The 58,284-nt window shown below is 42.5% G+C and overlaps 2 protein-coding genes and 1 non-coding gene across 5 annotated transcripts; 1 reads left to right on the forward strand and 2 right to left on the reverse strand.

The window, feature by feature from the left end:
* Window positions 1–2,217: 2,217 nt before the first annotated feature.
* On the reverse strand, window positions 2,218–29,143 carry Brd9 (bromodomain containing 9). Of its 3 annotated transcripts, none has more exons than XM_052159854.1 (16): window positions 28,991–29,143; window positions 28,235–28,449; window positions 27,900–28,032; window positions 26,762–26,822; window positions 26,114–26,258; window positions 24,840–24,950; window positions 24,088–24,200; window positions 21,591–21,723; window positions 18,558–18,633; window positions 16,983–17,078; window positions 14,612–14,744; window positions 13,187–13,298; window positions 9,020–9,058; window positions 8,041–8,143; window positions 5,343–5,510; window positions 2,218–2,869 (listed from the first exon to the last, which is right to left on the reverse strand). In XM_052159854.1, the coding sequence occupies exons 1-16, from the start codon at window positions 29,040–29,042 to the stop codon at window positions 2,769–2,771; spliced, it is 1,791 nt and encodes a 596-aa protein (XP_052015814.1). In that variant the 5' UTR covers window positions 29,043–29,143; the 3' UTR covers window positions 2,218–2,768. The 3 variants fall into 3 exon arrangements, with proteins under 3 accessions (XP_052015814.1, XP_052015812.1, XP_052015813.1); XM_052159852.1 differs by having other exon boundaries at window positions 24,088–24,263; XM_052159853.1 differs by having other exon boundaries at window positions 24,088–24,203; window positions 28,991–29,142.
* A 53-nt stretch (window positions 29,144–29,196) lies between these two features.
* On the forward strand, window positions 29,197–57,490 carry Trip13 (thyroid hormone receptor interactor 13). The gene is made up of 13 exons (XM_052159856.1): window positions 29,197–29,449; window positions 30,385–30,550; window positions 37,822–37,951; window positions 40,444–40,499; window positions 41,049–41,139; window positions 42,856–42,928; window positions 48,926–48,989; window positions 50,065–50,151; window positions 50,402–50,508; window positions 51,880–52,033; window positions 54,369–54,481; window positions 55,402–55,471; window positions 56,584–57,490. The coding sequence occupies exons 1-13, from the start codon at window positions 29,358–29,360 to the stop codon at window positions 56,677–56,679; spliced, it is 1,299 nt and encodes a 432-aa protein (XP_052015816.1). The 5' UTR covers window positions 29,197–29,357; the 3' UTR covers window positions 56,680–57,490.
* Window positions 43,520–43,579, reverse strand: LOC127667216 (U7 small nuclear RNA). Its single transcript, XR_007973853.1, has one exon. It is a non-coding gene; the product is annotated as a U7 small nuclear RNA (small nuclear RNA).
* Window positions 57,491–58,284: the final 794 nt, after the last annotated feature.

The raw sequence follows: 58,284 nt of genomic DNA on the forward strand, positions 1-58,284 counted from the left end.
GAAGACACTGGGTAGAGGGGTAAGAGCATGGTAGAGTATGACTGGAGGGAAGGGCAACCTGAATCTCGGGATTCAGAATCTCTGCTCCAGATAGTCTGGGGAATGGGGGTGGAGGGCATGGGAGAAGCGAGTCTTGCTCTCCTAGGTCCTACATGTGTTGCTAGACTCTTGACGGGTGGCAGCAAGCCTTCCAGAATGCATCTCTCCTTGCATCCTGTGTGGTTCTCAGTATCCTTCCAGGTATTCATGACATCGCTGCAGGGCTGGTCATGAATAGTCTTGGTAAAACTTCCTCATTCTTAACAAAAACTACTGCCTCCTGCTGAACCCCAAAGTCTGGCCAGTATTTGCTAAGGTCTGCAATGGCTGGCCCTCATGTTAGATCAAAAGGCGGTGCTGGTGTTGCTAGGCTCTTGCCTTCTGAGGAGTCGGAGACAGTCACCCTATGTCATATGACTGACTGCACATCTTCACCTGTACATCCCACCTCTAAATAGCCCACGTGCACACTTCATCTGCACACCTTTCACCTGCACATATACTTCACATTCATACACCCTCTTCTGCACATGCACAGTGGTACATGCCTTCACCTGTGTAATCCTCATCTGCACACACACACACATGCCTGTACAAACTGTTACCTGCACACACACCTCTCATTTGATCTGTGATATATATATATATATACATACATACATACACATTCCAGGCTAAAAGAGATGCAAAGTGGCTTTCAACTATCCTACATCTTGACCTCAACTCTTCCTTTCCTGAGATGTTGGTAGTTTACCTGGAGTGAAAAGTGGGTACTAGACAAGTCTATGGGTGACATCCAGCCAGTGAAGTTGGAAGATTCAAGCCTTTACCTTACCTGATCAGCTGTTGTGTGTTTCTGGTTTGGCCAGGAAATGTCTGGCTTCCAGGGCCATATGAGTACCCAGTATTGAACAGTGGCCAAGCCTACAGTGTCTAGTGAGGGGAAGTCTAAGTGAGGCTGGTCTTCAAGATATAACAGTGAAAGGCAAATATGAAATCCTACTAAGGTGAATACCCAGAATTTTCAAATCCAGAGAATTAACTGGTGACCTTAGTAAGCATGGAGTTTCTTTACAGGTTGATGTTCTGAAATGTAATGGGTGTAGTATAGAAATGTATCAAATTAATTATATAATTTAAATGGCAAATGGTTTAGGTTTATTCAGTTAATTTCACCAAATTAAAAATACAAAGTCTTAGCTGGGTGGTGGTGGCGCATGCCTGTAATCCCAGCACTCTGGGAGGCAGAGGCAGGCGGATTTCTGAGTTCGAGGCCAGCCTGGTCTACAGAGTGAGTTCCAGGACAGCCAGGGCTACACAGAGAAACCCTGTCTTGAAAAAACAAACAAACAAAAAAAAATAGTCTTTCAACAGTGAAGGCATTGGATAAAGCCTTTCTTCCTTTTCTCTGAAATGGCAGCTGGATGACCAACTGTCAAAAACAGTCAGTGTGCCTATATACCTCAGGCTGAGGGCCAAGAAGTAACAGCATCTCCCAAGGCTCATGTATAGTCCTACTATGGGGATCACAGAACATGGACCTCCAGAGCACGGCCCAAATGCCCTTTGCTGGCCCAGACTCTCATTCTTGCTCATCACACTGCAGTCACCTTGGCTATGTGTAGAAGACCTAGGACAGTGTACCAATGAGAAAGTCCCTGCAGAAAATCTGTGTTCCTAGGAGGTTGCCACTTAGACATGCTGCATAATTTGCCTGGGCTTGAGAGCCTCCTGGAGGCTGGTGTAGCACAGTACATCTCCATGATGCTGCAGACCCAGAATTAGCCTTTCCAGTCTTCCAGTTGGGGCACTGGCCCAGAGCTAAATTAGCCTGAAATGGGAGATGGTGCTTTTAAGATCAAGACACCGTAGTCCCAGGAAATAGGCAGTCTTTCCTGAGTGCTGCTCCTGGCTCAGACTAGACTTAGCTTCAATCACTTACTAATGCTTTATCTAGTTGTAAGATATTCTATCCTTTGCCAATAGACCACTGTTGCTTCCTATACTGCTCGCCTGTGCTAAGCATGCCACCCTCCCCTCAAAAGTGAACTTCTATCTGCAGCTAACCTGGGAAGGTGGGGTCTTCTTTGCTGTTTTATTCCCGATAAGGAGTAAGATGCCCAGCTGGTCTATAGGATACGGCAGGTGCCCCCACCATCAAAGCAGACAGGATGAACATACAGCGTTACCACCTTAGGCATCTCTTTATTAGGACCTGTGTTCGTGTATTTTGCAAATACAAACAGGTACTCAGCAAATACATCAAGTTTTGAAACACTTTATGACTCTGAATACTTCATTCTAAAAGGTGGGGTGGTTCATTATTTGTCAGGGAGACAACTCCATCCTCTGGCTCAGTGACCAAATAGAAAACAGAAGGCCTGTTCTGCAGGCTCCACTTTGAGAACTGCAGGAAGGCTGTGCAAAACTCATGTAGAATGACTATGTGCACATTATCATAAACAGGCTTTGCTTCTGGTGCTCAGGAGACACAGAGTTGAGCCATCTGATTGCAACCTGTTTATGCTCTATTGCCACTACTCAGAACTTATTGGACACCATTCGGTGCTACTGGGCCTCTGCTGCAGACATGACAGTACAGAGAAGCCATCATCTTCCTCAGGCTGATACATGCCAGAGAGGATGAGACAAAAGTTTCTGTCTTGTGACAAAAACTATATCAAATAAAATGTAGAAAAATAAAATAAAACATCTGGAAAACCCACAAATTAGTTCTTGGCAGGAGTTGCAGGTTCTGGAGACTGAAGGAATTCATAAGGGTCGTGGGTGACATCCGGCTGCTCCCCAACACTAAGGCGAGAAGGACTTCCTGTAAGTTTGAAAGAACATGGCATTGAAGCATATCAAACAGAACTGCAAAGCTCATGAAACCAACATCTGCAACTGATATCTAAAAATACCAATGTCTTCCCTGGCACCAGACAGAGGTGCATTCACACCCCAATCTGAATCAGGAATGTCTACAATCTCCACATGGGCTCCACTTTGCTTGATACACAGGTGATCATAGAAACTCGAGTTTTTCTTCTGGCAGCTGCAACTAGGCTTCCTTTGAAGAGATCAGGATTCATTCTGTACACAGAATGCTTCAGGATGTATGTAAGGTCAAAAGAGAACAAATAGCAATGGAGGTTATGGGAAATAGTTCGTAAAGGCAGTGAAAGCTAGAGGAAGTAGTTCCTGAAGGCAGTGGAGGCTAGGGGAAGTAGTTCCTGAAGGCAGTGGAGGCTAGGGGAAGTAGTTCCTGAAGGCCTGGCTCATTCCATGTAGCAGGCAGACTTGGTTATCCTGAGCTAAGGTTCCCTCAAATATCAGAGACTGGAAGACCACAGAGAAAAGACAAGCATTACTGAAGAAACTAGGATGAAAGAGGCAGTGTTTCATTCAGTCACCAGAGTTAAGAGATTAAGAGGTTGATTGAGCAATTAATCTTAGGACTGATGTAGGGCTGTAATGGCTTTGCTGAGTCCCATGGTGAAACATGACCCGTATGGGAAGAGGAGGCTCTGCTAGATGTAAATGACTTATGTCAGCATGTAGATTTTAAAGTGCAAAAGCAATTAAGAGGTGATGAGAAAAAGAAAAAGCAAACAAAAGAGTCTGTCCAGGTCACTCAAAGACAAGGTAAGTTTTGTGATTTGTGTCAAGCCAGAGTTCACAAGGAAAAAACCTAACAGAAAGTCAAATGCTATGTTAGTGAGCTGCTGGAAAGCTCTACAGCTGAGCAACAGTTCACAGAAGATGTAAATGATAAAACTTCAAAGGGCAAAATTAAGCTTGTTGAAGAGATGGGTAATTATCTCTAGATATCTCCACCCCCCCCACCCCCACACATTTGCTGTAAACATTTTGCCACCAACAGTTCTGCTTGGCTGCTTGGTTATGGACCCTGTCAGTACCATACATGCTAAGAATATATGCAATGTAAATGAGAATGGCACCCATAGGCTCACATATTTGAATATTTGCTCCTCAGTCAGTGGCACTGTTTGCAAAGGATTAGGAAGTGTGGGAGGAGGTATGTCATTAGGGGTTGAGGTTTCAAAAGCCCATGCCAGCCCCAGTGTCACTGTCTTCTAGCCTGTTGCCTATGGGTAAAGATGCAAGTTCTTATCGACTGATCCAGTGCCATGACTGTCTACCACCAACAACCAAACTCGCCACAGTGATGAGTGTAAACTAATCCTCTGAAACTCCGAGACCTCAATTAAATGATTTTTTTATTTTTGAGATAATCGTTGATGTAGCTCTGGCTATCCTGGAACTCACTATGTAGACCATGCTAGTCTTAAACACACAGAGATTACCTGCCTCTGCCTCCTGAGTGCTGGGATTAAAAGTGTATACTACCATTCCTGGCACTTTAATGCTTCATTTTATACATTGCCTGGGTTATGATGCTCCTCACATCAATACAACAGTAACTAAGACCCCATGCAAAGTGTACCCAGTGATAGAATAGTGGAGTTTTATGTCCAACAACCCACTTTCTGACTGAATTAACACAGGAAGAAATTTACATACTATACTGTAATCCAGGGCAAAAGCAGGGACTGGGGAGGCCACAGGCCTCAGTAGGAAAGTAACTACTACTGTTTTGTTAAATGCATATGAGATGCCTGTTAATCTGCCTTTGAGACATTTGTGTTTATGCCCATAGAGCACCACTGCCAGATTCAATTTTTAAGAATGAAGGACTGTTAATGTGTCATGGTGGTTCCATACTCAGTCATAGATAGAGGAAAACAATCATATTGCTTACTCCAAGGCTTAAGGAACATCTTAGAAAAAAAGACAGAGGAATGACTTACCTATGCTCTTATAAATAACTCCCATAAGCTCACTGGTCACTAAGCTATACTCAGGTAGAACTGTTGTCAGTGTCTGGGAACACGGCACTGACTCATTCAGTAAACTCAAGTGTTTTTAAGGCGCTACAGAGCCAGCATCTGACACCCTACATGTGGCTGGGATCTCAGAGTATCAGTGGTGTGGCTCATCTCTCCTTAAACATGGAAACCCCTCACCAGGGATGGTTAACATTCTCCTGATAGAAAATGGACACTTCATTGGTTGATATAGCCAAGGAATAAAATATGGAATGGCAAAGAGCATGTGTCAACAAATCTATAACCCAAACAAATGTTCTGTCCCCCAGGGATGCACAAGGGTATAGAAACCTCCCAGAATAAACCTTTGTACCAAGGCCACCATCTTGGCACTGTGGGCCTGATCTCCCACCCAGTGCAGGCCCCCACTACTAACCTGTGTGAGGCCCTTACCTGGAGGATGCTGCTCCCTCTCAGAGGCAGTGGACAGAGAGCTAAGGTTAGAGGATGGCCGGGAGCCTCCTCGCTCTGCTTGTGCTTCATGTAAGTCCTGCAAGAGCCTGGCTGTCTCATCCAAGTTCAAGTGGCTATCCTCATGGTCCAGCTCCTTCTTCACTTTCCCTATGTGACAAAAATGATGTAATGCAGCTAAACGTAGTCAGCACAGACTAAACACACAGCACAACTGAAAGGTCACTGCTGGTGGAGTTCACAACAGAGGGAACATAATTTAATGGCAGGTCAGGGCTGATAGTAGGGAAGGAAGCAGACCCAGTGTCTTTCATTCAAGCAGAATGCTACGTTGAATCTCGACAACCAATGCACCGACACTATGAACAACTTTGTCAACACAAAGTATGTGTCTGATGCTAGCCTACTGCCTTAAACAAAGAACACAGACAGTATGCAAATAAGTTCACTAAGCTGGGTCTCCATGCAGCTCCCAACCTAGGAACTAGGCCTCAGTGTTGACTTGTCTCAGCAAAGCACTACCCTGAACTGTGAAAAGGACAAAGCTTATCCAGAGGAGCCAGAAGCTCACTCTGCCCTGTATTGAGTGGCCTTAGGAACATTATGGAAGAGGAGGTAGCAAGACTATAAGAGCCAGAGGATCACAGAGTTTGCTGGGAGATTGAGTCTCCTAATAATATCAAAAACTTCTAAAAAGTTGTAAAAAGAAAAATCTTACAAGTGCCAAGACAAAGGTAGTCTGTCTGCAGGAAAATGCACTGAGTAGCCTGGGCCACTGTCCCTACAAAGGCTAGTATTCAGGTTTGTATTTAGGGGAGGCAGGGAACCTCATCACTAACTGATACTATGTATATGCAGAGTATGAGCCCTATCTACCCCTGTGGGGTCTGGAACCAACATAGGCCAAACCAGGAAGAGTGCATATAGTGGCCCCTAAACAGCCCCAAGCCAACAAAAACCCAGGTGCTAAAGACCTATCAAATATGTTGTCACAACTCATTAAAAGATTGAAGCATGTCCCCATAACTCATGGGGCTTGTATCTGGTTCCTTCTGGACTTTCCCTTTGTGCCTTCTCTCTCCAGAGACTGTTTTGGTTTTTGTCATAAAAGATCCTATCCATGAGTTTCAACAGGTCATGGCATCTGGGGTGTCTTGGTGACTAAAACAGAGCTGACAAAAGACAATGAATAGGAAGATGTCAGATCTGAACCCAACCCCTAAAAACTGTATTAAACACAAATTACCTAAAAAAATACTCCAACCAAAAGCAGTGCGAGGCTGGACAGACTTTGCTGTTACCTTTATAATGTTTGCAAAAAATCTACTTTCTCAGCCTGACACTGGTGATTCTGAGGCCATCTTCACTATAAGATGTGCCTCCTCCCCATGTAATAACTTCAAATGTCCACAGATACTGCTCAGGGAAGGACTATAAGGCAAATAAGATATACACAAAAGAAGGAAGAGATAAAACACAAAACATTGTCAAGGCTCCTAGCTTGGCTGGGCAGTGGTGGCGCACGCCTGTAATCCCAGCACTCTGGGAGGCAGAGGCAGGTGGATTTCTCAGTTCGAGGCCAGCCTGGTCTACAGAGTGAGTTCCAGGACAGCCAGGGCTACACAGAGAAACCCTGTCTCAAAAAAACAAAAACAAAAACAAAAAACCCAAAACAAACAACAACAACAAAAAAGGCTCCTAGCTCAATTTTATGTGACAGAAGACACTATACACCTCATGGAACACCTCATGGAAGACAGCATTTCCTACCAGTAGAGAGAGGGCTCATCTTCAGAAGAGGAGCATGCTGACACATGGCTGACACGCCATGTACAAGATCAGCACTCAAGCATCTCAGCTACCAGACAGGTACAGCTTCAAGTCAGAAAGGCACAGGGGCAAACAGTCAGGGCTCTTTGGAGCTACTGTTCAGAGTTGCACCCACAAGACCTGTCTGAGATCAGTGACAGAAGTCACTTCGTTCATGTGTGACAGTCTGACCAATGGAATCTTTGAAGAAAACACACATATATTTTTATTTCCTAGTCTCTTAAAAACTTTCATTGGTGGTTTGTTTAGTTTGGGGCTTTATTTATTTATTTACTTATTTTTTTACTGTTTAAGGAGTTTTTATTAAAAGAGGGAAAAAAAGGAGTTTTTATTAAAGCAAGAATTTTATAATCCAAATTACATTTCCTTGCTCAGTCATCAGTTCTGCTCCTTAAAACAGAACTGATGTCCCTAGTTTGGGGTTTTAATTGGTTTTGAAATTTTTGGTAAAAGGGATGGAACCAAGGACACTGTTCATACTAAACAAGCCCTTCACCACTAAGTCGCACAATACTTCTGACAGGCTCAATTGGGTTTTTAACTCACAGGCAACCAACAGATATCAACTGGGTGTCCCTCTTCCTCTAGTTCTGACATTGTCCCTGGAGACAGAATCTGATCCCATATGCTGACAGTACAGTTAGGCCTTAACCACAGCTCCAGGGTGTTTCCTGTTCTGACTAGTGGTTAAGTTTTGAGTCCCCACAGGTTCTCCTTGGTTGTGTTATTTGCCAGGGCAGTCCATGAAACACAGAGAAACTAAATGATGCTTTCTTACGACATCTCACATCACAGCAAGGGATGGAGTCCATGTGAGAAGCCACAAACAATCGTGCCCTGGATGTCTTACCAAGAGAGCTGAGCATGGATACATCCAGGGAGACATCAGGATACTGTTTCATTGACATGAAGTCCAGAACAGGGCCACCACTATCGCCCAGTGGGTCCCCAACCTGCGGAAGATGAGAAAAACATCAACTAACAGACAGCACAAATGTCAGCTAATGCCAGCTATGTAAGTCAATACGATGTACTAAAGTTGAGGTTACCTCTCAGTAAGTGACATGAATGAACACTGTTCTAGTGGCTGCACCCCAAGGAACCACGGGATCTAAGCTTATTAATGGAAGTGCAAATCCATGTTCAGAGACCTACTCAGATCAACACACCTCTAAACGCTTTCCTCTCTACTAGGAACAAACAATTTTTGCTAACTTCTTAGCGAAATCAGTAACACTATGAGAATATGGGAGGTAGATCACAAGGAGGCCAAGTAGACACATGGAACTCAAGAGCCCACCACATTTGCAGGGGCAATACATCAGATTCCAAAACCAAAGCTTTCTCTCTCAGAAAGCGTGATACTACAGTACTCCAGGCCTCTGGAGTTCTTGCCACCGGCTTCTGCTCACATACCCATACTGTATTCTCTATAATCTTACAGTATTCTCTATAATCTGAGACTTAACCCCATGATTGGTCACCTCAGGTATACAGGTCACTCCTGCTCAGTGGGAAAACATTACAGCACAAGCCCATAATGTTGCCAACCATGTCAAGCCACACATGAAAAGGAGTTCCCACCCTCCTTGAGGACAGTGCCTAGGTGGCTGCTTTGAACTTGTTTCTAAGCTTAGAAGATTTCAGCCCTCTGTTCAGGTCACCAAATATGTAAATGAGGAAAAGAACAGTGCCACTGAAGTCTCTCATTAGAAATGAGCAGCCAGAACAGAGACAGGCAGCTGTCCAGCCACTCACTGCAGTGGCTAATGACCACCACCACACAAACCCCAAAGCTGGGCTTCTATTCACATGCTTGGGAAACCCACCTTCATCTCATCTGCAGGTCTCATGGGGATGCTCCTCCTCTGAAAAGCAACAAGATAGGAAACAAGTTTTTTCCAATGTATTTTATACTACAGAGTAGTTCATCCACATTATACTAACAGTGGCTTCTCACTGCCTATACACAGAGTAGTTCATCCACATTATACTAACAGTGGCCTTCTCACTGCCTATACACAGAGTAGTTCATCCACATTATACTAACAGTGGCCTTCTCACTGCCTATACACAGAGCAGTTCATCCACATTACACTAACAGTGGCTTCTCACTGCCTATACACAGAGCAGTTCATCCACAATACACTAACAGTGGCTTCTCACTGCCTATACACAGAGCAGTTCATCCACATTACACTAACAGTGGCTTTTTCACTGCCTATACACAGAGTAGTTCATCCACATTACACTAACAGTGGCTTTTTCACTGCCTAAACACAGAGTAGTTCATCCACATTATACTAACAGTGGCTTCTCACTGCCTATACACAGAGTAGTTCATCCACATTATACTAACAGTGGCTTCTCACTGCCTATACACAGAGTAGTTCATCCACATTATACTAACAGTGGCTTCTCACTGCCTATACACAGAGTAATTCATCCACATTACACTAACAGTGGCTTCTCACTGCCTATACACAGAGTAGTTCATCCACATTACACTAACAGTGGCTTCTCACTGCCTATACACAGAGTAGTTCATCCACATTACACTAACAGTGGCTTTTTCACTGCCTATACACAGAGTAGTTCATCCACATTACACTAACAGTAGCTTCTCACTGCCTATACACAGAGCAGTTCATCCACATTATACTAACAGTGGCTTCTCACTGCCTATACACAGAGTAGTTCATCCACATTACACTAACAGTGGCTTTTTCACTGCCTATACACAGAGTAGTTCATCCACATTATACTAACAGTGGCTTCTCACTGCCTATACACAGAGTAGTTCATCCACATTATACTAACAGTGGCTTCTCACTGCCTATACACAGAATAGTTCATCCACATTACACTAACAGTGGCTTCTCACTGCCTATACACAGAATAGTTCATCCACATTATACTAACAGTGGCTTCTCACTGCCTATACACAGAGTAGTTCATCCACATTATACTAACAGTGGCTTCTCACTGCCTATACACAGAGCAGTTCATCCACATTACACTAACAGTGGCCTTCTCACTGCCTATACACAGAGCAGTTCATCCACATTACACTAACAGTGGCTTCTCACTGCCTATACACAGAGTAGTTCATCCACATTACACTAACAGTGGCTTCTCACTGCCTATACACAGAGCAGTTCATCCACATTACACTAACAGTGGCTTCTCACTGCCTATACACAGAGCAGTTCATCCACATTACACTAACAGTGGCTTCTCACTGCCTATACACAGAGCAGTTCATCCACATTATACTAACAGTGGCTTCTCACTGCCTATACACAGAGTAGTTCATCCACATTACACTAACAGTGGCTTCTCACTGCCTATACACAGAGTAGTTCATCCACATTATACTAACAGTGGCCTTCTCACTGCCTATACACAGAGCAGTTCATCCACATTACACTAACAGTGGCTTCTCACTGCCTATACACAGAATAGTTTATCCACATTATACTAACAGTGGCTTCTCACTGCCTATACACAGAGTAGTTCATCCACATTACACTAACAGTGGCTTCTCACTGCCTAGGGTTCTGCTCATTAAAGCCTCACTACATCCATGGCTGAAGTAAGGGTTTTTACAAGATTCTTTGCAGGTGGCAGTCAAGACAGACCATAACTGGTCAACTTATTCCGTATCAGCCAAGTGCTCAAATACCATGCTGGGGTTGAGGTGAAGGAGGACATGGGTAAGAAAATCCCCAAGTTTACATCAGAGTGAATGTTTAAAACAAACCAAAATGGGAAGCCTGAGAAAAACAGGCCTAGTTGTTTAGCCTGGAACATAAGCAAATACCTGAGACAGGCTGTGGTGTGATGGAGGCAGTAGTGACATCTACTCCATTGCTAAAGTGGGATCAACTACATGTACCTTCATCCTGTGCACTGATAAGAGTATGACCTTTAAAACAGCCTTATTTTGTGCACATTCCTCAAAAAGGGTCATTCAGTGTGTACTTCCATACCCATGAATTTGGTCCCAGTGTTTCTGAGATTCAGTTATGCAATTACTTTCACCAACTTTTAATTAGAAACATGGCCTTTATTTTACCATCTGTTCCTTGCAGATGGTTCTAGCATTATATCTTGAGCACTCAGTGCCATTTTTAACTGCTGCTGAGTATATAAAATTATTCAACCCTAATAACAGAACTCATCTTTAGACAATGAATTCAGAATTCACCAACAGCACAACCTCATTTCAAGGCCACTAGGAGCAATTTCTTGCCCATACCAGACAAAGTATGAGTAAAATTTGCATATATTTGGCCAGCAAGATACCTCATCAGGTAAAAGCACTTGCTGCTCAAGCCTGACAACTTGAGCTCAGCCCTGGAACGCCCAGTGGGAGAACTGATTCTCAAAAATGTTCCTCTTTTCTTTTTATGTACACTAGGCATTGTGCACCTACAACGTAGTAAGGAAAAGGTTTTAAATAAATAGCCTGCAAAGAAACACAAGTAAAAGATGCACAGAACAGGAGCCAAGCACATGGCTGCTAGGGACGAATTCTCCATGAGGGACAAGATTTCTATGCCCATCTCTTCAGACAAAGAGGAGGCTACCAGGCCAGACCAAGAGCCATGGAAGCCATGGGCCAAAATAGTCTCAGAGCTAGTGTGGACAGATACTCATTTGAACTCCACCTAGCTAGAACAGAGACCTTCTAGAAAACTTTGGCCATGAGAAGAGACCCAGTCATAACCACTCTTTAGCATTATGGTCACACAGCCTTGGAATGATGGCTGTCCTAGACCAAAGATCACAAGTAACAACTTCCTGTCAAAATGAAGATCAATGCTCTTCAAATGAAGAGAATAAAATCTTTGGAACTTGAGAGATAATTCAGTTGGTAAAGTACTTGCTTCACAAGTATGAGGACCTGAGCTGGATTCCTAGAGCACCCACATAAATATGGTGAATAATTGAATAATTGTAGTTCCAGCACTGGGAAGATGGAGTTAGCCAGCCTAGTCCACCCAGCTAGCTCCAGATCAGTGAGACCCTTACCTGAGGAACAATATTTGCATTTGACCTCTGGCATCCATATGCACCACACACACACACACACACACACACACACACACACACACACACACACAAAATCTACTTCTCCTTGGACTGGAGTGTGCCTCTGTGATAGAACACTTATCTAGAATGTAAAAAATCCTGTATTTGATCCCTAGTAATGGAAAAATAATCCTACCAGCACTGTCACTGTCTAGCAGGAACTCATTGTACACACCTGTCTAATTTGAACATAAACACATCTCTGGCTTGTGAATATACATACTGTGGGTCTGAACTGGCCCCAGGCTACAGTGTGTCAAGCCTAGTGTCAACCCTGACAGATAACACAAACAGAAAATGAAAGCACAAAGGGCCACAGATATTTCTTTAGAAACAACTAATGTTAGTCTTTCTTAGAGTAGAAAGAAAAGTCCATCTAGACCCATGCCAAGAGAAGACAAGTTTCAAAGGTAAAGGTAAAGACATATTAGAGCTGAGAAGAGTTCAGCCTTCACATCTGTATTGTAGGAAAATAGCACACTCTTCAGGAAGAATAATGATGATGTCAGTGAAAGGAACATGGGCATCGGTTTTGGAAGACATGACAGACAGTTCTTTTTTTTTTTTTTTTTTTGGTTTTTTGGAGACAGGGTTTCTCTGTATAGCCCTGGCTGTCCTGGAACTCACTCTGTAGATCAGGCTAGCCTAGAACTCAGAAATCCGCCTGCCTCTGCCTCCCAGAGTGCTGGGATTACAGGTGTGCACCACCACCACCTAGCTAAAAGATAGCTCTTAAAAGCAGAACTTCTAAAGCTCAATGAGCCAAGAACAGGCAGCAGTGACCTCAAGAGCCTGCCTCTCTCGACTCTAATGGGTTCGATGTGCTCTCTGCACAGGAGCAGCCCCAAGCATGGGACCAGAGCCTGTGTCTATAAGGGCTCATCAACTGCAAATCCCACCTGCTTCAGCTGGAAAATCATCCTTGAGTGATCGCCACCTGTGATTTGGTCCAGGAGGTCATCTACCATCTTCTTGCTGTAGCTTCCAGCATCCTTCACGAATTCCTGCAAGCTAGAAAGGAACTGTGTGATGGAAGGCACGTTCCAATTTCAAGATTCACCCCAACAGTGACAATGATGCTGATTCCAGAAATCCTTTGGGAGCTTCCCATATATGTATGGGACACTATACTAATGGCTCTCTAACAATTTTTCAAGTGGCTCATGGCAAAAATAAATAAATAAATAAATAAAATAATAATAATAATAAAATAATTAAATCTCCAGGAAAATTAAAGTAAAAACAAAAGGCAATAACATGCAGGCACGCAAATCCATATAAAATCGTAAGACACATTCATTAATCTCTAAGGAAGGCTGTCTACATCTGCCAGTCTGACATTTAGAAGTATAGCAGCAGGAAACAGACGTGGTGAGTAGGCACACATGGAGTGGTAGGGGTAAGACTCGGGGCACATTTTTTGGTACACTTTGATTTCTGAACTATATAAATATATTAGGTTAAAATAAATTTAAAATGTAGTCAGAGACCAAAACCCCATAGAATAAACCATCAAGGATAGCCTAAGGCTCCTAGGCCCTGAAAAACCTTCAGAGAGACAAGCAAGACTGCTGGCCCAGAGCTAATCTAGATACACCAAGTCACTGACAAAATACAGGCCATCATCTGAGATACCTGACCATGTGTACAGATGGCAGATCTTAACCAGGCCATCTCTCTAGCTTCATAATTGTAGTTTTAATGCTGCATCCCAGGCTGTCATGAATTTTGCCTCTGTATCCTACCTCATGCCTCTCAAGTTCATCAGTTTCAGTCTTCACCTCAGCACCTGAAAATGTGACTGTATCTGGAGACTTTTGAGAAGTGATTAAGGTGAAAGGGGGTCAGTAGGGTAATTGCTGATCCGATTTAGTGTTATAAGAGGAGGAGGTCAGGATAGAGGAAAGGCTGTGTGAAAACAGGAGAGAAGATAGAGTCTGTGTTAAACCAAGATTGCTAAAACCTGAGCCTCAGACCGCCAGCTTTCAGCACAGCGAGGCCTTGGTGTTGGAAATTTATTACTGTGGCTCCAGCTGACTAACAGTCATCAAGAAATATATCTCAAAACAACTGTGAAAAAGAACTCCTTGTAAGTATACTCCATTTACTAAATACACATATAGTTATGCTACAGTCTGGATCACTGCCTTCAAATTGTGCTGAACTGCAAGGCAAGTCTATGGCAGAAGTATTGACAATGGCAAACAATACTGGAGCTTGTGCTGACACCACCTTACTGCCAGTGCTATACTCCCCAGAGCTCTCAGCAGAGCCAAGCTACTCACCTGGGAACAACTCTCGCATATGTGTGTGACCTGGCTTACCTCAGTGCACACTGAACACCCGTCTCATCTCCATAGGCAGAATACAGAAGCTCCATCTCATCTGACTTCAGGTCCCCAAACACAGAGTTGTTCTGCATTGAAAGTGCAGTGCTGGCACTGGAGAGGAATGTGACTAAAGAGAAGGAAGCAGAGGCCAGGTCAGAGTCATGCTCAATGCACACCCAGCATGGCCACAGACATTTTTCCTTCCAGGTGACCACAACCTGAGTCCATGCCTGGTTCTTCCTTTTTACTTTCTGTTTGTGTTGCCCAAACACAACAGCAGAAACTGTCCATGAGTAACTGCAGTACTTACTCAGCACCCATTTCACACCTGTGGGCCACAAGCTACAAAGCAAAGACTGACCCTTGGGTAGAGATGAACTTGGACAATCAGGACTAGCCAATTCATGAACCCCCTCTGGTGGAATCAGGAACTGAGCCCACACTGGATACACTCTTGCCCAGGGTTATAACAATAAACCAGGTTGTGTCTACATGGCTCAATGTTTCTCAACCTCTACTGACATCCATCATGGTGGCAGGTATGCCATTGTGCTGCAAGCACTTCTCTTCCCAATAATCAATGCTTCCTGGGGACAAAACTGCTGAGCTGACAACCAAACACAAGCAACATCTCAAAAGCAAAGTGTGAACACTACCAAGGGAGGGGTTGAGATGAGGAAAGGTACGGGTAGATCACATATCACAGAAGGTCCAAATGCAGGTTGGTCTCTGTCTTAGTTTGGGTTTCTATTGCTGTGATGAAACACCATGACCACAAAGCAAGTTGGAGAAAAAGATTTTTTTTTTTTTTTTTTTTTGCTTTGTTTTGTCTTACTGCCAGATCATAGGCCATTACAGGAGGAAGTCAGAACAAGAACTCAAGCAGGGCAGGAACCTGGAGGCAGGAACTGATGCAGAGACCATGGAAGAGTACTGCTTATTGGTGTGCTTCACATGGCTTGCTCAGCTTGCTTTTTACAGAATCCAGGACCACCAGTTCAGGGATGGCACCACCCTCAATGGGCTGGGCCCTCCCCAATGATCACTAGCTGAGAAAATGCCTCACAGCTGGATCTCATGGAGACATTTCTTCAACTGAGGTTTTCTTTCTGATGACTCTAGCTTGTGTCAAGTTGACACACAAAACCAATCAGTACAGTCTCTAATACTCAGAGATGTAGAAAATATTATTCCAAAAAGAAAATGCCCTCTAGTGAGGCTGCAAGCCTCCCTGTACCAAGAGGAAATACCAAAAAAGCAGATGTTGTGTATGACTGAAGGGGATAAGGAAGTTTATGGTGCAGAGGTGATCTCGAGCTGGTTTTCCTAAGCCACAGTAAAGGCAAGGGACACAAGAAACAACAAAGAAAAGAAGCAATGACACAGAAAAGGACAACCCCATGTCCACCCTACCCCTTTCCACTACTCAAGACAGGATAGCTATAGATAGGCAGTGAAACGCCAATTCTAAGCATGTTCCCCTTGAAATGGGCATTTCATTATATTGCTTGTAGTTGAGTAAAGGCAGAAGAAATGTCATCAAAGCACAACTAGGTTCAGACCAGGATAGCTACTGTGCCTCTAAGAGGAAGAAAGTGTTATTTCTCTCAGCTCCACAAAGAAGCATCCATCAGCTTGAATGTTCTCGTCTTAAAGTGCATACCTGTGCACATATAGATATGCACACACCAAAGCAAGCCTAAGGACACACATGTACTGAAACACATGAACAGGTCAAAGCAAGCCCTATAAGCACACAAGCATGCATATTACCACATATGTACAACCACACATTCCAAACACACTAGAAGACCCATTATAAATGTAGACCCCCCCACAAACACAAGTGTACCTGCCCCTCTCTTGGGACATGCTGCCACCCACAAACACCCTGCCTAGGTCTCTTGGCTGCCAGGCAGCAGCATCTCCCTGCAAATGGTTAAGTCTGATGTAAGAAATGAAGCCCTCTAAAATAACCAGCAGGATCCTGAACTAAGACTCTTATGGAGGGAGGGAATAGCAGCCTATGAGAGGAAGCTTGTGAACTCACCCTCAGTGGGGAGAAGAATGCAAAGCACCTACTTTAATGAGTCTAAACTTCATTTGTCTTAAAAATCTGAATTTGATGCACCATGATGTGGGGGAGACACCTAGAGGGGGTGGCACCCTACCAGAGGAGAAGGGGAGGGAGGTAAGGGGAGGGAAACCAGGAGGGGAACAGCATTTGGAATTAACTAACTAAACTGATTCTAGACACAGTAACAAAACCATGAAGAAAATCATGGAGAAGGAACAAGCAATTTCACACCCCACTGCCAGCCCAGTCACCCTCAACTCAAAAGCTCCCACCAGTTACTGTGCTTACCTTTATTTCTTCTTTCATCTTTGAAACCCAATGTTGTAAAACCTGGGAGCAACTTGCTAGACAGTGAACTCAGGTCCACAGGGTGTGTCTCCTCCTCTGCAGAAGACACAGGAGAGAGGGAACCATCAGGAGAGCTTGGCCGCAGCTCCGTTGCTCAGTGATGAGCAACTTCTCTATAGCTCCTTAGACACAGAGGGGTGGGGTATGGGTATGCTACAATATCCATTTAAACTGATTTTGCAAAAGCAAAATATAAGTCTTAAAACTAACACCATTTCAATTTGATTCTGTAATTGGCTTGACATCAACACCATGAAAAAAAAAATCATGTCTGGAGCTAGACAGACAGATGATTCAATCGGCAAAGTGTCTGCCTTGTAAGCATAAGCTTCTGAGTTCAATACCCACAATTGCTATTTAAAAAATAAATAAATAACAGTAAGACATGATGATGCATGCTTCTAATCCCAGTGTTGGGGAAGTAGAAATAAGAAGATTGCTGAGCTTCACCATCTGCCTGCCTACCCTACTGGGCAAGTTCCAGACCATGAGAGACCTTTTCTCAAAAAAATAACAAGATGATGCGTAACAAATATTGTTCCTCTGGCCCCAAAGGGGTACATGTGGGTACACACACACACACACTATCACGTCTGGGGCTATCTTGCCAGCAATACCTTCACCTTTGCAAACTGCTCACTCACACTGCATACTAAGGTTAACACTTGCTGGCCATCCTCATCCCTCCACATGCTCATCTGGCTATGAAACTGCTGACTGGTTTAAACATGCACAACATTTCTCCACTCCTGACAAGAACCTCACTTTCCACACTGAATTTCTAACCTAACTATGGACAAGTCCATGTAGTTTCTCCTGAAGACCACAGAAATTTGTTTCCACTAACAGTTAAAATTGGGGTGTCTAACCTTGTATACACTAGAAAAGATGAAACAAACCTGATTGCAGAAGGCTCTGTACAAGAATATTTAGAAGCTGAAGAGCTGAGGGAGCTGTCTGCCTTGCGGGGGACTCAGGAAAAGCAGGAAAAGAGACATCCACTATGTCCCACCCTCTCCAAGCATGTCTGCAGGCATGCTGCAATCCCAGGGAGTCATTCACAGGCACAACTGCTACCTTCTCAAGACGGTCCAATGCATGAAATACCCTTCTAGGCTAGTGCACTGAGGGCATTCATGTTTCCAACTAAGACATGCCCTGAGATGATCATCCAACCTTCCTTTCAGAATATTTCTGAACTTCACAAGTGTGCAGGTCAGCATATGGCCCATGAGGAAGGAGTGCTGGAAGAACTCAAGAGACAAAACCTTCCTACATCATCAATGACATTCAGCCCTTAAGAATGAATACCATGCTGAGAAACCCAATAAATGACATCCTAGCCCCTTGCATAACACAGGCTCCAGTGTGCACATGGAAGTCAGGCAACTCTTCTGCAGTCTCATTACCAGTAGTGGCAACATATGAATGTGTGATACATGCTCTGCATCTCAGAGCATGTACAGAGTTCAGAGGACAACATGCAAGCATTGAGGTCTTGCACAGATCACCCACCATCAGCATCAAGCTCAGTTGCATTCACCACGCTGTAGAGCAGACTTCCATCTCCAAGCTTCTTTAGGTACCCCATCTGCAACGAAGTAGCATCCAAGTGTCATCTTCAAGTAGTAACATCTACTAGAGACATGTGACATGCTAGTCATGTCTCCACCAGTTTCTCCATGAGAAAATACCAGAGACTCCCTCTCACATGCCCAAGGATTAAAGTTGGCTTGCTTGTGACTGAGGCCAATTGTTCATAATTAAATATATCCGATTATGATCAAGAACACACACATACACACACACAGTCAAAACACTGCTGAGGCACATGACCAGAGTTTCTAAAATAAAAGCCTTGACCCAGAAGCAAATATTTAAAACCATCCATAAGCCAGAACAAAATGAGGTGAAAAATGCCAGCGGGGTAAAAGCATCATACCGCTCTACAGTGGTCTAGGTCTCCAGCTCTAAGGCAAATAGAAACACGGCTCCACTAAAAACCTACCACAAAAGGCCTGACTATTTCCCAGTCACCTTCAGTCTTATGCAAGGGCAGTATGTCAGGATGTGGAAAGTGTACATGTGCAGATAAGGTGTTCAGAAAACTGGCCATATGGAGGAAGCGTGAGCTCTTGTGATTAAGGAGGCCCTTGGGAGAATGTCAGAGAGCAACAGAAGTAGGGCAGAGGCCAGAGAGGTGGCAGTTCCTACAGAGAGGGCAACAACAATATACCTAGGGGACTAGGACTAGGCTTCTCAATGCAGTGCTATACACTAAAAAGAGATCTGAAGTGGCCTGAGATATTGGAGGGAACAGGAAGCTTCACCAGACAGCAAAGATTTCAGTATACACAAACACAGTTATCAATATAATTACACTGTATTTATACACAGGTACATTTCCTGCCTCTACCTGACAGTGTTTAACCCATCATATGCATATGTGTCATGGTTAGTTTTGTGTTAACTTGACACAAACTATTGTTAACTGAAAGGAGGGAACCTCAATTGAGAAAACACCTCCACAAGATCCAGCTGTAGCCAGGAGATAGTGGCATAGGCCTTTAATCCTAGCATTCCGGAGGGAGGCAGGCTGATCTCTGTGAGTTAGAGGCTAGTCTAGTCCACAGACCTAGTTACAGGACAGCCAAAGCTACACAAAGAAATCCTGCCTTCGAAAAACCAAACCAAACCAAACCAAAAAGATCCAGCTATAAGGCATTTTCTCAGTGTCAATATGGGATGGGTAGGTAGGGTCATCCCTGGGCTGGTGATTTAGGGAGTATGATGGTTTGTATATGCTTGAAGCAGGGAGTAGCACTATTGGGAGGTGTGGACTGGTTGGAATAGATATGGCCTTGTTGAAGTAGGTGTGTCACTGTGGGCCTGGGCTTTAAGACTCTCATCTTAACTGCCTGGAAGCTAGTCTTCCAGCAGAATTCAGATGAAGATGTAGAACTCTCAGTTCCTCCTGCACCATGCCTGACTGAATACTGCCATATTCCTGCCTTGATGATAATGGACTGAACCTTTGAACCTATAAACCAGTCCCAATTAATGTTGTCCTTATAAGAGTTGCTTTAACTGGGCATTGGTGGGACATATCTATAATCCCAGCACTTGGGAGACAGAGGCAGGTGGATTTCTGAGTTCGAGGCTAGCTTGTTCTACAGAGTGAGTTCCAAGACAGTCAGGGCTACGCAGAGAAACCCTGTCTGGGTGGGGGCGGGGGTGGGGGTGGGGGTGGAGAGAAGAGTTGCCTTGGTCATGGTATCTGTTCACAGCAGTAAAACCCTGAAACAGTAAGCAAGCCAGTAAGTAGCACCCCTCCATTGCCTCTGCATCAGGCCCCTGTCCTGTTTTGAGTTCCTGTCCTGACTTCTGTTGATGATGAACAGTGATATGGAAGTACAAGCCAAATAAACCCTTTCCTCCCCAACTTGCTTTATGGTCATGGTATTTGATCATAGTAACAGAAACTCTAATTAAGACAACATCCATTTTTAAATAAGGTTTATCACTGAAGAAAGCAGGCTCTTCAGAGAAATAGATGATTCCAGAGGTAGAACACAGCAGGAACATAGGACAATGCTGCCCACAGAACTGCCTGCAAGCCATACAGCTGATGCCGAGCTTTCTAAAATAGGCATATTTACAAATGCAAACAAACAGGCAAAACTAACTTTAAGGAGTTTATGGGTTTCTGTTTAATTCTGGACTTTTTGCAATGCTAGGGAGGGAACATAATGTCTTAGTTGGGCTAGGACAGAGCTCTACCATTGAGCCATAACTTTAACTAGCTTAAGGTATTTCCTATAATTGGGGGGTTAAAAATGTTGCCATTTCAATATTCAGTATTTAAAACATAATGCACATTTTGAAGACTTGATATGAGAAGAAATATAAATTCCTAAGTACTGTTAAGATGGACCTTACATTAAGATAGTAAGATTTAGATTATGTCAGGTCCAGGGGAGACTCATTTTAATATGCACCTATCAACCTGGACTAGAAAATGTGTCCTGAGAGTGGTAGCACCTTGCTCTACAGAAAAGCAGGCAATAGACGGGTGGATCCCTCTGCCATAGCTGGGACTGTAGACAGCTGCATTAAGACATGCAGCGATAATCCATGAACAGCTCAAAAAGGAGAGAGCCACAGATGAACAAAGAGGTAGAAAGTCTACATCACTGCTGTGAATACTTACTATGAAGCAGGCTTTACTTTTAGGGAATCCTGGCTATCAGGGCCTTTTAAAGCAATAGGATCAGTCAGAAGTGGCCCCAACCCAAGCTGGATATAGTGAGGACATACCATATTCCAAGTTCATGGTGCTCCTGCCAGCATAGTGATCTCAGACCCTTCTGAGGAAATAAGACCAAAACAACCAAGGAGCTGATCTGACTCTGGTCTGAACCCCTGGGACCCGGGAGGTACTCTGGCTAGACCCTAACACTCCAAATTTTGATGGTGGTACCTGGTTCCAAAGATTTGAGTGTCTGAGGCCAAGTGGCATAGCCTTCAGGGGAGGGTCACAGATACTACCTTGCCACCTGGGAGAAACCGGTTAATCCTGTCCCGAGCCTCATCAGCTGCGTGCTCTACCAGGGCTAGCACATGCTCCTCTGCCGTGCTGTCTGTCAGGCTGCAGGCATTCCCTTCAGGCTCAAACATGCAGCTGTAAGGCATGAAAAACAAGTGTCATCACAGGTCCAGCCCATTGATTCCCAACAGTAGTAGCTTTTATGAACAGTTCCCTTGCAGAGGCAACACTGGGTGAAGTTTATTCCTTCCACTTCCCAGTTCATTCCTACATGCTCTAAATGAACTACATGATCTTTACCTGATGTAAAAAAGTATAAGCCAAATAGAACCCCTTCTCAGAGAAACACTTAAGTCGTCTAGTCTAGCAAACAGAAAAAGTGACAGAAATTGCATAGGTATGAAAGGAAATGTGATACAGTCCCCTCTGTGCAGAGTGCCACATTTGCAGTGTCTTAGTCCTTAGTCAGGGTTCTTATTCCTGCACAAACATCATGACCAAGAAGCAAGTTAGGGAGGAAAGGGTTTATTTAGCTTACACTTCCACACTGCTGTTCATCATTAAAGTAAGTCAGGACTGGAACTCAAGCAGGTCAGGAAGCAGGAGCTGATGCAGAGGCCAAGAAGGGATGTTTCTTACTGGCTTGCTTCCCCTGGCTTGCTCAGTTTGCTCTCTCATAGAACCCAAGACTACCAGCCCAGAGATGGCACCACCCACAAGGACTCTCCCCTCTCGATCCTTGAGAAAATGTCCCACAGCTGGATCTCATAGAGACACTTCCCCAACTGAAGGCCCTTTCTCTGTGATAACTCCAGCCTGTGTCAAGTTAACACACAAAACCAGCCAGTACATGCAGAAAAGGTGAGTTGCAAGAAGCCCTGGGCTCCTCATGGAGGAATAGTTTTGACTCAAAGTGAGAAATGCAGGCACTATCCGGATAGCTTTTCCCCTGCAGACAGTAGAAACAAGCAGACAGTAGAAACAGGCACACATGCTCCTCTCTGCCCTGGCATAAGAGATGTTGCAACAAGAGGATAGCCCTATAATAGCCACAGCTGCTCTCTGAAAGTCCAGCACAGGATAAGGTGTCCCTCACCAGAGTTCCACAGCAATGGCACTGACAGGTGCACATGATCTGTAGCATTTGATTGACTTTGAAGTCTGGGAATTCAGAAATAACTGCACAACTATCCATTCTATCTAAAAGCCTTGGAACCCACAGATGGGGGCAGAATTTTAGTGGCAAGGCGACTAGCTAGAAACTTGGGAAATCCAAGGCAACTTGTAGGGCTTGAAGAAAACTAAGGGAACAGACGGTGTCCCTAGAGAGGACAACGGGCAATGCATCAGGAAGACCTGTCTGCTGAGAGGGAGCCTGCCTTCAGAAAATGAGGCTTTCCTCAACCTCATATGATCCCAGGCCACAGGTTGATCACAGACCCAAAGAGAGGTATATAGTACAAATATAACTGAGACCTCCCGCCCATCACTTGTACGGTACTCATCATTTCATTCCCAGCAACTCAGGTGAGTACCCGACAGAGTTCAAACCACAGTCAGGGAAGCCACATGCTGGATAGTGACAGGAAAGAAATCACACAGGGCTCCAACTTCCTGATTGCTTAAATGCTCCTTGAGGTCTGCTACTGAAGGGGTAACATCTATTCTGTCTCAGTGCTCAGTATCCGTGAGACAAAGGGGCACTCTGTAACACCTCTGGTGTGGCATATAGATAAAGGTCTCTGGACAGGAGCAAAGCTTCAGGGAGCTATGTCTGAAGCAACCTAACCTTCCTGATGCTAAACACCAGGCTACCCATCTCCCTATAGCACTACAGAAGTCAGCTTACAGACACTATCTCACAATGAGTGCTGGTGACTAGAGTGGACTTACTGCAACTGTGCTCTGCACAGGTAAGAACATAGGTCATTACCAGGTGGTATGTATGAAGGGCATATAATAAAGGGATAAATATTAGCAAGTAGAAGTATTTCATACAGTAATGACAAGCTAGCAAAATGCCCTGCAGGGATAACTTTATGGGCCTGTGGATCCCAGGGCGTGTGGATGGCACACAGGAGGGTAGTCTCAGTCCCCTGGCATCTCACATTTATCAACAGCATGAGTTGTTGTAAAAGCAGCATGCAAGCATGTGATGAGTGGCTACCTTACCCCACAGAATTGCCCTGCAGGATCCAGAGTCTGCAAACACACACAGGTGATAGGCTATATCACCTATGGGATACAATCACTTCACTCTTATGGCAAGCAGAACAGGGTGGCCACTTCCCTCTTGAGTTCCAGTACCAGGAAGGCATCCAGTTCAAGGCCCCTGGGCTACACCAAGGGGCTGCTGGAACCTAAGAATCCTTAGAGATCATGCTCCTCCATCCAGGCTGAGATGCTCCACAGGTTCCCTTTGCCCTTGTTTGGGCAAAGCATTGCAGTCCTGCTTGTAGCCAGCAGCTCCACAAGCAAGCACCTCCCACAGAACCTTACCTGATAACTTCTCTACTCGGCTTTTTGGATTTCTTGGTAGTTTCTACTTGCACTGGGACAACCTCAGGAACAGGTTCCTCAACTGCTGGATCTTCACTGCCCAAGAGAGCTGCCTGCTGAGAGAAATCCATGTCCTGCATAAACGACATGCTGCGCTTCAAAGCTAACAGCCGCTCCTAGAATCAGAAAGGACAGAGCAGCAGGACTTTACCTCTCCCTCAGCCACGGAGCCGTGACGATGGGATGGCATGGGATGGCCACGGCCTCACCTGGCCTAATCGCCACCTTCCCAGACGCTGCAGCGGGAATGGTTGCGAGGGCTCAGCATTCAAGGTATGGCCCAGAGATGGTGGTGAGAGTATGGTGGAGCCCAGCAAGTATCCCTTGCTAATATGTGGCTCATACAGCCTGGTTTATAGTATAGATCTAGGAAGCCACTTGGAATGGCCAAAGGATAAGCTTGTAGTGCCAAGGGTCAGTGAGGCTGCCCCACAAAGCAAAAACCGCAAGGCTGGCTGTGATCCAGCAAGACTGACCCTAGATCCAGAACTTTTCATCAGCCCCATATAACGGCACCTCTAAGCTGTGTGAAGGTGCAGACAGGGGCAGTGCCTGGAGGATAGGGCAGTCTAGAGCAGGGGTCGGCACCTGGGTGTGGCGGATGGATGAAGCGTGTCATTCATTGTGAGCCTGTTAGGCACAGAGAGTTAGAAGACTTCGGCTCAGTGCCATTGCTCTAGTGGGTTTCTTACTTTGCTCATCATCTTAAAGCCCGCGTGCAGGATCTTCTTGGCTAATTTGTAGTACACGGTGTCTGGTCTATTGTATGTCATCGCATTATCACACATTAATTTGAAATCTGCCTAAGAAAAAGAAACAAGTAATTTGCCACATAATTAATAGCAAAGTTCTCCATTCTTGTCAAATGATGCCAAAGAGAAGGAATGAAATTCAGCAAAAAACATACTTAGGAAGACTGATTTTTAATAACTCAAGAGAGATTTTCATAATGCTCCATGAGTTTTTATGTGCATGAGAAATTTCCCAGTGAAAAGCTGGTCAAAGTCTTCAATTTCCTTTTATATATTAATATGTAGATTTTATGAGAGAGATTGTACAAATATTCTACAATCCCTTCTCTCCTTCAGCCTTCCTTCCTATTTTGTACATGGACATAACCATCTTGTATGAAAAACAGAAATATCAAACTTTTCCCTTACTAAGGAAAAAATGTGATATTCCTTCAGAAACACTATCCTATCATCATTCACTCATTTTTCCTGCTTGCCAAGCTACTAAGTAATTTGTAATTCACAGAGCCAAAATCAAGAAGCAAAGGGCTAAGAGCAAAGCATCCAAGAGATGCAAAAATTCTAAAAGTAACAAAAAAATGAAAGTATGCGATTAGTACAGGAAAAACTAAGAATTAGGAAAAAACATGCTTCTAAAAACACCCACTTTCAAACTAAGTCAAACTGGACACACTGTTGCCCACAGAAACAAGTCTTGCCTATGCCAGTACAGAAACTTCAACAGAACAAAGGAACACACTCATAGTAGCACACAGCATCCAATCCAGCTTCCAGTTCTCTGTTGACAAGTACCTGTTTCCCGTAACACTAGCAAACAGTCACCAGAATAGTCCTCTGTAAACACTTGCAACGAAAAACTACCTGAGGGAGCTAGAGACATAGTGCGGCAGTTAAGAACTCTTGTTACTCTTGCAGAGGACTCACATTTGGTTCCACAGCACTGACATAGTGGCTCACAGTTATATGTAACTACAGTCCCAAGAGATTCCGTGTCTTCTTCTGACCTCCAAAAGCACCAAGCCTACATGTGGTATGCATACACACACGCAGGCAAAACAAAATAAGTACAACTGTAAGGATTATAAAAATCAAATAAAAATGACTTGAGGTACACAGTGTTCACTATGTGAGAGGGCACGAGCACACCCACACGCACGACCATGCATGCACACACAGTTTTACAAACATTATTTCGGAAAGTAAAACTCATTTACCTTAAATTCTGTGACTGATTTATATTCATTAGCTACAATCTTGTCTTTCATTGTGCCAAAGTCCATGGGATGTTTTATTATCATTGAATATCCAGGAGCAATTGCATCCGTAACAGGAAAAGCAAAAAATCCATGAGGATCTTTTCTGAAAGCAAAAATAGCTTTGAAGTGAAAAAAATTCTAAAGTCTAAATTTCTAAGTGACATAAAAATTTTTACAATCCAAAGATTTATATAACTGGCTAAAATTTAAACTTGCTTCTTGAAAGTTCAGTGGATTAACATGTATGCCTTTTTAAAGTTTTAACATTATTTTACATACAATAAAAATGACACTATCCCAGCTGTACCCATGACAAGCAACGCTCTGGAGGCATCACAACATTAACTTCAGATGGGAAAGGAGGAGGAGAAGGAGGAGGAGAAGGAGGAGGAGAAGGAGGAGAAGGAAGAGGAGAGGGAGGAGGAGGAGGAGGAGGAAGAGGAGGAGGAGGAAGAGGAGGAGGAGGAGGAGGAGGAGGAGGAGGAGGAGGAGGAGGAGGAGGAGGAGGAGGAGGGATGCAGCATACGAGCTCCCTGGGCCCTAAAGTTATGACCTGCACCCGGGCTGCTCACACCCTGCTAGATGACAGGTGGGACACGAGGTTACCTCTGTAGCTGGCGGAGGAAGTGTTCCAGAAGCCTCTGGATGGGTGTGCTCTCATTCTCAGCTGAGTTTATAAAGAGAAAGCAAGGGAATAAAATCAAACAGCAAGACTTCATTTCCTTCATTAGAAAGCTCCATTTTTCATCTGTGTGTGGAACTTCATAGCATTTGAAGCCCAAGCAAGAACTGAGAACTTGGGCACAGCTCCCAACACAGGCAGGTTCGCAAAGGGATACACAGCATCTCTCAAGCCTATCAGGCTTTTTCAGTTCAGGGGTGGTCAAATCCACAGGCAAAGGATGGCATTCAAAAGAGAAAAATCACTACCCAGACAATCTCATGGTGACTGATTCTAGTATTAGCTTTCCCGATAATCTATGTTCCAACACTCAGTCTCCTCAGTTTCTCTCCATGAGGGAAGAGACATTCTTGCCTAAACATTCTCCCTATATAAGAAGGCTGGGAGCCAGGGAATCCAAGATCCAAGACAGATTCCAGTTGAAATATTATCCCTGACAGGGGCTGCCCAGGTCAAAAACTTACCAAAGACCTCAAGCTTCCAACATGCAATCTTGAGGTCACTTTAAGTAATTCAGACCTACCATGAGAGCCTGTATTGGGGTCTCTTCTTCCCAAGGAAGGTTATCCATGTTCCCATGATATATGTGTTTCTTATGTGAGTAATACAGGGGCATTAACCTGATGGTGCTGTTTAGAATAGTAAATCAGATAATGCTAAACTTCTAGACTAAAAAACGGTAAACTTTAACCAAATTAAAAATACTGTAGATAAACTGGGTGCACGACTTTAATCCCACACTCAGGAGCCAGAGGCAGGCAGATCTCTGAGTTCAAGGCCAACTAGGTTTACAGAGTGAGTTCCAAGACAGACAGTGCTACATAAATAAGCCCTGTTTCAAGAAAAAAAAAAAAACCCAACAGCAACAAAAAACAACTAACCAACTGAATAAAAATATAGTAGGTTTTGCAGAACACATATGGTTGGTCTCTGGCATCCATGTGTCTGCTTTATCAGTTTTCAACAGAATTTGCCCATTTTTAGCTTGTGAAATGTCCCCAACAACTAAATAACCATGCTATAGACGAGGTAGGAAACTCATGCTCGGGAACAGGATCTTGCCTGGCTGTGTTCGGCAGGCTCTCACTGGTCGATCTGGGGGTGGCTCCACCTCCACCTTCTTTCCAGGGTCGAAAGCATCAGCCTCCCCTTCTGAGTCACAGTGTTCCTTCTCCCGTTTCCGTTTCTTCTCTTCCTGTAAATATCAAAGAACAGAGGGTACAGAACAGCCAGAACTCTTTTAGGCTGGTAGTGCGGGCCCTACACACCTCTGTGTTCCCCAGACTAGGAAGAAGACACTTGACAGGCATCACCTGAAGATGACCTGAGAACTGCAGCAATGGCCCAGACAGAGCCAGGCATGATTAGGGACCCATCTTAGGCCACTGAACCTTTACCTTCCGCTTCCTCCTCTCCTCCTCATCGAGGTGCTTTTCCTTCTCTGACTTTTTCTTCTTTTTCTTCTTCTTTTCTCTGTGTCTCTCCCGTTCATGGTCTGAGCGATCATCATAGTAGCTGGAGTCGTGGCCAGATCCTGAGAGCTCTGTCACTTCACTTCCCCCCACCTTGAGCACCAGCTTCAGAGGCTTCTCCAGTGATGTGTCTGTATAATCTGCATACAGACCATAGGTCAAACTTGCAAAATACTGAGTGGAAATACTGCACCCCTGTGGGTGAATCTAGACAGCAAGGAATTGTCAAAACCACGGTAAAATATGTAATCTCAAACTAACAGAATTGTGTTCAATCCTCTTTCAAACCACAAAATCACCATTGAGGATATTCTGAGGGTTCTTTCTACCACAATAAAGTACAACACCCAACTTGAGACCCAAGACCCCAATTCCTTAACGGAAGCCCTCTTTTTGCTGCGGGTCTTCCAGGCTGCGCCCGCCAGAGAAGAGGTAGGTACATAAGGGCTACAGGACTCAAAAAGAAGTCTATGCCCTCTTTGAAGCAGATGCCCTTTCTCAGGCCTAACCCCGCCCCCTCCCACGATCGTCCACCACCTGGCTCTGAGCCCCTCCTTCTCACGGAACGCCGCCCGCCTCAGGCACCTCCTCCACAACCCCGCCCAGTGCAGACCACGCCCTTCCCCTGGACACCTTCTCTCTCCCGTACCAGCAACCTAGACCCTGCCCATGGCTCCGCACCTTCGTACGACGAGCGCCATTCTGCCTTGTGCTTCTTGTGCTTTTTGCCCATGGCTGAGATAGCACGGGATCTGGTGAGAAGCGGCTGCCCGTGGCCCGACCTGCGCCAGTCGGAAGTAGCTCTTTCGCCACCGCCGAATGCTTCCGGGTCAGAGTAGGGCGGTGCGCAGAGCGCGGCAGATTCGAAGCTCGACGGGGCGGGGCGGGTTGCGGAGCGCCGCGCGGCTAGGTTCGGGCGGCGGAAGTGGATTTGGCCGGCACTTTGCAAAAGTCTATCTTCCTACAGCGGAGAGGGCTGTCCCGTAGCACGCAGGAAGGCGACCGCGGCCTCATTTCGGCCGCAGTCTCGGCTCCCAGCTGTGGCGCCATGGACGAGGCGGTGGGTGACCTGAAGCAGGCGCTTCCCTGTGTCGCGGAGTCGCCCGCAGTTCACGTGGAGGTTCTGCAGCGTAGCGGAAGGTAAGCTTTGCGGAGTCTGACAATGCGGGGCGCAACCTGGTCCGACCCCACCACGCGTGACTCCGAATGATATGGCCTTACCCCTACTCTTAGAATCCCACCCCACAGCGTCCCACCCCTTGCCACGGACCCACCTCGCACAACCCGAGCAGCCTGACATTTAACCCACTAAATATGACCTGACACGACTCCACCTCACTTCAGTTGACCCCAACAGCATGATTCGACTTTGCCTTCCATCCCACCACATATTACTCTTTGAGTTTCACCTCTCACATTGCGGCATATCCCATCCATACCCTACCACCATCCCACACTATCTGCAGGACCCCACAGCTCTCAAATGACTGGCCTATGGACGTGATGAGCTCCATATAGTAGGACTAAACCTGCCGAACGACAGAGGTGATCTCCAGCCAGTTAGGGGTGCAAGAAAGAACAAAGTCAGTAGAGCAAGGAGGTGAATACGTGTTTAGTTTTCTAACCCCGAATCTGGTGGTAGATTTCCAGCTACAAAGATGGTTAATCTCTTACAGCAGTGCATTTTCAGGTTTTCCTTAAAGGGGCTAATAACATGAATGCTCATTATGTTTCAGGCTTATCCCAAACACCGAATTTTTATTAATTTTCATAGTAGTGTGTCAAGAACTAGTGGCACCTTTTTCTAATTAGGAGCCTGAGCGTGGCTGATGGTGTGACTGCAGGTCTGGGCCCCTACAGTTGATCCCAAGACAATACACTGTCAAGCCTGATCTTGACTAATGACTTTCTTCTGTATGTATAAGGTCTGACGGAGGAAGGGGTGTGTGTTTGTGTGTTTGGAAGAGGTTCTTTTGTCTCAGCTTCCTGCATGCTGAAATTACAGCCAGACCTGGCTATACTTTAGTGCTTTTCTTAACTAAGATATTTTATGTCTGTTTTACTTATCTTTCTAGCACTGCCAAAAAAGAAGATATAAAGATGAATGTTTACAAACTGCTCAACAGGCATAATATCGTCTTTGGAGATTACGTATGGACTGAGTTTGATGAGCCTTTTCTAACCAGAAATGTTCAGTCCGTGTCAATTGTTGACACAGAATTAAAGGCTAAAGACCCACAGGTAAATTCCTAGTTCATAGTGCTGGTAACTAATCACTTAGGGGGTATGAGGTAATTGTCACAAATAGCTAACATTGACATTGATAGCAGGTTACTTACCTATCTGTTGGTTTTGGTGGCTGTTATGATCTAAGCAACAGATTCCATAAAGTCACTTTATGCAACAGATATCACATGGGAGGTTTATTAGGGAGGGAGAATCCAGAGGCTGCTTCTGGATGAAGAGGGGGGGGGGGTGCTGGCCTTTTGTAAGGGGATATAGCACATATGTGTAAGAAGGATATGTGACTAGTGGTGAAGGTAGGAATGTGTAGCATCTTGGCAGCTAGTTATGACTTATCCTGCTTTTGTTGGGTCCCTGATGCCTGATTGCCAGATAAGCTTTAGCTCTGTGTCCTGGAGCTAGGTGCTAGAGTAGGGGTCAGGATGCTCTTGACAGAGCCAGGACCAAACAGGAATTAGAATTTTACAGTTGAAGTACAGAGCTATAGAATATCAAGCTGTGCCTGAGTACTGAACAGATGTTGTGTGCTTGGGAGTATATTAGAGCAGTAGATTGTGTGGAAGCTATAGAAATGAGATAGGTTTGTTTTATGGAAGCTCTTCATCTCATCTTATGTACAGATTGATTTGATCACTATCTTCTGATCACATTTTTGGGAGCTTTGTGTTAACAGTTTCAATATACTGGGACAGTCTATCACCAGTACCGAAACACTGGAAGTGTATCCCTAAGGACGCTTCAGTGAGCACTATATGGCTCTTGCTTTCACAATGAACTGATTTTGAGGGCTGGGAATGTAGCTAGTGGTAAAAACCTTGCCTAGTTTGCACCAGGTTGTTGCGAGATAGTTTTATGTACTGTGTATTCAGATGTTGATTGCAGTGCCCAAGATCTGGTTGCAGTCTGGTTTTTGGCATTGTCCTGATATTTCGAACTTGTCTCAATGACGTGTAAAAATGTTTTTCTGTCACTTCTGATTGGTTAATAAAGAGCTGATTCAGCCTATAGCTGGACAGAATAGAATATGGCGGGGCTTCTGATCCCAGTTAGGGAATTCTAAGCAAAAGGAAGAAAGTCAGAGATGAGCAGAAAGGAAGAGGAAAAGGACCAGGAGGATTCACCATGAGAGGACAGATAGTGCAAGACCAACTTGGCAGGTAATGAATGCCACATGGCTGAGAAGCCAGGCCAGCATGGTCTAGTCAGAATAGCATAGTATCTGCCCAGCTATTATTAGTGCTTGCAGCTTGTAAGTCTCCGTGTCATTTAGTTGGGCCACTAAAATAGACTAGAAAGGCATAATTACTTGGTGGTAAAAGTAGTGATGATCCCCCCCCTCCAATAACATTTACATTTTAAGGTCCTGAGTTCAGTATTGTAGAAAGAAAATAAGTAGAAGTAAAATAGGAAATTGATTTTGAAATAAGCCTTAGGCCTAAAATTTTGTTTCTGCCACCTTTAATCTCAGCACTCAGAAGGTAGAGGTGGGAGAATTTCTGTGAGTTCAAGGCCTGCCTCATCTATGTAGGGAATTCTAGGTCAGTCATGGCTACATGACTAGACTTCATTTATTTGTTAAGACAGTTGTCCACTTTTATCAATATTAAAATATGATGTCCTTCTTGAGTTGGCTGGGATTTTAGGAACTCTTGGGATGGAGCTCTTAAGTGCTGCTATGGAAGGCAGATTAGCACAGTTTCATTTTTAGGGTAGTTTGGAAAGTTCCAACAACCTGACTACAGAGTCACGTAGTAAGGAATTTTTCTTTTTTTTTTTTTATTGATATATTTTTTATTTACATTTCAAATGATTTCCCCTTTTCTGGGTCCCCACTCCCTGCAAGTCCCATAAGCCCTCTTCCATCCCCCTGTTCTTCCATTCCCACTTCCCTGTTCTGGAATTCCCCTATACTCTTGCAGAGTCTTTCCAGAACCAGGGGCCACTCCTCCATTCTTTTTGGACATCATTTAATTTATGGATTATGTCCTGGGTATTCAAAGTTTCTAGGCTAATATCCACTTATCAGTGAGTGCATACCATGATTGATCTTTTGAAACTGGGTTACCTCACTTAGTATGATGTTCTCCAGCTCCATCCATTTGTCTAAGAATTTCATGAATTCATTGTTTCTAATGGCTGAATAGTACTCCATTGTGTAAATATACCACATTTTTTGTATCCAGTCCTCCGTTGAAGGACACCTAGGTTCTTTCCAGCTTCTGGCTACTACAAATAGGGCTGCTATGAACATAGTGGAGCATGTGTCCTTATTGCATGCTGAAGAATCCTCTGGATATATGCCCAGGAGTAGTATAACAGGGTCCTCAGGAAGTGTCATGCCCAGTTTTCTGAGGAACCGCCAGACTGACTTCCAAAGTGGTTGCACCATCTTGCAATCCCACCAGCAGTGGAGGAGTGTTCCTCTTTCTCCACATCCTCGCCAACACCTGCTGTCTCCTGAGTTTTTGACCTTAGCCATTCTGACTGGTGTGAGGTGAAATCTCAGGGTTGTTTTGATTTGCATTTCCCTAATGATTAATGATGTTGAACATTTCTTAAGTTGTTTCTCAGCTCTCCGAAGTTCTTCATGTGAAAATTCTTTGTTTAGCTCTGTACCCCACTTTTTAATGGGGTTATTTGGTTCTCTGGGTTCTACTTTCTTGAGTTCTTTGTATATATTAGATATTAGCCCTCTGTCGGATTTAGGGTTGGTGAAGATCCTTTCCCAGTCTGTTGGTTGACGTTTTGTCCTTTTGACAGTGTCCTTTGCCTTACAGAAACTTTGTAATTTTATGAGGTCCCATTTGTCAATTCTTGATCTTAGAGCATAAGCTATTGGTGTTCTATTCAGGAACTTTTCCCCTGTGCCCATGTCCTCCAGGGTCTTCCCCAGTTTCTTTTTGATTAGTTTCAGTGTGTCAGGTTTTATGTGGAGGTCCTTGATCCATTTGGAGTTGAGCTTGGTACAAGGAGATAAGAATGGATCGATTCGCATTCTTCTGCATGCTGACCTCCATTTGAACCAGTACCATTTGTTGAAAAGACTATCTTTTTTCCACTGGATGCTTTCAGCTCCTTTGTCAAAGACCAAGTGACCATAGGTGTGTTGGTTTATTTCTGGGTCTTCAATCCTATTCCATTGATCCGCTTGCCTGACACTGTACCAATACCATGCAGTTTTTATCACTATTGCTCTGTAATAGAGTTTAAAGTCTGGGATACTGAATCCCCCTGAAGTTCTTTTACTGTTGAGAATAGTTTTAGCTATCCTGGGTTTTTTGTTATTCCAGATGAATTTGAGAATTGCTCTTTCTAGCTCTATGAAGAACTGCGTTGGGATTTTTATGGGGATAGCTTTGAATCTGTAGATTGCCTTTGGCAAGATGGCCATTTTAACTCTATTAATCCTGCCAATCCACGAGCATGAAAGATTTTTCCATTTTCTGATATCTTCTTCAATTTCCTTCTTCAGAGATCTGAAGTTCTTGTCATATAGGTCTTTCACTTGTTTGGTTAGAGTCACCCCAAGATACTTTATACTGTTTGTAGCTATTGTGAAGGGAGTCACTTCCCTAATTTCTTTCTCAGTCGGCTTATCCTTTGAATATATAAAGGCTACTGATTTGCTTGCATTGATTTTGTAGCCAGCCACTTTGCTGAAGTTGTTTATCAGCTGTAGGAGTTGTCTAGTAGAGTTTTTAGGGTCACTTAAGTATACTATCATATCATCTGCAAATAGTGATAGTTTGACTTCTTCCTTTCCAATTTGTATTCCTTTGACTTCCTTATGTTGTCTAATTGCTCTAGCTAGGACTTCAAGAACTATATTGAAAGTAAGGAATTTTTCTTACCTGATGTATTAGTCAGGGTTCTCTAGAGTCACAGAATGTATGGGTAGTCTCTATATAGTTAGGGAATTTGTTGATGATTTACAGGTGTAGTCGAACTCCCCAACAATGGTCACCAGCAGCTGTGAATGGAAGTCCAAGGATCTAGCAGCTGCTTAGTCCTACAAGGCAAGCAGGCAAGGAAGAGTGAGTCTTCCTTTTTCCAATGTCCTTATGTAGGTCTCCAGCAGAGGGTATGGCCTAAATTAAAGGTGTGTGCCACTGAGTCTTTAATCCCAGATGACCTTGAACTCAAAGATCTCTTTGTTTTAAGAGACAGGATTTCTCTGGGTAGCCCCACCTGTCCTGGAACTCACTCTGTAGACCCGGCTGGCCTTGAACTCAGAAATCCATCTGCCTCTGCCTCCCAAGGGCTAGAATTAAAGGCGTGGGCCACCTCCACCGGACGAGATCTCCTTGTCTTAATCTTCTGGAATTCATAGCCTCTGTGCTTCAAGATCTCCATGCCAAGATCAAGGTCAGAAACTTTGTATCTCTGAGCCTCCAGATTAGGATCATAGGTGGACCTTCTAATTCTGGATTGTAGTTCATTCCAGATAGTCAAGTTGACAACCAGGAATAGCTACTACACCTGATAATGAGGCAGTTCTGTACATATGAATAAATGTGTGTTACACATTGTTGCTAGCCAACATTCTAAGTTTTTCTATCAAATTTGATTGATGACATGCTTATTAATGTAAAAACATCTCCAAGCTATGACTGGAGAGATGGTCCAAAATTTAAGACCACTTGCTGCTTTTTCAGAGAACACAGGTTCAGTTCCTAATACCCACATGATTGCTCACAACCATCCAAAACTTCAGTTCTAGGGGACCGGATGCCCTCTTCTAACTTCAGAGGAACCAACATACATTTGAGGTGTGTCTGTGTATGTATACATGAAAGTAAAACATTCATACACAAAATAAAATAAATCTTATTTTTTTAATGACTCAGAGCTATGATAAGTAGATAAAGGCCCAGGTAGACAACCATGTGTGATTTCCAGACCCCTGCAATCTACAGCGTCACTTTTACTAAGCACTTAGTTTAGGAGCTGAGTCATGGTCAAGGAAACAGTCCATTCAGTTTACCTAAAATATTAAAGATCCTTAACTTAAAGGAGCTATTAATAATTATGTTGCATTAGAATACATCACAGACCATGTTCCCTTTTTATGTACTTGTGTCATACTAAAGTTCTCTGAATTGCCACTTAGGTCATTTTGGTGGAAACCAAATATTCTATAGTATCTCTTTGTCAAACACCTGCCCAAAACTTAGAAATTCTCTGGTTTTGTCTTTTCTTCAGTTTCAGAGGAGTCATGACCATAATCTGGTTCATTATAAAGGTCTCAGAGAAGACCCAAAACACAATTATTGCCATCTCTATATACAGTCAGAAGGAAAACACAGCATGATCATTTAAATAAAAAATTACCAGTCCAATAAATTACTAACTAGCTCTAGGGATTTAAGAGAAATATTAGGGTAATAACAAAATAGTAGAGATAACTTTGAAGACTGTAATAAAAACAGTTATATAGTAGCAGATAGGCCATTTTATAAGACTATAGTAGCCATTAACTTTCAGATAATATACCATTCACCTCAATGTTCATGTTTGTTCAGTTTTTAATTTATTTTTTTCTGGTTCTTAATATGACATGATAAAGTAAGGCACAGGCTCACACTGTAATTTGAAGGCCTAAGGTTAAAACAAATATCTCTTTCATCGTAGCTCCATGGCCTTTATCTCAAAAAAGGGACACAGTTGACATAGCCTATTTACCTCTAAAGTGTAAGACTAAGCCTCCTTTGGGCCACTTTAAATAGAGAGGGAAAAGAGAGTAGGCCATTCCAGACACTTTGCTGCTGTTTGAAGTGGAAGTTCAAGTCTGTATGGACCTGCTGGGTCCTTCTTGTAATGACTGTCTTGTTGATAGAATGAGGGGTGGAGGCTCAGCTTCCTACTGATATGCCCTGGATATAATCTAGTAATAAATACTTAGGTTTCTTGACTAACAGTTAAATCCAGAGTCGGAAGGCAAATTACAAAATTAGTTGAGTTTTCTTGTAGTGACAGAACATTGAGCAAAATGATAAGGACGTGTCACAAGAAAATGAGCCAATCTAAATTTTCTCCAAGTATCCAAATCTAGAACAAAGACTGTTACAGTAACTACTGTAGTTTTAAGTCATAACCCAAAACAATATAAAGTCCCTAATGATACAAATAAATGATAAATAAAGCAAGTGAGGGAAAGATACAAATATTCTTCATAAAATTTGTTGCTTCCCTTCAAAGGGTAGCATTTAAATCCACCACCTAACTCTTCTTTGGGCCTTCCTTAGTACCTTCAAACTAGGTACACTGAACTGGTAAACTAGAAAAGGGAAGATACTAATTTCTCAGTGGACATACCTAACAGCATGCCCTTGGTCAAGGCTAAAGTCATTAGTCACAGTGCATATATCCTGTGCCTTGACATGATGTCATGGTGAAATTGCACTTTATTTCCCATTTGAATCCTACTCTGATTTTAGGAGGAAACAAGATATTTGGCCATTCTAAATGAAGGACGGACATAAAGATGGCCTACTGGGAAAAGAAATAGAAAGGAAACCATATGGTTGTATGGAAAGCCAGTTCTGGTCAGGCCTGCTCGAATGACTGTACTATCATGAGTTTGGTTATAGAGAACTTTCTTTTTTATGTAAACATTGGCATTTTCCTCAATTGTTAACTTCACAATGGCAGTAAAAGAAAAGAAAATTTCTTAAAAATTAGTTGTGTTAGGAATGATAGGGCACACCTCTTTAATCCCAGTGCTTGTGAGGCAGAAGCAGTTCCATCTCTGAGTTTGAGGCAGCCTGGTCTACATAAGGCATTCTAAATAGCCAGCCCCACATACCAAAACCCTAGTTTTCAGGGTTGGTGGGGTGTCACGAGCCCAAAGGGGAGACATAGATAAATACCTTAAGAGCTAATCCTAGATCAGAAAAGAAATGCTAGACTTTTTAGCTAATTTGAGAACTAGTTTTTTTTATTTATTTATTTATTTTTGGTTTTGTTTTTTTTTGTTTGTTTGTTTTGTTTTGTTTTGTTTTGTTTTTTTGGTTTTTCTGAGACAGGGTTTCTCTGTAGCCCTGGATGTCCTGGAACTCACTCTGTAGACCAGGCTGGCCTCGAACTCTGAAATCCACCTGCCTATGCCTCAAGTACTGGGATTAAAGGTGTGCACCACCACTGCCCAGTGAGAACTAGTTTTCAATAACAGTATTCCTTGGTCTTTATTTTGGACTTCAGCATATATACTACAAGTAAAGGAGTGCTTTGAGTTACATAGATGTATTTTCTTTTTACCTCATCAACAGCCCATTGATCTGAGTACATGCACCATTGCACTTCACATCTTCCAGCTGAATGAAGAAGGCCCCAGCAGTGAAAATTTGGATGAAGAAACAGAAAATATAATTGCAGCAAGTCACTGGGTTCTGCCTGCAGGTACAGGGTCCTGACAGTAGGATAGTGGTGGAGAGAGGCAGCTAAGGAAGGCATAAATTAGAAGCTTATGACACCGCTGGGGTATTCCATGTCACTTAATGAGAAGATTTGGTTCTTTGGTTTGTAAGATTTTAGGATGCTTTATCCTTTTTGAAATAAAAGGATCTCACTGTGTTAGCTTTCTATTATTATAGTAAATGCTTGAGACAATTAGCTTATAAGGAGAAGAGTTTATTTTGGCTTACAGTTTAGTTCATGAAATAGTGACTCCATTGCTTTATTTATGCCTTTAGCAAAGCAAAGTACCATATTGTGGGAGGGAAGGGTGGCAGAGGAAGCCTATTCTCTTAATGACCAGATGTAGGAGAGAGAGAAAGAGGCCTATGTCCCGACTATCTTCTTCAAGGACATGATTTAAAACCTGGGTCCTATCTTTTAAGTTCTACCTTCTAGTGACATCATGCTGATGATCATGCCTTTAATATGTGGGCCTTTAGGGAATACTACAGATTTGGTTGATGGTGATTACAAAGGAAGGAATACATTTCTGAATTGAGACTGTAGTTCTTTTAGACAAATACCTCATTGTGTCTGACTAAGGCTGTCAAATGCCTGTTATTTTATTTTACTTATAAATATAAAAGTTGTATGTGTCTTTTATCTGAAAACTAAATGGTCCAAGGTAGGTTAAAAACCTTAGGTCAGGATTAAAAATTTCTACAGTACCCACTCAATTTGTCTCCTCTATCAGGCAGTCCTTGCCTGCTGTGACAATGCTTCTCTGAGGACTTTGCTACTGGGTTCCAGCAGGTAGTAGCCAGGAATTATTAATTCAGTCACCAAGTTTTATGTTTCTACAATTTGTTTTTTGATTGTTTAAGACACACTTTAAGTAATAATGTAAGGCAAATCTAAGAAGAAATAGAAATGGCAACATTCAATGAAAACAAAAATATAGTGTACCATATTTATGGAAATACATTAGCCCCAAAAGGAAATGTATAGGTTTGCATTTGAAATAAATATCTTAGACCTGGACTTTTTCCTCCAGAGACACAGAACTGTTTTAAAAAACAAAAAAAAAACAAAAAAAAACAAAAAAAAAAACAGAAATGGCAAAACTGAAAATATTAAACAGTGGCATTTTTTTCAGGAAAACATTTTAGTGCTTGGATATTTCATTCATGCCTATAATGGTTTTTGATCAACTCAGCTCCGTTCCCCTCCCTCTAATTCCTCCCCTGTCCTCACCACCATTTTTGCCTCCTAACAGCATGTGCTGCTTTATTTTGTTGTTGCTTTTGTTTTTCTTAAACCCACTGGGTCCACTTGGTGCTGCATCTACTGGAGCACATTTAGCCTTCCAGGGCCTGCAACCCTGAAGAATAAAATTCTCCTTCCCCTAGCAGCCATCAGTTGCCAGTAGTTCCTGAGGTAGGGGTGGAATTTCAAAAGCCATCCAACTAATACTGTTATGCTGCAACATGCAATAATTCTAGCTCTTAAAATTGTTTTCACTTCCTTGATGATCCCTAAACCTGAGGGTACCATGTGATATAGATGTCACATTTAGAGCTAAGAACTCTACAATCTCTTATTCTCCACCTAGACCTGTTGTCTGCCTCAGTATGGCAATTATATCTATTACAGAAAGAGGCTCCTCTGATGAGGGTCAAAAGGTGCACTAATGTCTGGGTATAAAAAGAGAAGAACTTGGGGTGGGAGTTCATTATTGTGTCTACTTAACAAATAGAATTAGGTTCTCCCCTAGGCCTATGACCTAGTCAACCATGGAGTTTTATAGTCCAGTTAATGATACCAGGGTTGAGTTCAGTCCTGTGGTTTGAGCTTTAAATCAGAGATTAGTTAGTTACTCTTACAATATTTAGTCCACTAGTGCACCAATGGGTATTTCTTGCCAGGCCAATCAGAATTCATTATAACTTCCAGGGTTCACAGTTGTGTAAAACTGTTGATAACTTTCTCTTGCAGTAGCATGCATAGAACCTCTAGCACTATGACATCTAGCCTGGAGGATGGGGAGAATTCATTTGTAAAAGCACTAGTCCCCAAACATGAAGAGTAGTTCATTTTATCTCTCTTACATTGGGGATTAAACTCAAGGCCTCACATAAACCCAGATGAGCATTCTACCTTTGAGCTTCATGCCAGGTCTTCCTTGTAGGTTTGTTTGTTTGTATGAGATAGGGTTTCACCCAGGCTGTCCTTGAACTCACTCTTAACCCTGACAGGCCTTGAACTTGTGATCCTCCTTCCACTTGAGCCACCAGACTTGGTAAGAATAATCCTTTTATTTCACTTATCTGTTAAAATTATATGACTGGCACTTATTTTAGATATTTACTTTTTAGAAAAGTTGAACTTTGGGAAAAAAGATAAACCACTTGCTCTATCAGTCTTGATCTGAAGTTAGAAAGTATTGGTCTCAATTCTTCCTAAAATTGGGCTTTTTGTCTTAATCTGTTTGACAGCTGAATTTCATGGGCTTTGGGATAGCCTCGTGTATGATGTGGAGGTCAAATCACATGTAAGTTGCTGGACTTTTTTTCAGAATATACTTACTGTCTTGCTCTCTAGCTTCACTGTGTCTTGTGATTCAAGAGCGTTTTTTGGAAATCCTGTCTACCAGTGGCCCACATCTGAATGCCAATCCATCAGAGATTCCCCAGCATAGAACTGATCCTTTAGGTAGAAAATGGTCAAGAGACTAGCCCTTTTGGAGGGCATACTAGGAAACTCACTTGGCATTTGGAAGCCACCTTCTCAGGCTTCTGACAGATATACAATATGCATACCTTACTTCCTGCTCTGTTTTCAAGGAGGAAGCTTTTTATCTGAGAAGTACTTTGGACATCTTGTATGTTGTCATTATAAGGTAAAAGTAATGATTGTTTTTCCTCTTAGAATGATAGCAACCAGGATTTTACCTTCTTAACTTTTTAAAGATGCCTTCTAGAACATGAACAACAGATGGGAGATAGTCTCTGAGTATCAGGAAGTGCAGGTCTTCATAGCATGCTTTTGGAAATCTTTGCCTTACAGGTGCCTGATCTGCCTTTCTGCTTTTCCACATTAGCTCCTTGATTATGTGATGACCACCTTACTCTTCTCAGACAAGAATGTGGACAGCAACCTTATCACCTGGAACAGGGTGGTACTGCTACACGGTGAGGTGGGCGGGTTTTCATGTGACAAAAATGAATGGCTTGAAATTGACTTGTAATATCTATTCCTTCTACAGTGTTATAGCTCTTTCATTTCAGAAGGAGTCAGAATTGTTCTTGAACATATATGTGGGGTTGATTTGGTTCACTAAAGTCTGACAAATTTGTTAGCTGAATTTCTCTTGGGGGCAACTTGTTTGCTTCCTTTTGACCTTTTTTTATATTAAATGATTGCCTATTTTCCCAACTGAACATAATTGCTTAGAATAAGCAAGTCTACCTTTTTTCTTTGTAATAGTCCCTACTTCTCCTTATGAGAGTGAACTACAGGAGCCATGTTCTTAAAGAAATTGTGTCAGGTCCTTTTTAGAAGGAAATTGTTGATTTGCTACCACCTCCATTGCTACACAGATATGGAGCAAAATAAAGACAGCACCCATATCCTGGCCTTGGTGGCACATACCTTTAATTCCAGTACTTGAGAGGCAAGCAGATCTCTGTGAGTTCAAGGCCAGCCATGTCCACAGAGCAAGCTCCAGAACATCCAGAGCTGTTACACAGAGAAACTGTCTCAAAATGACAAAAAAAAAAAGACAACACCCACATTGTAGCAAAGGAGAAGCCTGGGTTAATTATCCTGGTTATTCCAATTATGATTGTCAGATTGCCCAACATCTTTTAAGTAGTATCGTTTAAGGAGCTGGAGAGATGGCTAAGTAGTTTAAGAGAACCCTTGCTTTTGCAGAAGACTGGAATTCAGATCCCAGCATCCACATGGTAATTCACAACCATTTATAACTCTAGTTCTTGGGAATCTGGTATAACCTCTTCTGTCCTCTGAGGGTTCTGCATGCACATATTATACTCCCATGCAGGTAAAAACAAAATACTCATACACATAAAATGTAAATAAATCTTTTTAAAAAAATTAAAAACCTGGCTATGGTAGAGTAGACCTTTAATCTCAGTCCTTAAGGGCAGAAGAAGCAGGCAGATGTCTTAAGTTTGAGAACAGCCATGGCTACTTAGTAAGACCTTGTCTCAAAGAAGAAACCAAGTAAATGTATGTGGATGTGGTTCACAGTTTTTAGAGAGCAATTCCATTACCAATTTTCTTTGCTGTTTGAGGCCTGTGGTGAAGCATATGAAAAAACAGTCATCATATCATAGCCAAGACTGAAAAAGAGACCAAGGTCTCTCAGTCCCCTTCAGGTACTACACTTCACCTTTCATTTTCTACAACCGCCCATGACACCACTCTGGGGACCAAACCTTTAACAAATGAGTCTAAGTGACAATACAGATATAAACTGCTGTTCTGGTCTAAGGTGGGATACAGGCCACCTTTGCATTGCCTGCAGTGAAAGATGCCACTGCAGGAGTGGTCTTGTACCTCTATTTACCAAGAAAGCTGTATTTGGCCTTTGAAACATGCCTTGATGAGTATGGACTTCATAGAGGAAGTGTGGAGACAAGAGCTGGTGTCACCAAGAGGTAGAGCAGACATGTGTTTTCAATTTGCCTAGAGGAGCTAAGAGCTGGGAGATCAGAAATTGGAGAGTCCTTATTAGTGAAGTCCAATCAGGGCTACATGCTAAGACTCTAGAACTTTTAAACTATAACTTAAAATAAATTAATACTTAGAGTAATAACAGTAATAGTACTTAACTATGCTTCAAAAGCAATGGCTTGAATATATTTCCTTGGCTATTATTACAGGTCCTCCAGGTACTGGAAAAACATCCCTTTGTAAGGCTTTAGCCCAAAAACTGACCATCAGACTATCAAGCAGGTAACTTTGGTGACAACTGAGAGGAAAGAAGCAAGCATGGGAGTTGTGACATTTAAAATGTTTGTTTTCTGTCATGATTCATGAGTTCCTCTCCTTGGGTGTAGGTCAACTCATTCCTCTATACTCAACATGGTCTCAGGTTTGATTCAGTCTTGGAAAGACCCTGAGGATAACGGTGGCAGCCTAGCACTGTCCTACAGCATGTGTACTAAAAGAAAGGTTTCTCTGCTCCTGGTGTCATGCTCATGGGTGACAGGTCTAGATATTGGGCAGGTTTTCTGTCCATGTGTTTTTATCATTTAGTAGGAACATTTATGTCCCTATGGTCTTGCCAAGGACCAGCCTTGGTTTGGAGAGTGGTTCCTGAGAGACTGGGTGTCTGGGAGCAGTGAAAACAAACAACTCAAAGTCAGATCACAGGTCCAAGCCTATGTCCTGCTGAGATGGCTTTCCAGACTCTTTGGTTGAGACAGCTCTCTCAGCTAGTAAAAATTCTAAAAGCTCTTTGACCAAAATCAGAAAAACTGCTGTAAAAAAATTATTGGATCTTCTGATAAAGTCAGAAATACCCTTAAATTCTAAAAGTAATTCTTGGGTTTTCCAATCAAAATCAGAAAGCCAAAAAGAATTCTAAAAGAGCTGTGTTCTCTCTTCAGACAGCCTTCTCTTGATAACTGCTAGAAAACATTCTAAAAGAACTGTATATGCTCTTCATAGATTTTCCGACTAAAATCAGAAGTCCTATTAGAAAAAATTCTAAAAAAAGAACTGCTATCTTTGGTAGCTCGTCTCTTGCTCATTCAGAGCAAAAGCCAGTTTTTTAAAATTTACATATCAGTTCAGTTATTTATTCCAGGTTCTCTTTTGTTCTACCCTTTCATCCCATAAATCAACATTCCATGACCTTAGCCCCTTGACTCTTAGGAAAAGAACAACAAAAACATTTCTTTCTTTAATATTTCAAAAGAAATCAGAGATCTGCCTGCCTTTGCAAATCTATCTAGGTGGGACCTTGTCCTGAGTTTACCATTCCATTGTCACCTTGACTAGGCTGACCCTTAACTCTGGAATCTGCCAGCATTTATAAGCATAAACAAACAAAAAAACTTAGCTAGGTGGGATCTTGCCTTTTGATCACCACTCCCTAAATCTCTTTGTCTCCTTAGTACTTTATAGTATCAGAAAGATACTGCGCTGTACTTTATAGTGCAGCTGCCTTTGTTGTTTTAGGTCTGTGAAGTACCTTATACAATTCATATTGCATCCTTGTACTTTTGCACAGTTGAGAAATTATACAGTTTCAAACTCATTTTTAAGGATTCTTTTCCACAGCCTTAAGGACAGTCCAGAAGGTCCCATTATTTACCATTTTACTGAGATGCTAGCTACACCCTTGCCTCCCCCATCCTCATGCTGACTCTGATTATTATGGTGTCATTAACTTTAATAGGGAGGACATTCCTCAGAGGAATGTGAAAATAATGCACATTATTATACAAACAAGCCTTACAACCACAGTAGCCATTGATACTCTTGGAGGCCCATGCCTGCTGACCCTGTCCCAGGGGTAGAAACCATGTCATTCCACCCTTACTAAGGCCATGCTGGACCCTGCATTATATGTCCTTCCTTGAGTTCTGTTTATTTGGGGTCTCAGTTCTTTCTCTTCACATTTGACAACCATGTGATGATTACTCATTACATGGGAATCTAATGGGAATCTATTCTTCAGCATGTGAGACTCCTTGCTAGGTGGTTTACACAGACCACCCAAGTACTTTGCTCTTTTATTTCAGCTCTTTATTTTTTTGGAGGGGGGGGGATTTGTTTTTTGTTTTTTGTTTTTTTTCCGAGACAGGGTTTCTCTGTATAGCCCCAGCTGTCCTGGAACTCACTCTTGTAGACCAGGCTGGCCTCGAACTCAGAAATTCGCCTGCCTCTGCCTCCCAGAGTGCTGGGATTACAGGAGTGCGCCACCACCCCCGGCTTCAGCTCTTTATTTTTAAAAAAACATTTTTTTTTACTTTATTTTAATGTGTATTGGTGTTTTGCCTCTGTGTATATCTGTGTACCGCATGTGTGCCTGGTGACCGGCAAAACCAAAAGAGGACATCAGATCCTAAGGAACTGGAGTTTCGGTTGTGAGCAGCCATGTGGGTGCTGGGAATCAGGTCTCTGGAAGAGCAGTCAGTGTTCTTAACCTCTGACCCATCTCTCTAGCTCCCCTTTTCTCAGCTTTAAAAAAAGATCTGCACTTAATTTTAAACAGTTTCTCTTGCTACATCCTTTAAGTTTGTGTGTTTTTTGTAATGTCTAGATTATCCCCAATCACTTAGTTCTTTTTTTTCCTCACAATGTTTTCTTTCTCTGAAGATTTCTTTTGGTTCTTTTTTGTGTGCTTCCTTCTTTCACATGTTCTTGTTAAAATCTGAATCAGTTTATATGGCTTTTTAAAAAAATGTTCTTGCCTATCACTTGCATTATTGTCTCCTAAAGTTTCTTCTTCCTGACATGTGTTTTCTTCATTATTTATCTGAATGGATTTGAAATCACCTAGAAGATACAAGTGTCAGTCTGCCTTTGAGGGAGGCTTAACTGAGAAAGGAAAGAATGTCCTAAATGTAGGCTACACCATTTGGCTAGTGTCCCGATATGAATAGAGAAGAGAAAACCAGCTGACCGGTAACCTTGTTTCCTCTGCTTATGGTTGATGCTGTGGGCAGAGCCACTCCTGCCATCCTACCTCCTCTACCATGATGGACTGTGTTACTCAGAACTGTGAGCAAAAATAATGCCCCCTCCCTTAAATTGCTTGTCAAGTAAAGGGTCACAATGGTTAAAAAAATAATTCAGCATATTGAGTGTTTTTTACACAAATACTTAATACTGTGTTTAGAGGATCTAGATTTTCTTTTTCCTCTTTTTTTTTTGTTTGTTTGTTTGTTTTTCATTAAGATAGAGTTTTAATTTGGGCAAGTCTAAGAAACTTTTACTGGCAAACAGAAATGTTGTAATCCACACCTGTTACTGGGCTTTTTACTTAATAGCCAATAGTGTCTTGGAAAGGCATCATCTCCATAATTGTAGAGTAGCTCCACTTAAACTCCTCTTATCTGTGTGTAGGTATATATTTTTAGAAAGCTTTTACATTAAACCATATGGTATTTAGAATTTATTGTCTCTCCCATACCCTCTTCTACCATGCTCCTCCATCTCCCATACCACTTTACACTTTCCTCTCCATTATTCCTCTTTCTCCCTCCATAGCACATCCCTCCCCTTCAAGTCTCCCCATCTTACGCCCCCTTACTAATTTCTTTACTGCTCTGGACAATGCAAACATGAGACCTAGCAGCCACATGTGAGAGACTGAGAGGCATTCATCTTTCTTAGATAAATCTTTCATAGGTCTCTATGTTACCTCACTCAGAATGATGGTTTCCAGCTCCATCCATTTACCTATGGATTTCATTTCTTTTTCTTACAGCTACGTAATACTCCCAAGTCCAATTATACCATATTTTCATTATCTATCAGTTGATGGGCATCTAAGTTGTTTCCATTTTTCTGGCCATTGTGAATAGAGCAGCAATGAACAGAAATGAGCAAGTATCTCTGTAGTAGTATATAGAATCATTAGGGAATACATGCAGAGGTGGTGTATTGGATCTATGGTAAATCTCTTCCTAGCTTTAGAGGAGCCTCCATTCTGATTTCCTTGTGGTTTCAAAAGTTTGTATCCCCATCAACAGTCAGTAAATGTTGCTCCCCTTCCCTTATTTATATCCACACTAGTATCCATTGTAATATAAAAAAAAGTCTTAGCTCTTCTGTTTGGGGTACAATGAAATATCAAAGTAGTTTTAATTTGCCCTGATAGCTAGGGGATGCTGAGTAATTTTAAAAATACATTTATCCATCATTTGTATTTCTCTTTTGGAGAATTCTCTGGTTAGTTTCATGTCCCAATTTTTATTTGTATTGTTTATTTTCTTGGTGTTTAGCACTTTTAGTTCTTTGTGCATTCTAGGTGCTAACCCTCTTTCAGAAGCATAAAGGGTAAAAATCATTACTATTCTGTAGGCTGCCTGTTCAATCATATGATGGGGTCCTTTGCTGTACAGAGTTGTTAAGGGTCATGAGGTCCAGTTTTTTTTTTCTTATTATTGAATATCATCTTCATTTACATTGCCAATGGTAAAACCTTTCCCAATTTCCCCACTCCCAGGATCTAGATTTTCACATCTTATTTTTAAATCTGCTGGCTAGGTTCTAGTAGCCTTTTCAACTATTTGTAACCTAGGTTTGTTTCCAGAATCCTGAGGAAAGGGATTAGGTTTAGTTTTACCTCGATCCTGGTGTGTACTCTGCCTATGGTCTCTAACTAGAAGTTCCTGGTAGATTAAGATAGTACTCTCTCCACTTGGGCCATAGGAGCCTGGATTTCTCTAGCCTGTGTGAGCTTCAAAGGCCTTTAAGCTTTGTAGACTCTCCCTATAAACATGCCTTGGTATTCTGCAAAGACATAGGGATCCCATTCTGGTTTCAAGGATTTATTTCTTTATTTCCCCTTCCCCTGTGAAACTCTGCCCCACAGCCTACAGATACCTCACCTCCTCGAAGTCCAGCCTTAATTTCCTCAGCTCCACAATGTCTAGGTTCTCTTAATTTATAGTTGGAAAAGGATGGATGGACAGCCAGGATTGCTCTTAGAGCATTTCCCTTGGGAGTCACCTCCTTCCCCCGTCTATTCAACAAAATCCTTACCAAATGTCACTGTTTTTGATCTTTTCTAATTTCTCATTGCTGAAAACAATGTAAGTATGGCTTCTACTACTCCAGTGTGAGGCAGGATTCCTGTGAGATATGTCCTGTGGCATATGTCCACATTGTTTCTTTACAAGTGTCTTAGTATTTTTACATACAGTGAATACTTTATTTTGACCAGTTATGTTTAGCAACTTGGCCCTATTCTAATAGATTAAATTGCATCTTTTTCTTAAAGGTCTCCAAAGACAAGTTTCCTAGAATACTAGAGAGGCAAAATATTCTTATAAGAAATCGAACTTTCACTTAGAAAAATGTGGTGATTTGTGTTTATCTTATAAGTTAGAAGTGGCATGTGTGGTGTGTGTGTGTGTGTGTGTGTGTGTGTGTGTGTGTGTGTGTGTGTGTGTGTGTAATAGTTTACATATAAATTTTTTCCTCCCCATTCTGTTAAATCTGTTTTATAATTAATTTTATTTAATATTTACCTCAGTCTCTTTGTTATCCTTTTGTCATGTTTTTAACATCCTTCTCTACACCTTGTAAGCAGTAAAAGTAATTAGTGCTATGGTTTTAAAATGGAATACTACTGGTACTTCTTAAAAGCAAGAAATTCTTCTGTGGACCCATGACCTGAGAACTATAAAGAATCTGGGAAGCCTGATCTAGATAGAGAGTTCTAAGACAGCCAGAGCTGTATGTACTGTTTCAAAAGGGAGATGGGAGAGGAAATATGTTCAAGGAGCCTGCTTCTCTCCCCTTGCATAACAAGGCTCAGTGTGTACTATTTCTGGGTGAAGAGGAGTGCCATTTTAGACTTTTTCTGATTAACAGCATTAGTGAGTTTTGACACTTTTAAGTATTCCAAGACTAGAATCTGTGGGAAAAGGAATTGTCACACCACTTTGGGGTTTGTAGGGGGAAAATGTGTAGATACTGTCAAAATTTGTCAATGCTTTTAATTTTATTTACTATATTGGAAATAAAAGTTATAAGCAGATTAAGATGAGAGTTTTTGCTGTTTGATTCAAATGAAGATACGGGGAAACTTGATTTACATTTATCTGGAACTGTTAATTGCATTCTATTAGGTTTTCTACAATTATTAATTATATGGAGCTGCATATGTTTAGGAATGGGGGTCAGTCTCAGAATGTGAGCATTCACAGGAGTAATTCAGTGTCAAAGGCATTTGTTGTAGTTTCCTTATGTCTCCTCTTATCATCTTAGGTACCGATATGGCCAACTGATTGAAATAAACAGCCACAGCCTATTTTCTAAGTGGTTTTCAGAAGTAAGTATTAAAATATTTTAATTATTGATATTGTCAGACATAATTGGAAAACAGTGTCCTCTGTCTAAACCAAACATTCCAAACTCAGAAGCTTCTGGAAAAAGGAAATGAGAAAGTAACAAAATACCTGACTATGGTCAGAGATGGACTCCAGAGTTAGAAGTCTTGGAGGCAAGCTAGACTGTAGAAACAAACCCTCCAAGGTCATATCCCAGACCTCTGATTGAGTAGGGCAAGACACCCACTAGGCATTCAACAAGTACCAAATTCTGTGTTCTCATTTAGACTGCTCTTTTGCCAAGAAGTCTTCATACTCATGTACTCTGGATCTGAATTGAGGTGTACCCCAGTTCTATGTTGTGTTTGCAACTGAGTCCTGAAAGCCTGTGTGTCCAAGGCATCTCATCTCATATGCTCTTCATTTACATTGCCAATGGTAAAACCTTTCCCAATTTCCCCACTCCCCAGGATCTAGATTTTCACATCTTACTTTTAAATCTGCTGGCTAGGTTCTAGTAGCCTTTTCAACTATTTGTAACCTAGGTTTGTTTCCAGAGTTCTGAGGAAAGGGATTAGGTTTAGTTTTACCTCAGTCCTGGTGTGTACTCTGCCTATGGTCTCTAACTAGAAGTTCCTGGTAGATTAAGATAGTACTCTCTCCACTTGGGCCATAGGAGCCTGGATTTCTCTAGCCTGTGTGAGCTTCAAAGGCCTTCAAGGTAGGGTAGGTGTTAAGGCAGGATATAGGCAACTGGGAACAGAGTGCCTGTAATTTTCCCTCATCTGTTTCTCTGTTGCTATCAGTGGTTTGCCTTGTTCCCAAGGGAGTAAATTTGATCATCAATGGGATAACTTGCACTGTGTCTCCTTGAGCAACAACAGATACAGTCTCAAATATCCATGTCCAAAAATGTAGTAGCATTTGTGCTGATCTCTAGAGCGGTCTCTAGATCTTGTCTCATGCTGGGAGTTTTCTGAGGGTCCATCAGAGAGATAGGCACAGTTGTGATGCTTTTGTGCTCCTGTATCAATTGACTACAAATTGGCACCATTAATAAGAGTACTTTGGTTTCAGAGTGGCAAATTGGTAACTAAGATGTTCCAGAAGATTCAAGACTTGATTGATGATAAAGAAGCTTTGGTGTTTGTTCTGATTGATGAGGTAGGTACTCAAAGGTAGTCAGTTGGCTGGAATTGCCTCTTACTATTACTGCCTGATCCCTCTCACTTGGTCAGCTGCCTTGCAAGCCCTTTTCCATGGATCTTTTCCTAGCACCCCATGCATTGAGTTTCCAGGAACCGCAACACACATAGACACATTCATTCTTTTTATTCAGTCAATTGACACAATCCTTAGCTGCCTATGAAGTGCCAATTACTCTTCTTTTTGACCTTTTACCCTGTCCCCACAGGTGGAGAGTCTTACAGCTGCCCGAAATGCTTGCAGGGCAGGCGCAGAACCATCAGATGCTATCCGTGTAGTCAATGCTGTGTTGACTCAGATTGATCAGATTAAAAGGTAACACCAGGATAAATAGTGCATGAGTAGTGATGGAGAAATGTGATAAGCAAATGACTTTATAATCATTTCCCTCGTCTTGACTTTTGCTGCCATTGTCTTTCTACAGTCTCCAAGGAAGGTGCCTTCCACAGCCTGTCTGAAGCCTCACCACTCTTTTCCAGCATCACTCCCAGTTCTGTGTGCCAAACTCCAATAATAGACTAGAGAAACACTAAGTCTCAAATCATTCTTACCTAGTTCCTGTATTCAACTGGTCAGCTGTCTACGCCCACTACACAGGATCTCTGTCATACTCACAGACTCTACACCCTCAAGGTCCCCTGTTATACTAATAGGCTTCCACTTGCCTACCTAGGATCCCCTATAATGCTTATGATCTTCCCTACCTGCCTGCCCGGAGTATCCCATTATGTTGGTTGTCTGCCTCTCCTCCCCCCACTTCTACTCTCTCCCCCATCCCCACCACCAGAAGAGGTAGTCCGTTTCTCATTAGTTAAAAGATGGGTCAGGAATTGCCTTTATTATGTATGTTTAAGGCTGATAGCCTCCATTGCCTCAGATTCTTCACCAAGGTAGTAGATAGGGTGGTCAGGGAGGAATGTTGCACAAAGTAAGGTCTTCCCCAAAGCTCAAGTAGGTGAGACAAGTCCAATAGAGTGCACCACAGCTTTGCAGATGCAAAAGCCTTGGGAGTGTCTGTTGAACATACACCTGCTGCAAGCTAGGAGAGCCTGACTAGAGATCAGAGCTCTCAGGATATAAAGGCTGTGTTGGAAGGTTACTCTGGCATAATGCACAGCCACCAAACTAAAGCTAGCTAGGCACTTCCACTCATGGGCCTAGTTGTCCCTCTTACCATGTACCTGTCAAATATGGCGGATCAGAACTGAGTCTTTAAAGCACATTGTGTGTTGGGAGCCATTTGCCACTTCTGAAACAGAAAAAAGAGAAACAGTCTGCCTGCCAGGCAGAGTCAAGGCAGGTCAGGGCCTGTTGGCAGATTTCCCAGCATGGAAGAATAAGAGGAGGTGGACCTGAGGCTCAAGGCTAGGAGCTGAAGATTCTCTTGACCTTGGTGGAAAGAACAGAGGTTTTTGAGGACAGGAACAAATGTCTTGTGTATATTTTAGGAAATTGTTTCTGTTAGCTTGTAGCATTGCTTCCTACAGTACTGAAGTATAAGAAGGCTGTGAGAAATATACTTGTTGCTGATGTGGTAGTGACCTACACCCCTCCCATTATCTGCCTCTTTTATCTTCTTTCTATCTTTCCTGTAATCGTTCTCACTCCCTCCTCAGAAGACTGTTTGACTTTGCACTGGCAGGACTGCTATCATTGTGTCTAGTTCTTTCTTATTCATTACAACAGGCATTCCAATGTGGTGATTCTGACCACTTCCAACATCACTGAGAAGATTGATGTGGCTTTTGTGGATAGAGCTGACATCAAGCAGTACATTGGCCCCCCCTCTGCAGCAGCCATCTTCAGAATCTACCTGTCTTGTTTAGAAGAACTGATGAAGGTACCTTTGTTTATTTCACTCCTGACCATTACTAGATTTCTACATGTTAGTAGTTAATTAGCATAGCTTAACGTACACTAGTTCTAATAGACATTTTATTATAGGCTTCTTACATTGAAAATTATAGTTGTTATGGTTTTTTGGTTTTGGTTTTTTGGGTTTTTTTTTTTTTTTAGAGATAGGGCTTTTCTGTATAGTCCTTGCTGTCCTGGAACTCACTCTGTAGACCAGGCTGGCCTCGAACTCAGAAATCTGCCTGCCTCTGCCTTCCAAGTGCTGGCAGGTTATATCTAGATTATGCCTGCTGACTCAGTATCTTTTATTTTTATTTCCTTTAAGAGTTAAAAAAAAAAAAAATTGAATAAGACTGTAAAATAATGGTTTTGTATGGCACTTTTATATACATATGTCATTGTACCATACTTCTAACAATGTTTCTGTTCTTCTGGTACTGTATGATTAATACTTTTTGGTATTTGAGGTACCAGTGTGTAGAAGATTAGTGAGTGCTGTAGGCAGACTATTAAACTCATCCTGGTTCTGAGCCAGCCATAGACTATCTTATTAGTCTATACAAAGAACAATGAAAGTCATGCTTCACAGGTTACACAGACTGAAGGCCAAAGTTTTCAGAATACCATCTGACTATCAGACCTGCATGCTGCAAGAACATTTTTTTGAGTATAGAGTGTAAGGAACTTGGGCAGTAACCAAGCAAGCCAACAAGTAGAGATTAGTAATGATTGCTGTAGTTCAATTGTCCGTAATCAGCAGAGCGGAATTTTCCTCAATGAATCCTGTAGCCATTGGCTGACACTTCATAAAATAGTGGGCCTTTCTTACCAAAAATGGCTTTTGGGCAGGAATGGGGAGCCAGCTCATCTAGGAGCCCAATAAGGGAACTCAAGGATACATTGTTTTGGCATTGGCAACTTGCCCAAGCTTCAGTAGGTGTGGGGTGTCTATGTGGAGTTTCTTTATTACCAAAGAGCTTATCATGAGGCAGGTCCAGTGAGGAAGCTGTGTGTACTAGAGATCAAAGACACCTTTGATGTGTCTTCAGCCCTTCTAAGGTACATTTGTCGCTTGTACCATGAATCTACAATGTTCTCAGGTTTAGCTTAGAGGTAAAGATTGGGAGGGGGGAACTGAAACCAGTTTCTTAGTTTTAGTCATTTTGTGAAAAAATTTAGAGTTTGGGAGATGATTTATTGGATAAAGTGCCAGCCAAACATGAGGACTGAAGTTCAGGTTCCCAGCACCCACATAAATGTGGCAAACCTCCCAATATAATCCCAGGAGTTAGGAGATGTAGATAGGATCCTTGGAGGAAGCCTGCTAGCTAACTAGTCAAATTTGCAAGCTTTGGGTGAGAGAGAGAGGAAGGGGAAGAGAGAGAGAGAGAGAGAGAGAGAGAGAGAGAGAGAGAGAGATCTTGCCTTTTGTCTTTAAGATGGAAAGCCATTAAGAAAGACATCAGCATCTAGCCAAACATATACTGATCATGCATATGCAAAGACAAAAGGAGATATTCAGACACACCAATAAAACTTGGTGTGGTCCTGAAGGCAGATACTATGTAATTGGGTCTCACTCTATCAGAAGCTTGCAATCTGAGCTCTTGTGATATGTGCCTGCCTGTATAAATTCACTGGCTGTGGGGACTTGAAATAATCACTTATACAGAAAGGTAAGAATACCAAACAGAAACCTGTTTCCTTTTTAACCCACAAACTTCCAAAGTATACATAGAAAGGTTCTATGGAAGCAGTCAGTACCACTCTGAAGGCTTTGTGCAGCAACTTGACAAAACCTCTAATCTTTGAGGAGAGCTTCAGGACCTACTGCCTTATCTATCATTCTAATAAACTAGTTATCCCTGAAGAGCAGACTAAGAGTGTTCTTTTGAGGACAGCTGTGGTCCTGGCTGTGCGATCCAGTTCTGCTCCTCTAGGTTCAACACATGTTTTTAGAACTAAGGCAGTTGCTTAATACCATCCATTACAGCCCCCTACACATTCCCCCAGCCCTGACATGAAGCGAAGAAATACCTTGGCCAAAAGCTCAGCATCTGACTGGCTGCTGACCCTGAGCCATGCTTTATTACCTGCATACTGATCTTTGAAGAAACACAGGTATGTAGGGGGAAAACATTGAAGTATTCAGAGCTGTTTTCTAGAGCCTGTGTTTGAGTGATTATTTTGGATTTACATAAGTTATGACAATTTGTGATAGCCCTGGAAGTACTGATCCTTTTGCTCATGATTTCTCTACCTGGTGTTATGTGGATTCTGTCATAGCTATACTCCTTTTTAAAAATGCTTTTGTCCCCCAGTGCCAAATCATATATCCTCGTCAGCAGCTGTTGACCCTTCGAGAGCTGGAAATGATTGGCTTCATTGAAAATAATGTGTCAAAGTTGAGCCTCCTTTTGAGTGAAATTTCAAGGTATAAATTAATGTCTTTTTTGTTTGTTTGTTTGTTTCAAGAGAGGGTTTCTCTGTGTAACAAGCCCTGGCTGTCCTGGACTTGTTTTGTAGACAGGCTAGATTTGAACTCCCAGGGTATTGGGATTAAAAGCATGTGCCACCACACCCTGCCTGGTATCATTTTTTTACCCAAGAAAAAAATCACTTGCTGAGGTAACTAGGTATTGTGATTTTCTCTTTAGGCCAGATAAGGCCTTGTAGCTACTCGGGCACTGTAAAAGTAGGCATGAGTAGCTGGCAAAGGCAGCAGCCTTCTGCAGCTGGTAGTAGGAAAGTGAGAAGGAAAATAACTTAGAGTTGCAGAGCATCATGAGGCTCCTGGGCAGCGTGTTGGCAGTATGTGGGAAATGGAGTATTTACCACAAATCAATGTGGTATGTTGGAGAGGCAGAACAACCATGCTATGAACTTCACTTCCTGCCCAGTTTGGACTTTATTTGGAAGCCATGGAGCATGAAGAAGATTTTGAGTGAAAGGTTTAACATGAAGAATGTTATGTTGTTAGAGACTTAAATCAGTGAGGAGGAATACAGTTCAGAGATTTCTGTAAAACTTGAAGACAGAGTGACCTGGTTGGGGATTCTGCTGGCAGCTTTGTGCCACCATGTTTTACTCCACACCTGATGCTCTTCAGTGGATACTTGGCTCTATAGTCTTACTTGGAGCAGGAACCAAAGATGACAAGTCATATTGGGTAAGGACAACAGTCTTTGAGGCCAAGACTTTACCAGGGTCACACAGTACAGTGTGAGCCTTATGCTTTTGGGTTGCCTTGGCCAGCCTTTGAGTTCTGGTTCACCATAAAGAGGGAAATCATCCCTGAATTGTGTACATTTGTATATGGAGTTAATATCTATGAATATGATTATTTTCATACAGGAAGAGTGAGGGCCTGAGTGGCCGGGTCTTAAGGAAACTCCCTTTCCTGGCTCATGCACTCTATATCCAGGTAAGCTTCCCTTTGCCCTGTGTAGTGGATCACCCACACTGCTCACAGGATTCTGGGGTAGTGTCTTAGTTTCTTTTCCAGTTGCTGTGATAAAGCATTCTTTAACAATCAACTTAATGGAGAAAGAGTTTATTCTAGCTCATAGTTCAAGGCTACAGACTATCATGGAGTGGAAGTCAAAGCAGGAAGAATTTGAAGCTGCTGGTCCACAATCAAGAAGCAGAGAATGAATAATGAATAGATGGTGCTGCACAGTTCCCTTTTCCATTTATACAGTTCAGGACCCCCAACCAAGGAGTGATGCTACCACAATGGGCAAGTCTTCTTATCACAATTGATGTAATTGGAATAATTCTCTAAAGACATGCCCAGAGATCTTTCTCCCAGATGACTTTAGACTCTGTCAAGTTGACAATACTGTCCATCATAGACACAGCAGGTACTTGGGAAGAAATGGCTCTTCTAGGTATCTGCTCATACGTGTATACCTATACATATGCAATGCTCATGGGTACACATGTACTGTAGTGCATTGGGAAACTTGTGTCTAGAGCCCTCCTCCTCAGTACTTGTGCCCCATGAGCTTGGTTCTGCTCACACTCAATAGTGACCTGAAATCACTCCCTTAGCTGCCCGGGGCCAGACCCCAGCACAAGCCCATCAGCCACACAGTTCTCTTAAATCCTGGTCTTCTTCCTGGCCAGTGTTATGTGTACCTGCTGTGTGGGTGTGGCCTTCAGTAGGGCCCTGAGTATGAGTGCTTTGACACAAAAGGGAAAGTTTGGTGTTGAGCTCTATAGTGATTCTTAGTTATAAAGCATCAGTGTTAGACCTCACAGTTTCAGGACATTGGGTGAGCTCCTTGCAAAAGGTTCCAAAATGTCAGACCTTGAGACCCCACATTCTGTTCCCAACAGATTCTTCTTCGCAGGTGTTTGAGGGCTGGTCTTCCCTGCCTAGGAAACAGCCTGGATTCTCTGTTGTAGGTCTGAGAGGTCCTGGGCTTGTCTGTCCTACATAGAGCTAAGCCTCTTCCTAATCCCACAAATGTATAGCTGTCATGTAGCCCTACTAAAGCACAAGTCCACTCAGTAATGGTCATTTCTTTGCAGGCTCCCAGCGTCACCATCGAGGGTTTCCTCCAGGCCCTATCTCTGGCAGTGGACAAACAGTTTGAGGAGAAAAAGAAACTTTCAGCTTATGTTTGATCCCAGACATCCATATCTATGGTTTTCAATGGGCAAGTAGGAGGTGATACTGTCTACCTCACAGTGTGCAACAGAAATTACTTTAAACCATGTAGGTCTGCAGGCCAGATAGATGGGTGTACAAACTTTGTCAAAAGGACTGCTTGTGTTATTTTACAATGCACATTTAAAGGCAAATTGCCTGTCTTTTTCACTGTTTTTAAAAGACAATCCCAATCTGTTTGCATCTATGTAAAGCCCCATCCTGACTCTAGCCTGTCAGATACAAAATGTTAAAATTTGTTTAAAATAAATGGAGATGAAAACAGCTAACAGAACAAGAGGGATGCTAAATAATGCAGTTACAGGCTGAAAGACTCTACTCAAGCTAGATGGGAGCAGTTGCTTTCTGGCTTGAGTCTGCTTTGATTAGCACAAGATGCTATGTAATGGGTAAAAAAAGACATGTTCCTGTGGTATAGAAACTGAGAAAAGGATTACAGATGAGAAGATAAAGACTTCTTTGATAGTGATCAGATGCCGTGTTCACAGGAGCAGTGTATACTTCTATGGTCAAGTGAATCAGGCAATGTGTGTTTTGTTTCTCCAGTAATTTACTTACATTTCAAGTGAAAATTCATGTGACCAAATATAAAATAAGTCAATATGTGTGGTACCTTACAGAATACTATGTTTTACTTCATCTTCTGCTAAAAGTAGTTTGGCATTAATACTTTGTACATGAACACACTTTTAAATGGAATGCTGCCTTTGTCATAGAACTTTTTGTAATATTAAACTTGTTTTCAGAATGCTCTTATTTTTATTCTAACATCTGCTTCAAGTGCTGTGAATTTTACTAATAATGACTGGCATACTCACACAGCATTAAATCTGTGTGTTCCCAAGAGCTCGTGGTACAGTTGTGTCATGGGCAGGAACTCACCCACTCTGCCAATCAGGTTTGAGGGTGGTATTTCTGAGACACCACAGGCCATGGCTACCTACTAACTACTAAACTTTACCTCCTCTTATGGACAGGGCATTAAAAGCTGAGCCCTGCTCTTTGATTCCTTGGCTCCCAAGGGTGGTTGGCTTTACTTTCACCCTGGGAAGCTAGGGATAGAGCTATGGCTGGAGTGGTGGGCCACTTCCTGCTTCCCTCTATGCATCCTTTCTATTGATCTGTGCTGTCAGAGTTTTCAGCTACCCTACTCGGTTTCATGATTCCCAGTATTCTTCCCCTTTTAGGAATAAATATCCTTTGTTCTGACTATTCTCATTCATGTACTTGCAGAATAAGTGTCTAAACCATTCCCTTACTTTATAAGTTACCTCTAACAAACTGGAAAGAAGAAAAAAGTTAATAAGAATTCTATACAAATTCTTTTTAAAAAAATTTGTCACTTCAAAAGAGACTAGCATAGTCTTGATACAAAAATAGAGACTTTAGAAAATATTCAGCCATTCTCGTGAATTTATATTCAAAACTTTTCACAAAAAGTTAGGAAATCAAAAGGGGGGACAACAAAAACCAAACTTTTATTTCTAGATTTTGGTTTTTGAGACAGTCTGACTATATAGATTTGGTTGGCTTGGACCTCAAAATGTAGACCAGGCTGGCCT

Source organism: Apodemus sylvaticus, chromosome 16 (assembly GCF_947179515.1).
Source record: "Apodemus sylvaticus chromosome 16, mApoSyl1.1, whole genome shotgun sequence".
Classification (NCBI taxonomy): Eukaryota; Metazoa; Chordata; class Mammalia; order Rodentia; family Muridae; genus Apodemus; species Apodemus sylvaticus.

Bases quoted from the DNA above. Each gene is read 5' to 3' on its own strand.
- Brd9 (XM_052159852.1), bottom strand. From the start codon at position 29,042: ATGGGCAAAAAGCACAAGAAGCACAAGGCAGAATGGCGCTCGTCGTAC. The intron at 24,951-26,113 runs GTAAATGAGTTT...TCTTTTTCTTAG, and splicing joins AATCAGTCACAGAATTTAAG to GCAGATTTCAAATTAATGTG. The intron at 2,870-5,342 runs GTAAGGGCCTCA...TCAAACTTACAG, and splicing joins GAGGGAGCAGCATCCTCCAG to GAAGTCCTTCTCGCCTTAGT.
- Trip13 (XM_052159856.1), top strand. From the start codon at position 29,358: ATGGACGAGGCGGTGGGTGACCTGAAGCAGGCGCTTCCCTGTGTCGCG. The intron at 29,450-30,384 runs GTAAGCTTTGCG...TTATCTTTCTAG, and splicing joins GTTCTGCAGCGTAGCGGAAG to CACTGCCAAAAAAGAAGATA. The intron at 52,034-54,368 runs GTACCTTTGTTT...TTTGTCCCCCAG, and splicing joins GTTTAGAAGAACTGATGAAG to TGCCAAATCATATATCCTCG.